At 41.5% G+C, this 72,089-nt stretch overlaps 2 protein-coding genes across 2 annotated transcripts; both read left to right on the top strand.

The window, feature by feature from the left end:
* Positions 1–52,996: 52,996 nt before the first annotated feature.
* Positions 52,997–54,560, top strand: LOC145161525 (uncharacterized). The gene is made up of 4 exons (XM_079081071.1): positions 52,997–53,178; positions 53,257–53,622; positions 53,729–53,986; positions 54,096–54,560. Exons 1-4 carry the CDS (start codon positions 53,137–53,139, stop codon positions 54,411–54,413), a joined length of 984 nt encoding a protein of 327 aa, XP_078937197.1. The 5' UTR covers positions 52,997–53,136; the 3' UTR covers positions 54,414–54,560.
* A 1,350-nt stretch (positions 54,561–55,910) lies between these two features.
* Positions 55,911–57,652, top strand: LOC145158703 (uncharacterized). Its single transcript, XM_079077562.1, has 4 exons — positions 55,911–55,992; positions 56,663–56,772; positions 56,850–57,319; positions 57,394–57,652. The coding sequence occupies exons 1-4, from the start codon at positions 55,911–55,913 to the stop codon at positions 57,650–57,652; spliced, it is 921 nt and encodes a 306-aa protein (XP_078933688.1).
* Positions 57,653–72,089: the final 14,437 nt, after the last annotated feature.

The raw sequence follows: 72,089 nt of genomic DNA, 5'->3' as shown, positions 1-72,089 counted from the left end.
AGGGCCATAAAGATGTATCATGACTTGAAATTGAGTTATTGGTGGCTGTAACGCCCGGGTTTCGGGGCTAAGCATTTTTAGACAATGTAATAGTCTAGGTCAACTATTGTAACTCTTTTTGAAGTAATAAAGATGAAATATTTGAATTCTATGTGAATTATGTGTACTTGTGTGCTCATTACTTAATTATAAAAATATAATTAATAAAGGATAAAAATAAGCGTCAAAATTAAAGTGTGAGATAAGCCCGATATCTTTACATAAAGTTGTAGTGGTCGAAACAAGGATTCCGGTGATATAAAGAACGTCGAAATCCGAGTTATAACGAAGAAGTTATGACCCGTCGAAGTTTCGCGACGGAACCGGCACGGCATCGGGAAGCGTAAATAGTGAATTTACGATGGAGCGAATTTTAGCCTTAGTGATCTAAACCAAAGTTGTAGTATATGTTAAACCGAGAACATCCATAAAAAGAACGCCCAAATCTGACTTCGTATGAGGAAGTTATGATTTTTCTAAGATTCGGCTTAGTAGTGCACGGCCCGAAACTCGAATTTTAGTTCGAGCGGTTTTTGGCTTACGCGACCTAAATGAGAGTTGAATATCTCATTAATAGGAGCTCAACGGTAAAAAGACAGACGAAAACAGAGTCCGTATGAAGGAGTTACGAATTCTTCGCGGTCATTTAACAGTCTAAACTCCTCCTACTGTTAAATTTAAGATTGGTCGAGAATTAGCCGACGGAGTCTAAATGAAAGTTGTAGATCTTCTTTTTACCTACGCGTGGAAAAAAAGAACGTCGGAAACGAAGCTCGTATGCGAAAGTTACGGGGTTTAGAAGTCGGCAGGGTGCTGCTGCAAAAGGGGTGACGTGGCTGAATATGGGCCAAGACTTTCTCCCCAAGGAAAGCCATCAGGTGATGACACGTGGCAACGACTCGGCGAGTCCGTGAACCGACTCGGCGCGTCCGTCAGGATTTCACCCTATAAATAGAAGTGTCCGGTTCTCTCATTTCTCACACCTTTCCCCACTTCTTTCTCTCTCTACACTCTCTCTCTAAGCTCCCTAAGCCCCCCTAAAGTCTATGTAAACCCCCTAGCATCCGAAGGAATCCCAGAGGCTCCCGGAGTCCCGAGAAAAGAGCCTTTCGGCTCGGAAACGCTGCTCCAGTGAAGCCCGGTTTTGAGAAAAACCCGCTGTAAGTGAGCTACGCCTACACAATTTTTAATATAACTTTTAAATAATTATAGTAATGTTATTAGGTCCTTAAAATAATTATTTAGGCTATTATTATGAGTTATATTGAGTGTTATTTAACGCTTATATAATAATAATAATAGCTAGACTATTAATTAGTCGTGGTTAACGCTAGAGTAAACCCTAGTGGTATTGATACTAGGTTTTATCGAGGGATAATTGTTTTTGAGATAACGAAGCGCTGTTCAAGGGCAGAATCACCACCTTTTCAGGTGAGTGCATAGTTACTTTCATCTTACACATAGATATGAAGTATTTAATATAAATTACGTGCTATGTGTGCATATTGTCTGAATACTTGCTGTTTATGCTGAGTGAAAGATTTTTATACAAGTTTTACATGATTTAAACTGTATATGTATTTTATATCTACAAAATGTGTTGGGTAAAACATGGGTAGATGTAATAGTTTCTGTGTGACCAAATAATATAATGAGAGGCCTCGATATAGATGTTTTGATGATCCAATCATCTAGCGGAGTATAGATGACGACCACGGACTCTTCTAGACAGTCCAGTGTGTGTTTATTTGAACTGTGTGCTCACCAGGTGTACTCCATCCCCCACATGGTTGCCTTAAGGACATTTATTGCTGAGGAATCCCCTTAGCAGTAGTGTCCATCCCGATGATAGTCCTTAGACTAGGTCCCTTGTGTTAGATGTTTTAGGGACGTAAAGTGAGGATAACGGGAACGGGTAATCGGGTTTGTTTGGTTTGATAAAGTTAATAAACTTATTTATTGTGGGTTGAAAACCCTATGTGCTCACCAGGCTCCCAAGCCTGACCTACTCAGTTTCTTGTATTATAGGTAGTGGCGCATGAGCATAGATGTGATGTCTTGGGATGAGAGATTAAGAAATTTTAGGCCTGTAAATACGGAATAATGTAGTAAGGCCTATGCTGTATTGTTTATGCTTATGATCTGTATCGAACATGACATCCCGAGTCTTTTTAATGAAATACATTTCTATGGAAATGCTTTTGATAAATCTTTATCATATTTTGTTTTGGGACAAATTCCGCAACACTTTTATTTAAAATGTTACTCTGATTTTTAAACAAAGCATAAACAAAATCGGTCTTTTCTGGCCGTGAAAATGGGGATGTCACAGTGGCCCGATATGAAGATGGCGATAGCATGGTTTTTTGGGCGGTGCTTGACTTGCAGGAAAGTCAAGGCCGAACATCAGAGACCCCATGGTAAGAGGCAGCCGTTACCCATTCCCATGCGGAAATGAGAAGAAATTACCATGGATTTCATCACAAAACTGCCCCGAACGACATGTGGAGTGGATGCTATTTGGGTCATTGTTAAAAGATTTACAAAGAGTGCACATTTTATACCGATTGCCGAGAGTATATCTATTGACAAGTTAGCTATCATTTACATTCGGGAGGTGGTGGTTCGACAAGGGATGCCAATTTTGGTGGTGTCGGACCGGGATGTTCGTTTCACCTCCAGGTTTTGGAGGAAGTTTCATGAGGAGTTGGGTACTAAGTTGCATTTCAGCACATCATACTACCCCCAGACCGATGGACAGAGTGACCAGACGATTCAGACGCTCGAAGATATGTTTCGCGCATGTGTGTTAGATTTTGGAGGGAGTTGGGATACTTACCTTCCACTGGTCGAGTTCTCCTACAACAACAGTTCTCATGTCAGCATTAACATACCACCATTTTAGATGTTTTATGGGAGGAGGTGTAGGACCCCGGTTTGTTGGGTGGAGGTAGGTCATCGATTCATGGGGAGTAATGAGCTGGTACTCAAGACTAGTGAGTTGATTCAGCATGTGCGCGACAGGTTGCGGGTAGCGCAAAACCGAAAGAAGAGTTACACAGACCGACGGCGTTCATACCTTGAGTTTCAGGAGGGGGACTTGGTGCTTCTAAAGGTGTCACCTTGGAAAGGTGTCATCTGATTTCGAAAGCGGGGAAAGTTGGGCCCCCGATTTATCGGTCCCTTTAGGATTATCGCCCGAGTGGGCAAGGTTACATACCGACTGGATTTACCTAATGAGCTTAGCCAAATCCACAAAACCTTCCATGTTTCTCGGCTTCAGAAGTATGTAGTCAATGAGTCCTTGGTTATTTCTTTGGACAATATTCAGGTCGATGATCGTCTGCATTATGTGGAAAGACCAGTGGTGATTTTGGATTGGAAGACGAAGGCCTTGCGCAACAAGGTGGTGTCCTTGGTCAAAGTTCAGTTGTAGCATCAGAAGGATTCTGAATGGACGTGGGAACCCAATTCGGAGATGTAGGAGCATTACCCAGAGTTATTTGCAGTAGCGGATTTTGAGGACGGAGTCTCATTCAAGTGGGGGAGAGTTGTAACATCTGGATTCTTGGAGATATTTAAATTAATGTATTTTGGATTTTGGGCAGTACCATGCCTGGTGAAGGCATCCCACGACTTGGTGATGGGCGTTGTGTCACGAATTTTAAATGGCCACCATGGCGTGGCAACCTATAGCCACATCATGGCAGCTGTTTTATGAGAAACCCTAATATTCGGGGCTTGTGCCTTATTTAAAGGAATGTAAGGGCTAAGGTTGCTCACCCTCAGTCTCCATCACACTCTCTCATCCTCCAATCAAACCCTAACCTCCATTATTGCTCTCTAAGCTTCTTGTGTTGATTTTTGGGGATTTGAAGGAGAAGGAGGTGACTTCTAGACTTGGATTTTGTCCCTAACTAAGCAACTCTTATGACCATCTTATTTTTCACCTTCTGGACTCTTTTAAGTCCCCAAGTTCCAAGCTTTTTGATTATAAAGTGCTACATCTTGTATTTTGTCTCATTTTCTTCTCGCTCTTGTTAGATGGGATGGAGAGATTTCAAAAAGGTTGCAAGTTTATGAATCTATGGATCATTGGAAGTCGTTCATGTTTTGGATCTGAAGTCTGATGGTTGTTTTGTGCCATGCAAAAGATTTTGGTCATAAAATCCCATTTTTGACCTAAGTTGAGTCCAAACTTGTATTGGACATGCAAGTCTATAAAGCATCAATTTTTAGAATGGTTTTGGTGTTATAAGCTCTTTTGGAGCAAATGAGCTTGTCACTTAAGGGATTAAGTGCTTCTTGATTAAGTCCTTCCCATTTCTTAGACTTTTTAAATCTAGTACTTGAGATCTAGACCTCTTGGTGGATCTCAAGGGTTAAAGGTGGAAACTTTACCCATTTGGACGTTAGAAATGATCATATCTGGACTTTGGAACCTTTGGAATTAGAGGATTCGACTTAGCTCATTAGGATGTTTTGGATCCAGTTCCCACTGCGTGGCCTAGGCTGCCACGACATGGCGACTGGGGGAAACACATTTTTTTTCGTTTGAAGGCAACGGCGTGGAGGGTAAACCTTGGCCATTTACTTTGACTTTTGACCTTGTTTTGGCTAGGTTTGACCTAGGGTTACTTTAGGTATTTTAATTTATAGTTGAGTTTGGTGAATTGTCATTGAATAGGTGTCCGATTGAGCTCGTTTGCGGAGCAGAGATCCATTTAGCTATTTTTCGTCTATTTGCGAGATAAGTCTTCTTATCACCTTAAGTGGGTCGAAGGCACCAAGGTCGTCCTACTGTATTGTATGAGTAGAATGTATGTTATTGTATGAATTTCAATGATGTGATTTCATGATCTATGTATGGAGCTAATTTGGGATGGAAGTGACTATGGACTCAGGGTTGATACAGACACGTGGGTTGATACGAAGCCGACATAACTAATTGTTGTTAATTGGATTGATACGGACGCAGGAGTTGATACGGACCTAACACGGCCATGTGTTGTTATATTATGTGTATGTTGTATGTGGTATTTTGGGAAACTCACTAAGCTTTGTGCTTACAGTTACGTTTGTGGTTTCAGGTACTTCTGGTACAAAAATGAAGGGTCTGACATGATCGCAGCGCATCCGCCCATGTTCCGCATTTTCTCTAGGATTTGGATTTGTACTCTGATGATTTCTCTCGTTTAACATACTTTGTTGAGTTTGTAATGAACACTTTATGGTTTTTGATTAAATTAAAAATGAAAATTTTATCCATGTTTTGGGACATTATAGTATGTGGGGTGAAATAGACCTTGTACAGCCTTGTACTGACATATGAGTTGAAATAGACTCGGGGTTGAAAGAGCCCCGGTACAGCCTTGGGCTGACATATGAGTTGGAATAGACCCAAGGTTGAAATAGACCTGGTACAACCTTGAGCTGACGTATATATATGGTATGCGGTATTTTGGGAAACTCACTAAGTTTTGTGCTTACGGTTTTCAGGTCATGTTTCAGGTACTTCCGGTTCGAAGGGGAAGAGCTCTGGATGATCGCATTGCACACACCATGATTTTCTGCTTATTTGACTCTAATGTACTTTTGGGATGTTTATGGTTTCTCTCTGAATACTTTATCGTTTTGACAAACATGTTTGGTTGGTGGCTTATTTAATATAAAAACAAAAAAATTTGGTTTTGAGTTTTGGGATGTTATATATCTATGGGCCCCTCAATGATTTCGTGCTGACATCTGAAGTGATTGGCTGAGCCTTGACTAAATTGGTGTGTATGGTATAGTTGTCAGATGTAATGTCAGAAATCGTTAATCGGGAAACAAAATGTTGAACAATGAGATTGACTCATATTCATAGAGATATCCAGAACGATGAATAAATTGATCACTTGCTAGAAGGACCGAATTCTAATCAAAGTTTCGCAGTTGCATAAATGACTACTCTCTGTTGATTGTTAGTGAAATATTTGATCGCAAATGTTGACGACATGTACAAGTGGGAGACTATTGAAAATGGTATCCAAGGTTATTAACTGTTTTGTAATATTTCCTTTTAGGTTGACCTTATGGCCCAAGTAGTATAAGGAAATGGTGTCTAATAAAGTGTTAATTTATTAAGAAATTAATTAATTAATTAATTAGCAATTATTTTGGTAAATTAATTAAAAGGATTTAATTAATTAAAAGAGGTTGAATATTAACTAATAGTAGAGATTAATTGGAATATTCTAGAACCTCCTGGAAGACATATGGTGGATGGTTTTAATGCCCTATGGATAGGGATAGAGCTGGTTTTGAATCAGATAAGGATAAACCATAGAGTTTGTGTCCATCTGGAATTCTAACAGCTACCTATAAATAGACTGGTAAGGTAAACCCTTGAGCTAGTTATTCCTCTCCCTAAATTCGTCTAACATCCGTGTCTCGCTCTCCATAACCACAATTTTCATCCCCTCTCCTAGGGTTCTTGAATTTTTCACAAACCCTAATTTGTTTGTTCTTCCTTTTGCTATTTGGTGCGTGGGTCTGATTCCATTAGAGGGTTCTCCTTTGGATCCTTCATCTTGAAACTAAGCTAGCACATACGAGATCACAAGGAAGTCAACAAGAGGTTAGTAATTCCTTACTTACGTCGTTTTTCAAAGTAGGATGCTATAATAGTAAAACATAGATCCTAGGTTGCATGTGCACTTACGTATATCAAGTTTTGATTTTTCTGCTACCTATATAATGTGTACTTGATGCTAAGAATCCCCAACATTCTTGATTTAACTTACATATATATATATATATATATATATATATATATATATATATCCTGAATCTTATTTTAAAGAGTGATTACGATATTATTTATGAGCCATATTGTAACGTCCCAAAATTTTCTCCAAAATTTAAATTTTTTGAAGTATGATTTAAACAACTTTTAAAAGAAACATAAATGTTCATGTTATACAAACATCATAAACAAAATATATAAAGTTTAACGGAAGTCTTAAAACAAACCATAGATGCGACTAAAATCACATCACGCCCTTCCCCTTCTCACGAAAACAACCCTAAAAACATTTAAATATAACAAGTAAGCACAAATTTTAGTGATTTCCCCAGTATACCATATATTTCATCACTCATACAATGCAATCAACTATAAGCTCTCAACTAACATCTCAGAGGGTATGTAGGCTCTCAACCATCATCCCATTTAACATGTAAGCTCCCAACCATCATTCTATTTTGGTCTGTAGGCTCACATCTAACCCCTCATTGGGCATGTAAGTAAATAACCATCATCTCATCTGACCTTAGGCTCCCAATCATCAACCCCTTTTAGGCATGTCGACTCACGACCATCACCGTTCCGCCACATCCCCTAGAACCTGTCAATTACCGTAACAAAATACTACTATATTTTATTCATACATTCGTGGTTTAAATAAAACTTTGGTGTCATATATGTGGTTATTTGATCGTGATGCAACATGCATGTTAGGGAAAAGTGCAAATGACATGGTAAAGGGGTTACCGGAAGATAGAGATGAAAATGTATTTCCTGATAAGTTGAATGTGATTATGGATCAGTTGTATATAATATGTATTAAAACGAGCTATTTTAACTTGCGTAACAACCACCCTATCTTAGATAGTGTCAAACAATATAAGTCCACAAACATACTCTGTATAATGTAATTCTTTATATGGGCCAGTTGGTCCATCAAGATTTGCTTAAAAATTGTGTATAATTCTTTATATGGGTCAATTGGTCCATCTAGATTTGCTTAAAAATTGTAAACATTCAACAAAACTTACCATTGACGTGATTGATCTTCCTTTTGATTTATGGTTATCGAGATGAGTTCTTGGTAAATCGGATGTATATAATCATCTAGTCTTCAATCTCATTTTTCTGGCGACATCGAAATCCAACTCTAAACCAAACACCTTAAAATACCCATGAAGTTTATCGAAGAAGAAGATACGCATGCAGACGAATCAACCAGAACCTAATGGTTTCTAGCAGTGATGGTGGTATGAGGATGTGATAAGAGGCAAATATGAGTGTTTGAGATGAGAGGCACGATGAGCGACGACGGTTAAAAGAAAACGAGATGTTAAAGATAAGTGGTAGCGATCTGTGGTTTTTGGTGGTGGTGGTGGTCTAAAGATGTGAATGGGTATGGAGGCAGCCTTTAGGGTTCATAAACTTACGAGGAAAACTGGAAAAGTATGGGACTAATATAACGTTTCAATGTGGTAAGAATATTGAAAGTTTTGCAAATATTTGTTGATTTGTTAATTTTTATAAGATTAAGGAAGTTATTTTTATAGGATTGAGGATGTCGATTTACAAGATGGAAGCAATTTTTGTTGTTGTTATTGTTTTTCTTTTTTATTTATAGTTTTCAAACGAATTAAATGAGGATACGAGAATAGATAGGTGGTGAAGAAGGGAGATGGAGGGGAAGAAGAAGTAGAATGTGTATGGTGGCGGTGAGACCAATATATTTATAAATTACATTCATTTATAATTTACTTAATAAATAAAAAAAATAAAAACAGTATAAGATTTCTTTTTTATATCTGTCAAAACAAAAACATAATAAAATCATATGAAAAAACCGATTCAAATATAAAATAAAAATTAAAAACCAAACACATTATTGTCGTCAAAACATGACGACGATTTCAAATTACTTTATCAATAAGAAAATGAAATGATACACAAATGTTCTAGGCGCCTACAATAATGGTAGTAAAAGTCAATTTGAATACTACACAGCACATAAAGTATTAGTCCCTGACTCCCTGCTCTCCAATAAGAAACCATTGTGGCGTTGTGTTCCTGGGATAAATGGAAACTTTTGTTCCGACTAAGATAAATGGAAATTTTAGTACTTAATTAGATATTTGCGTAGGAATATAGTTATATAAAGGGGTTTTTGACTTAAAAGTACTTAAGTTTGTCAGATTTTATTGGTTTTGTCCCTATGACGATTTTTTATTCGTTAATGTCCAAAAAATTTCAAGTTTTTTTATTTTTGTCCTTGCTACCTATAATAATAGGTGTCTAGGGACAAAACCGACAAAATATAACAAATTTAAGGACTTTAATGTCAAATTTGGAAAACATAGTTAGGATAAAAACATATAATATTTATAAACTTGAGGGTTTTTTTACAAATTTGAAAAATATAATTAGGGTAAAAACATCAAAGATTTGTAAAAAGGACAAAAGTGAAAAAAAAACATGGCAAATTTTGGACATTAACGAACAAAAATTCGTCATAAGGACAAAACCAACAAGACCTGACAAACTTAAGGACTTTTATGTCAAAACCCTTATATAAAACATAAATATATTGAAATTCATGTTTTTACCAAAGTTGTTTTTGGTTATTTACATATAATGCTAATTTACAAAACGATAAAAAATTCAATTTATCAATTTTTAAACTATCTAATATAATTTAAACTTTATTTTTATAGTATGAGTTACATATTCTCAGTTTTTTATCATCTTATGTAATTTAAATATTTTTTACCTCTGTTTTTATATTATTTGATAATTATTATTTTTTCGAATTAAAAAATAAATAATAGAGCGCTTGGATTGTTGAATAAACAACATCATTTTATTTCAAGTTATACAAACCACTAACGAAATGATCACATATGAATATATGATTCCTTAATAACATCAATATAATCTCACAATCCTTAAAAAAAATAAATTATTAATCAACACTTTAATAACTTTTAGACTGTAACACCCATAAAATTCAAGTCAATTTAAAACTTTTTAAAACATTTAAAACCATTAAGTTATTACAGTTTACTTTCAAAATAATTTAAACATCAGAGTATCCCCAGAATCAATCATGAAAATGTAAGGAGGTGCACGATCACGCCTTCGCCTTCCCGCGATCATCAGAATACCTGAAACAATAATCGATAAATGTAAGCACGAAGGCTTAGTGAGTTACCCCCAAAATACCAACGACATACAATCATAATCATATCATATAACATATAAGCAAACAATACAGCATGCGTAATGAGCCATCAGTCTGACTGGACCGAATTCCGGTCCTCAGTCTATCTAGACCGCTCTCCGAGCCCTCGGCACGTCTGGACCGCCCTCCTCGGGGCCTTCAGCCTATCCAGACCGCTCGCTGGGCCTTCGGCCTGACTAGATTTGCCCGGCCCGGGCCTGCAGTCTACCCGGTCCGCCCAGGGTGTCTTGGCCTACTGCACACAGCAGGACCTGCCTCAACCCTTTCCCCAAACCAATAAACATGTTCACATACATATAAACAAGTAAACATGTAGATCTTAACAGATCACTTACATGGAAATCATCTTATAACCAGGATACCGATCTAACCGATCTCTAACATAGCAACCATCCTAAACCAGGATGAAATCTAATCATAGCAATAACATAGCGACCATCCTAACCCAAGATGTAAATCATAAAGGGCCGGCCTTGGTGTCGTAGACCCTGTTGATATAGTGAGGATAACTTACCTGACACTGCTGAAGTCCCGCGGATGAAACTCCAGTTGCTGGTTGACAGCTTCCCGAACTGTCAACATCAAACAATACCCAATTAGTAATTTGGTTCCAAGCCCAAGGCCCAACTCACACTCCAAAAGCCCAATAGTCAAGTAATGGGCCAAAGCCTAACATATGGCCCAATTTTCCAAATTGGGCCCAGACCTCTACATGGTCTTATCTTAAGGCCCATCCATTAATTCTAGTCCAAACTCTCGACATTCCCATGGCCCAATATCACATAACCATAAAGGCCCAGTTATGGCCCATCTATGGCCCAATTTTCCAAATTGGGCCCAAGTCTCTCACATGAGCCTTATCCTAAAACCCATACAATTATTTAGTCCATTTACTTATTCTTGGAAAGCCCATTAATATTTTAATCACCAGAGCCCAATAGAAAGGCCCAATTCAAGGCCCGAGTGAGATTAGGGCTTTCACATGAAATGATGATTAGGGTTAAGTGTTTCTTACTTAACCCATTAAGGACTTAATCCATTAAGTCCATTATTGCCTTAAGTTAGTTTGCCAATGATTATTAATTAATAATTTAAGTTTAATAAATAATCCCGATGCGGGTCCCGATCAGTCCCAAAATTAGGGTTTCATGGCATTAGGGTTTTCCAAACCCTAATTTGGGTTTCCTACCCAAATATTAGCCCATTAATCAAATGGTTGGGCTTTTAGGTCCTTAAGGGCTTCATTGGGCCCATTAAGGTCTCACTGGGCCCACTAGGGTTTCTTTTGGACCATTAGGGTTTAGTAGTCTCTTGTCCAAACATCCAAACGAGTCACAAGCCAAACAAGGCACACCGCCACCCGAGACGGCGGCCGGTGGCGGAAGGAGGCGGCAGCCACCACCTCACGGTGGTGGTGACGGATTTTCTTTTCATTATTCCATTTTGTTACAATTTACAACACCACCCAATTAACACACACACACACACACACTCTAATAAACACACACACATTCACTAATAAACACACATACACGCAACCACCTAGTGGTGGCCGGCGGTGGTATATGGCGGCAGCCATGGTGGTTTTTCCTTGGTTTTCCGACAGCAGCAATCTGAGACACCCTCAAGCTTGCGAGACAAGACTGAAACACACACACACCCGCACTAACAGCAGCGGAGAAAACCGGTCATAGTGGAACAGCTGTGTGGCGGCGACGGCCACGCCAATCCAATCAGCGAAGGAACAAGTGGCGGAGACCACCGCTCAAGCGGTGGTGGCGACATGCCAGCAAACAGAATGGAGATGAGAGGAGAAGGTGGGAGGTGACAACGATTGGCAGCACAGCAGCGGCGGCGGCGATGACGCAACCAAGCTCGGTATCGGTGGCGACTTCGTCTTCAGCAGTCGGGTACAGCGGCGGTGGTGATGCAACAGTGAAACGAGGTGGTGGCGACGATTGGAAAACACTCAACCTAGCAATGACGGATGCGGCAGCCTCACTTCAGTTCCCGGTAGCGCTCAACGCCAACAGAAGGAGCTCCAAGCGGTTCATCCGAATCCTCGCATCGTCCGACGGCTAGGGGTGGCGCTTCAAGGCAAGGCAGCGGCAACTTGAGAGCGATAGCAGCGGCGGAGGGCACCTGCTCGAGTCCCCGTCGGCAGCTCCGTCTTCATAAACATGGCAGCAACTTCGTCGGCGATAGTAAGAAACGAAGGGTGGTGGCGGCTAATGAACATACGATGGCTGATACATCATCTAGGTTTAGGGTTTTTAGCATGGATGGGTTTTATATGGGAAGAAAATGTCACCGGGTTCAAGTCCCGCTTCCTTTCCAACTTTTGCTCTTTTATCCAATTCTGACCCCTCCCCATCAAATCTTTTTCAAAACAACTCCCATATTTACCATTCAGCCCCTCACTTCATAATCTTTTTCAATTTAAATCCAGAACTTACCCTTTAGCCCCTGGAGATTCAATTCTTGTCATTTGGCTTCCTGAAACAAACTCCCAGCTAATTATTATTTGGTTTTGGGCTATAATAATATAAAATAATAATAGATGATATATGGTCCATTGGCATGGCCTAGACTGCTCTAGCGCGCCAACCTGGCCTGGCGCGCTCCTCCCAGCCCTGCCTGGCGCTCCCTTTCCAGCCTTGCTGAGGACTCCCTTGCCAGCCCTACTGGGGACTCTCCTGCCCGCCCGGCCAGGCGCTCCCTCGCCTGGCACTCCCTTGTCATCCTTTCCTGGTGCGCGCCCGCTAGCCTTTCCTGGGGCGCGCCCGCCAGCCCCGCCAGGCGCCTCCGGGCGGCCTTGCCCAGCTCCTTGCTAGTTGGGCCTGAATTGGGCTGGCCCAAGGCCTGACCCAATTCCCCTTGACCTAGTTGTCCACTATAAATAGAATAGTGCCTCCTCCATGAAGGAGGACCTCTGCTAGACCTTTACCTAGACTCTTCCCCCATGGCTCAGCCGCCACTATACTTCGGCCGGGTGGCTCAGCCGCCACCCGCCGCCGTCAGCCACCATACACCACCACCAGCACCAAGATGGTTCTCTCCAGCTATGGAGGACCATATCAGATCTTCTAGCTGATCTAACTTGACCGTCGGAGTCCGCTCCCGGGGCACACTCCCTGGGGCGGCTCTAACGACTTTGCACTGTGATGTCCAGATCTCCGCCGCAGCAGAAGACCAGAAGACTCGTCGAAGGTCGATGTCGCATCATTTGGCGCCATCCCGGATTCGAGCAAGTAGCAAAAGCCTCGGTTGCTTCCTCAGATCTGATGGGTTTTCATCTCAGGTTTCTTCAGATCTGTTAATCTCTAGTATCATTTGCTCAGATCTATTCATGTTTGGCATAAATTTGTTCAGATCCGTTTGGCTTTTTCCAAGATCTGTTCAGATCAATTTGTTTCTTGAAAAGATCTCTTCAGATCTGTTAAGCCATCATTTAGATCTCAAGATCTACTCCATTTCTCAGTTCAAATATTTAGATCTATTTTCGTTTTCAAGTTCAGATCTGTAGATCTATTTACCTTTTGAAGCTCGGATCTCAAGATCTTTTGAGTTTTTAACTTATCTGAACATTTATGAAGTTTGAAAGGCATTTTAGATCTATCAACGTTTTTTGGTTCAGATCTTCAGATCTGTTAATCTCTAGTATCATTTGCTCAGATCTGTTCATGTTTGGCATAAATTTGTTCAGATCCGTTTGGCTTTTTCCAAGATCTGTTCAGATCAATTTGTTTCTTGACAAGATCTCTTCAGATCTGTTAAGCCATCATTTAGATCTCAAGATCTACTCCATTTCTCAGTTCAAATATTTAGATCTATTTTCGTTTTCAAGTTCAGATCTGTAGATCTATTTACCTTTTGAAGCTCAGATCTCAAGATCTTTTGAGTTTTTAACTCATCTAAACATTTATGAAGTTTGAAAGGCATTTTAGATCTATCAACGTTTTTTGGTTCAAATCTTCAGATCTGTACGTTTTTGTTCATTTAATCACCTCTCAAGTTTAGAAACACCGGCTCAAACCCGTTTTTACTCAAATTTTCGGGGATAAAGGAGCTTTCTTCCATTTTTGTTCACATTTTGGTGTTTTATGGATGCAACTTGAGAGTTGAAGAACTTTTTGGTAAATATTTAATTTATTTTCAGCTTATTTTTTAAAGAAATCACCTTCAGTTTGTGATTTTCTTTGCAAGACTTCTTTGAAGTTGTTTACTTAGTGTTTCCTTCAAAAACTTATAGAAAGAAAATGATAAATTTTTAGATCTGTTCCTTGTTCTTGTTCTAATGTCTTGTTGAACAAGCTGGAGATAAAAGGAAATTTCATCAGAGAAAAAACCTTGTTTGATCCGTTTTTGCTTATATTTTGAGGGTTTGTTGAACAATTTCAGAAGAAAAGAAATTCTTATGCATTTTTATCTCATTTTTAGTTTATATGTTAAAGAAAAACATTTTTTGTTTAGATCTTCTGTAAAGAACTTCAATTCTTGAAACACTTATTTGTACATACAGCTGTATAGCTTGTACATTTTACAAAACTCTTCAAAAAAAAAGGAGAGAAAAAGGGAAGGGAAGTTCTGATGGGTCTTAACCCACTTTCAGTCCATGTATCTTTCTGAGGATCTCATTTAGTTTATGGTCTTCAAAATTCACTCAAGTTGTCTAAAAACTTGAAGTAAAAATAAATGAACTTTTTATCTCCTTAAACTTTCAGAAATCTCATCTGAGTATTTTCATATGCTTTTCACCCGACATGTATTTATTTTTAACCAACCTCAAATATTTACCCCATTATTCTTTAATTTACTGGTTAGTCAAAAACAAGGGGGGGGGGGGAAGCAGTGTGGTGTAAGACACACACATGTACAAAACGTCTGATTCACAAAAAGAATGCATATACAAGCTAGAAGACAAATGCATACAAAAAAAAAAGCAAACATATATGCGCAGAGAATATTTTACAGCTAATATTTACTGTGAATTGTGAAAATATATTACAACAATGAGTTGTCACTAGTAAGCCTTGTCACTCGTAAGCCGACAAAAACAAAAGGGGGATATGGGTGTACAGTCTACACTATAAAGTTTAAAGAAACAAAACTAGCACAACAGGCCCCATACGTCTCAAAAAGACACACAAGCCGACAGGAAAAGTCAACAGTGGAGTCAGGTCCCACCCTGGCCCACTTCTCCATACACAAAAACAAAGAAGATGGGCCCCACCAACCTATTGCTCTTCCCGAATGGGGCTGCCTGTACACTTTCCGATCGCCGGTCATCAGTCACCCGTCGAGCGACCTCCAATCATCATCAGCTTCCATGGCTAGTCGATCCCGGCTAGACGACGCCCCCAGCAGGAAGGCCCCGACAGCGAGCGCTTCCCTCGAACATTGTTGGTCGTCTCTAGCAGGCGGCAACCCATGAAGCACCAAGACTTGTGCAAACAATCACTCACCAAAACCCGCAACAAGTGACCCAGCTAACCAGACCACCGTAACTCATAGCCGGTCGCCCATTCCCCAGCCAACCGAAAGAATCCCTGACGGTAGCCTTCATCTCCAACTCCGACACCCAGCTGTGAACCTCCGATGCTGCCAAAGAACCCTCGAAACAGCGCCATCATCACCAACTGAAATTAGATCCAAATGACCAATAGTCGCTTTCGATTCCGACGACTAGAACCAACACCGCCCACCGGAGACATAAAACCAAACCATTGTTGGTCGCTTTCATCGCCGCCACCGCAGGTCGTCCCTAACTGATCAATAGCACCTTCGACTTTGGCCTTCATCTCCAACAGATTCGGGCTCCGGTGCCAACAATTACCATCACCAGCGACCTGCTCCTCCGATGAACCCCCACAAACAAATGGCTCTGACGAGAAATCACCACCTCCTCCAACTGTTTGTACTCAGCAAACCATCTCCCGTTGGTGACCTATCGACGATCCCTTTCAAGCATGACCCATCAGACTAGCGACACCAGCAGAACCACAGTTCCAACCTTCCTCTACAGATGACGAGCTTGGAAAGGAACCCAAAAAAGAAGAAGATGAGTCGCCTCCAGTCGACTTTTCCCTTCCCGCCAACGTCTTTCATCGAGTAACCATTGAACAAAAAAAAGGGAGGAGTTTGGAAAAGTACCTGGGCTAATAACATCGTGTGCAACTGGGTTCCCAAAAATGGTCCACATTTTCTCACCTTGGGCCTCTCTTAAATTGCCATTTTATGCTGGGCTAATTGAGTAACAATCAAGATGGCCCATTTTTACAATTCAATTTTTGTCAATCAACTGCTCGACACTCGTGTGCTACAATCCCGCTCAACAAAAAAACTTTTAGAATATGCATTGTGGGCTGCTGATGTTTCAAAAAAAAAAAAACAGTTTGGGTCAATAGTTGAGAAAACCGGGCTCAAATATATCTATTTTTGGGAAAAGGCTGCTAATATTTATCATTTTGGGCTTAAGTTGTATTAGATATGTCATGGGTTACCTCTATAATTTTAAAATGGGCCACCTTCGCAAAACAAAATAAGTTGTTTAACACTCATACACCGCAAGCCTTGCTTAACAAAATGCGTTTTAAAATACGTATTACAATCCAGACCACTCAGCTTTTCAAAACAAAAAAAAGGAAGGAGGGGGAAGAGTAGTATGCTACTACTACTCGTGGAGCATTTTAAGATAAACCTTAGCGACCGTATTGCTCATATTGGCTTGCTCCAGGCTGTCTCGCTACCCATCCCTCACCATTCATGTTGATCGGATCCCACTAGTCTCGCTGCTCAGCTCTCAATAACTGCGTCGCCTAGATCTCAGCAGTCGAACAACTAGGCACTGAGCATCCATGCGACTCAGCTCAGCAGCCGCAAAGCCAAGTCATCAGCAGCTGCAGTATCTGACTCCCAGCAGCCACGCTACCCAGCTCTCAGCAGCCGCGCTACCCAACTCTTGTCAGCGCTTTCATCGCCTAGCTCTTTCCAGTAGCCGTGTCGCCCAATTTCCAGAATCTATGCGTCCATCATTCCTATTTCTCACCTCCTCTAAGAAAAAAATGGGGGGGGAGAAGGGTTGGTACGACACTATGCTGAAGCGATTTTTATTCCGAAGGGGCAGAGTTAAAGTAGATGAAGAGCTGATGCTATGCATGATAGTGCACTCCCGAGGTGACATTAATATTCCGAGTCGAAAGATCATCCTCGTCGTTTAACCCTTGGTAGTCTCGTTGCCCTGCTCTTAGAGGTCGTGCTGCTCATCTATCGCTGACAGCTCAATGCTCAGTTCTCAGCGGCCCTGTTGACCAGCTCCCGACGGCAGTCTCGCCACACACCACTTGACAACAGCCACATTATCCAACTCTAAGTAGCATCGCCGCATAGCCTTCGATAGACAGTCAAGACAACGAGGCACCAATAGTCACTACAATCAATGATACGGCAGAGCAGCAGGTGTCATTACACTTCAGTTGCTCCTGATAACCTGGTCCGGACACATAGATTGTCGGCCGCTGCGCCCAAGCATGCAAGGTTCAGTACCTTTGCCTCGAGTCGCCTGGCTTCTCTGCCCGACTCCATTATAGCGGCTAGCTCCGCATGCGAGGTTCAGTACCCTCACCTCAAGTCGCGTGGCTTCTCAGCCCGACTCCATTATAGCGGCAAGCTCCGCATGTGAGGTTCAGTACCCTCGCCTCGAGTCGCCTGGCTTCTCAGCCCGACTCCGTTATAGCGACAAGCTCCGCATGCGAGGTTCGATACCCTCGCCTCGAGTCGCCTGGCTTCTCAGCCCGACTCCATTATAGCGGCAAGCTCCGCATGTGAGGTTCAGTACCCTCGCCTCGAGTCGCCTGGCTTCTCAGCCCGACTCCATTATAGCGGCAAGCTCCGCATGCGAGGTTCAGTACCTTTGCCTCGAGTCGCCTGGCTTCTTAGCCCGACTCCATTATAGCAACATGCTCCGACCATTCCACGCGATGCTCTTCCGCGTGACTTATCTACGATCGCTGGAAGCCAAGCCCAATCCATTCCACGCGATGCTCTCCCGCGTGATCTATCTACGATCACTAGCAGCCAAGCCCGATCCATTTCGCGCGATGCTCTCCCGCGTAACATCTCCATGATCATTGGCCGCTAAGCTCAAGCTACTCTCCTAAGTCGCGCAACATAATTCGCGCATCGTCGCGCACCATAATTCGCGCATCACAAGCTTATTCCACACCATGATCTTGGGGCTTCCTCTCTCACAGTCATCATGGTTCTCTTGTGCTTGGACGATCGATGAAGTGTTATCTACATTACATCATGCTATAATGAGGATACTCTCCAGCAAGAAGGTCATCCCGACAATGGCCCTGCTACCTACGACCCCACAGCATCTATGTTTCCTGGCTCTCGAAAATGGTCTCGCTGTGCAACCCTACCCGTAGCCTCGCCGTGTACCCCACAGCACCTCTGTTTCCTGGCTCTCGGAAACGGTCTTGCTATGCAACCCCAATCTATAGCCTCACTGCCTATCCCTCAATAATTCTGTTGTCTGGCTATCGACAATAGTTTCGCTATGTGACCCTCGCTAGCAACCTAATCACACAGCTCTTGGAATCTCTTCCACTTATATTATGGTCAACAACCTTACGGTTTATTGGTTTGACAACATAGTCTGACACTGCTACCTACGCTACCCACATCAGACTGGGGGGAATCCAGCTAGGTGTATCCCGAGCAAGAAAGACCCTCAAGATGGTTATTAATGCAGACTATGTAGATGGTTACTGGTGACATCCCATCTATGCATGGCTACCACAACAATCACGTCGGATAACAGTCTCAGGGACTGAATGGAAAGCCTACGCTTCTTAGCTACCCCGGCCAGACATTTTATTGACATCAGTGTCGCGTAACACTCTTTAGCGGCCTCGGTCTACATAATCGCAGCAACAGTTATGTTGCATCTCACCGACCGATCGCACTCCTCTCAATGAAGGAGTAACAAGTCAACTCAAGCCGCATAAGCAATGTTTGGCTCTTCGCACAACCCCACGACTCTCGTGGGCGAGGTTCGGTCATTCCTCTTTATTATTTATTGTATTGGTGCTTTATCTAGTCCGATCCGATTGTCAGCAACCCAATCGCATCAGACTAGGGGGACTTGACGACGCACAGTTTATATGACTAGTTCCAGTCCGATGTTATTGGCCGCGTACCAATAACACCAGACTAGGGGGACTTGATGATATATGGTCCATTGGCATGGCCTAGACTGCTCTAGTGCGCCAACCTGGCCTGGCGCGCTCCTGCCAGCCCTGCCTGGCGCTCCCTTGCCAACCTGGCTGGGGACTCCCTTGTCAGCCCTGTTGGGGACTCTCCTGCCCGCCCGGCCAGGCGCTCCCTCGCCTGGCACTCCCTTGTCATCCTTTCCTGGTGCGCGCCCGCCAGCCTTGCCTGGGGCGCGCCCGCCAGCCTCGCCCGGAGCCTCCGAGCGGCCTTGCCCAACTCCTTGCTAGTTGGGCCTGAATTGGGCTGGCCCAAGGCCTGACCCAATTCCCCTTGACCTAGTTGTCCACTATAAATAGAATAGTGCCTCCTCCATGAAGGAGGACCTCTGCTAGACCTTTACCTAGACTCTTCCCCCATGGCTCAGCCGCCACTATACTCCGGCCGGGTGGCTCAGCCGCCACCCGCCGCCGTCAGCCACCATACACCACCACTAGCACCAAGATGGTTCTCTCCAGCTATGGAGGACCATCTCAGATCTTCTAGCTGATCTAACTTGACCGTCGGAGTCCGCTCCCGGGGCATAGTCCCTGGGGTGGCTCTAATGACTTTGCACTGTGATGTCCAGATCTCCGCATGTGAGGTTCAGTACCCTCGCCTCGAGTCGCCTGGCTTCTCAGCCCGACTCCATTATAGCGGCAAGCTCCGCATGCGAGGTTCAGTACCTTTGCCTCGAGTCGCCTGGCTTCTTAGCCCGACTCCATTATAGCAACATGCTCCGACCATTCCACGCGATGCTCTTCCGCGTGACTTATCTACGATCGCTGGAAGCCAAGCCCAATCCATTCCACGCGATGCTCTTCCGCGTGATCTATCTACGATCACTAGCAGCCAAGCCCGATCCATTTCGCGCGATGCTCTCCCGCGTAACATCTCCATGATCATTGGCCGCTAAGCTCAAGCTACTCTCCTAAGTCGCGCAACATAATTCGCGCATCGTCGCGCACCATAATTCGCGCATCACAAGCTTATTCCACACCATGATCTTGGGGCTTCCTCTCTCACAGTCATCATGGTTCTCTTGTGCTTGGACGATCGATGAAGTGTTATCTACATTACATCATGCTATAATGAGGATACTCTCCAGCAAGAAGGTCATCCCGACAATGGCCCTGCTACCTACGACCCCACAGCATCTATGTTTCCTGGCTCTCGAAAATGGTCTCGCTGTGCAACCCTACCCGTAGCCTCGCCGTGTACCCCACAACACCTCTGTTTCCTGGCTCTCGGAAACGGTCTTGCTATGCAACCCCAATCTATAGCCTCACTGCCTATCCCTCAATAATTCTGTTGTCTGGCTATCGACAATAGTTTCGCTATGTGACCCTCGCTAGCAACCTAATCACACAGCTCTTGGAATCTCTTCCACTTATATTATGGTCAACAACCTTACGGTTTATTGGTTTGACAACATAGTCTGACACTGCTACCTACGCTACCCACATCAGACTGGGGGGAATCCAGCTAGGTGTATCCCGAGCAAGAAAGACCCTCAAGATGGTTATTAATGCAGACTATGTAGATGGTTACTGGTGACATCCCATCTATGCATGGCTACCACAACAATCACGTCGGATAACAGTCTCAGGGACTGAATGGAAAGCCTACGCTTCTTAGCTACCCCGGCCAGACATTTTATTGACATCAGTGTCGCGTAACACTCTTTAGCGGCCTCGGTCTACATAATCGCAGCAACAGTTATGTTGCATCTCACCGACCGATCGCACTCCTCTCAATGAAGGAGTAACAAGTCAACTCAAGCCGCATAAGCAATGTTTGGCTCTTCGCACAACCCCACGACTCTCGTGGGCGAGGTTCGGTCATTCCTCTTTATTATTTATTGTATTGGTGCTTTATCTAGTCCGATCCGATTGTCAGCAACCCAATCGCATCAGACTAGGGGGACTTGACGACGCACAGTTTATATGACTAGTTCCAGTCCGATGTTATTGGCCGCGTACCAATAACACCAGACTAGGGGGACTTGATGATATATGGTCCATTGGCATGGCCTAGACTGCTCTAGTGCGCCAACCTGGCCTGGCGCGCTCCTGCCAGCCCTGCCTGGCGCTCCCTTGCCAGCCCTGCCTGGCGCTCCCTTGCCAACCTGGCTGGGGACTCCCTTGTCAGCCCTGTTGGGGACTCTCCTGCCCGCCCGGCCAGGCGCTCCCTCGCCTGGCACTCCCTTGTCATCCTTTCCTGGTGCGCGCCCGCCAGCCTTGCCTGGGGCGCGCCCGCCAGCCTCGCCCGGAGCCTCCGAGCGGCCTTGCCCAACTCCTTGCTAGTTGGGCCTGAATTGGGCTGGCCCAAGGCCTGACCCAATTCCCCTTGACCTAGTTGTCCACTATAAATAGAATAGTGCCTCCTCCATGAAGGAGGACCTCTGCTAGACCTTTACCTAGACTCTTCCCCCATGGCTCAGCCGCCACTATACTCCGGCCGGGTGGCTCAGCCGCCACCCGCCGCCGTCAGCCACCATACACCACCACTAGCACCAAGATGGTTCTCTCCAGCTATGGAGGACCATCTCAGATCTTCTAGCTGATCTAACTTGACCGTCGGAGTCCGCTCCCGGGGCATAGTCCCTGGGGTGGCTCTAATGACTTTGCACTGTGATGTCCAGATCTCCGCATGTGAGGTTCAGTACCCTCGCCTCGAGTCGCCTGGCTTCTCAGCCCGACTCCATTATAGCGGCAAGCTCCGCATGCGAGGTTCAGTACCTTTGCCTCGAGTCGCCTGGCTTCTTAGCCCGACTCCATTATAGCAACATGCTCCGACCATTCCACGCGATGCTCTTCCGCGTGACTTATCTACGATCGCTGGAAGCCAAGCCCAATCCATTCCACGCGATGCTCTTCCGCGTGATCTATCTACGATCACTAGCAGCCAAGCCCGATCCATTTCGCGCGATGCTCTCCCGCGTAACATCTCCATGATCATTGGCCGCTAAGCTCAAGCTACTCTCCTAAGTCGCGCAACATAATTCGCGCATCGTCGCGCACCATAATTCGCGCATCACAAGCTTATTCCACACCATGATCTTGGGGCTTCCTCTCTCACAGTCATCATGGTTCTCTTGTGCTTGGACGATCGATGAAGTGTTATCTACATTACATCATGCTATAATGAGGATACTCTCCAGCAAGAAGGTCATCCCGACAATGGCCCTGCTACCTACGACCCCACAGCATCTATGTTTCCTGGCTCTCGAAAATGGTCTCGCTGTGCAACCCTACCCGTAGCCTCGCCGTGTACCCCACAGCACCTCTGTTTCCTGGCTCTCGGAAACGGTCTTGCTATGCAACCCCAATCTATAGCCTCACTGCCTATCCCTCAATAATTCTGTTGTCTGGCTATCGACAATAGTTTCGCTATGTGACCCTCGCTAGCAACCTAATCACACAGCTCTTGGAATCTCTTCCACTTATATTATGGTCAACAACCTTACGGTTTATTGGTTTGACAACATAGTCTGACACTGCTACCTACGCTACCCACATCAGACTGGGGGGAATCCAGCTAGGTGTATCCCGAGCAAGAAAGACCCTCAAGATGGTTATTAATGCAGACTATGTAGATGGTTACTGGTGACATCCCATCTATGCATGGCTACCACAACAATCACGTCGGATAACAGTCTCAGGGACTGAATGGAAAGCCTACGCTTCTTAGCTACCCCGGCCAGACATTTTATTGACATCAGTGTCGCGTAACACTCTTTAGCGGCCTCGGTCTACATAATCGCAGCAACAGTTATGTTGCATCTCACCGACCGATCGCACTCCTCTCAATGAAGGAGTAACAAGTCAACTCAAGCCGCATAAGCAATGTTTGGCTCTTCGCACAACCCCACGACTCTCGTGGGCGAGGTTCGGTCATTCCTCTTTATTATTTATTGTATTGGTGCTTTATCTAGTCCGATCCGATTGTCAGCAACCCAATCGCATCAGACTAGGGGGACTTGACGACGCACAGTTTATATGACTAGTTCCAGTCCGATGTTATTGGCCGCGTACCAATAACACCAGACTAGGGGGACTTGATGATATATGGTCCATTGGCATGGCCTAGACTGCTCTAGTGCGCCAACCTGGCCTGGCGCGCTCCTGCCAGCCCTGCCTGGCGCTCCCTTGTCAGCCCTGTTGGGGACTCTCCTGCCCGCCCGGCCAGGCGCTCCCTCGCCTGGCACTCCCTTGTCATCCTTTCCTGGTGCGCGCCCGCCAGCCTTGCCTGGGGCGCGCCCGCCAGCCTCGCCCGGAGCCTCCGAGCGGCCTTGCCCAACTCCTTGCTAGTTGGGCCTGAATTGGGCTGGCCCAAGGCCTGACCCAATTCCCCTTGACCTAGTTGTCCACTATAAATAGAATAGTGCCTCCTCCATGAAGGAGGACCTCTGCTAGACCTTTACCTAGACTCTTCCCCCATGGCTCAGCCGCCACTATACTCCGGCCGGGTGGCTCAGCCGCCACCCGCCGCCGTCAGCCACCATACACCACCACTAGCACCAAGATGGTTCTCTCCAGCTATGGAGGACCATCTCAGATCTTCTAGCTGATCTAACTTGACCGTCGGAGTCCGCTCCCGGGGCATAGTCCCTGGGGTGGCTCTAATGACTTTGCACTGTGATGTCCAGATCTCCGCCGCAGTAGAAGACCAGGAGACTCGTCGGAGGTCGATGTCGCATCAATAATAATAACCACTTCCCGGGGTTCCGGATTTATTATTTAATCACTATATTATAAACGGGATGTTACAACTCTCCCCCACTTAAAATTGATTTCGTCCTCAAAATCGTTTCTTCTCATTCCTTACACGCCACACAACCTGAACTACAATCCCGAGCTTAACCCTAGCCTTTCCAAGGCAACCGTAACCAACCCTCGCAGGGTTCTAAAACCTGAAAATAAATAAATCCCTTGCAATATGATCACATTCACTCAATCTGAAACCTGAAGTCTCGAGATAGTCTGGCTCCCTAACAGACCGCCCACACTGAATCATTGTCGAATTCATTGCACTTAACTCCCAACAAGCTACTCAACTTCTGATGATCTGGGATTCCTACTAGAAGACAGAGTCACAGACCAAATTTCCCTTCAGAACACTTATACTTGACAGAAACTCATCCGGAATACCAGATTCCCGCCCGGTTGCTGAATCAACGAGCGATCTTACAGTCGCTCCATGCGATTCCCGAAAGAAACTTCGACTAGCAAGAACTGCTCTAGCTATATCGCCACTCATGGCTCCATCAATCCTTCTAGTCCATCCGACCATAATAGTCTGACAATCTGTCGCCATCGAACCAAATACGAAAAGTGAACGCTACCAGAATACTGTAGTCTTACATCATGTCCAGTCTCTAACGACCTACGGTTTCCTGATTCCGATTATGATGTGGTTTACCCACAATCTTGCGAACTGGCCCACCCCGGTCTAATCGTCTAAAACAATTCGTGAATGCTACGGGTCCTCCCGTAGTCTCACAACACTTCCCTCACTATCTGACCGCTAGACCCAACGGATTACATACAGAGTCTTCAGCATTACTGGACCGCCTCACCGGGGCTTCAACCTATCTGGACCACTCTCATAACCTTCAGTATGTCTGGACCACCTCTCCGGGCCTTCAGCCTGTTTGGACCGTTCTCCGAGCCTTCGGCCTGACTGGTACGCCCCGCTGGCCTTCAGTCTATCCGGACCGCTCTAAGTCTGTTGTGCATAAACCTGGGCCCATCCTGATGCCCTTTCCCATATAGCCAGTTCTTCCCCCACTTGGGGTTTCGAACTCTTGATCCAATCCGTGGACTATAATCTCGGCCTAACTCTAGACCTCATGTTCATCACCCACCCTATCGAGAAATCGTGGTCTGATCTCTGACCCGTATATCTACCACATACGCTAAATAACCCGCACACCCATGCTGAAAGTACTGCCGAGCCCTGACAGCTAACTAAACCCTCAATTTGTCAATCCAAAAAAACTCATAGTCGAGTACACACTCGACCGAACCCCCGAACTGAGCTAAATTCATGACTAGAACCCCAAACTGATTCTCCAAATTCTGCTATCAAGCACCGAGAAGACGCGGTACACATGCTGGGGAGTTTTACCGAACTCCCAACTCACAAAATCCTCAATCCAAACAGCCACTTGGGCCGCCTTTCTTCCTGACAAGGATGCGAAACTTATCCCAGTTTTGAAACCACTTCCGCTTCCGAATTCTGGGACGATTCTCCCCCATTTAAATTTGACCAAGTCTTCACAATACATGAATATTGGAGAATTCCCAATCTTTCTCCCTTTCCAACGATCGATCCAATAACAACCAACTCTTACCAACTAGTGCTCCATTTCTAGCCAATCCCATATGATCACACACTTCTAAGGACCAGATGAATACTTCCTGAATCCTAGTGAAACCAACAATCCCTAATGCTTGAATGATCCCGCATCTAATTCTTGAAGACCAAAAGATAGATACTCCAACTAATACCTCAGCCACGGGCTACTTCCCTTGGCGCTTTCATCCGCCAATCAATAACGGTTGCTGAACTACTGAATCCTGACAATGCTAAATAACCATCGTGTGGGACTCTGCCCGCAGACCTCCCACATAATACCCTTCTTCCCAAGATGCTCCAAACAAGTTTCCCGCTCTCGGGCTCTAGAAACCATTTCATTCAGGGTTCGCACCCTGACTCACTCACCAGTTCAATCATTCACAGCTGAACTGTAGTAGCTGAAGCAACCCCTGCCCCTAAACCGGGCTACAACTACTCCTAGGACATAGCCTCCAATCCCAAAAGTGTAACGAATCGCAAAATCAATCCTTACCGTCCGATGTAAGAGATCCAAGGAGAATCGGATCTCACAAGATACTTATGTCACATCGACCCACCTGCGCTCACCCGCGCTGAAATACTGTCGCCAACCCCTGCGACTAACTAACCCCGAGCTGGACTACAACCTGATCCAGGGGTCACAATCCTGCTCACTCCTTCAAGCTCAAAAAGCTGAAAGGGCATAATCCTTGCCCTAGGAAACGACATCTCAATCCATCAATTAACCATTCTAATTTCGGCTGCCAAAAATCCAGCTAATCATAATCATCACTCCTCTTCCGGAGTCCTTGCGACTCACATTCCGGCCTCGAGCAAAACCCCCGAAGCCTCAAATCTAGAAACTCCCGTACTAGCCTCTCCCGCTCAACCTGCGGAATGTAACGAGTATCGAACATCTCCCTAATCCCAAGTAATTGCAGTTGTCTGCTCATCGGAATACGTCTCAGTAACAAGTCCCGATACTGGAAAGCTCGACCAGCTCCTCTCCCTGCCGTCGTTACAGCTGTTGAAGCTGCTGCGGTAGCCGTCTCAGCAATGGATGCATAACGCTCGTCAGAATACTTAACCATGGCGGTCCTGATAGACCTAATCATCTATGGGATCCGTCCCCGAACAATCTCGATCACCTCCTCCCGGATGATCTCCCTTACACGATCCTATGACAATACTGGCCTATCCTGGCTGCCAGTTCCCGATCCTGACCGGATCCGGTGTCAAGAAGTCTCGTAACCACCACTCTGATGATACGTCAGATAGATCTCGTATAGTCCATATAATAACCGGGAACAAACTCCCAACTAAACCCCAAGGGTTGTGACTTCCTTGCTACGTGTATGGGTCCTATGCTTTCAGTAGTACGGGCCCATACTACCTTCCACACCTACCCATATTTGTCTCAAGTATCACTACAACACCCTAACAATACACATAAATATAGCGAGCGCTCAATCCTTATTCCTAGAGGAATGCTAAATATCTAGTAACTGGCCTCCTGGCCTCACACAACTCACCCATGAAACTTCCACCAACCCTGCAGCACTCGTGTATGCTAACCATACATAACGCTGGACCCTATAGACTTTCGAATACCTGATCCTACCCCAAGACCTTCATCAAACAAGAACAGGAAATAAGGCCAAACCAAACATTCTCAGGCCATAATATCTTAATTATGTATAGTCGTGATGCATACACTAAGAAACTACAGTAATGATGTCAATTTCATATAAGGAAAAACTCTAGGCTATCAGGCATCATATAATCAGGAAATTTTATCATGCAATTCATGAAGATCCCTAGCCTAGTACTAGCATGCTGTTCTAATCATATCTCATAACTCAAATAATCCGAAAGGTATTTTGGGGTCTATCCGCGAGCTCCGGCTGATCGTACACTTGCATCCTCCTTTTATTATTTTGAAAACATTTTTAAGAAAATCGTTTTATAACCTTGTCCTCAGTTTGAGACTGGAGACACATGAGTGTTTCCTCCAATTCACTCAAACCAAGGCTCTGATATCAACTTGTAACACCCATAAAATTCAAGCCAATTTAAAACTTTTTAAAACATTTAAAACCATTAAGTTATTACAGTTTACTTTCAAAATAATTTAAACATCAGAGTATCCCTAGAATCAATCATGAAAATGTAAGGAGGTGCACGATCACGCCTTCGTCTTCCCGCGATCATCAGAATACCTGAAACAATAATCGATAAATGTAAGCTTGAAGGCTTAGTGAGTTACCCCCAAAATACCAACGCCATACAATCATAATCATATCATATAACATATAAGCAAACAATACAGCATGCGTAATGAGCCATCAGTCTGACTGGACCGAATCCCGGTCCTCAGTCTATCTGGACCGCTCTCCGAGCCCTCGGCACGTCTGGACCGCCCTCCTCGGGGCCTTCAGCCTATCCGGACCGCTCGCTGGGCCTTCGACCTGACTAGATTTGCCCGGCCCGGGCCTGCAGTCTACCCGGTCCGCCCAAGGTGTCTTGGCCTACTGCACACAACAGGACCTGCCTCAACCCTTTCCCCAAACCAATAAACATGTTCACATACATATAAACAAGTAAACATGCAGATCTTAACATATCACTTACATGGCAATCATCCTATAACCAGGATACCGATCTAACCGATCTCTAACATAGCAACCATCCTAAACCAGGATGAAATCTAATCATAGCAATAACATAGCGACCATCCTAACCCAGGATGTAAATCATAAAGGGCCGGCCTTGGTGCCGTAGACCCTGTTGATATAGTGAGGATAACTCACCTGACACTGCTGAAGTCCCGCGGATGAAACTCCAGTTGCTGGTTGACAGCTTCCCGAACTGTCAACATCAAACAATACCCAATTAGTAATTTGGTTCCAAGCCCAAGGCCCAACTCACACTCCAAAAGCCCAATAGTCAAGTAATGGGCCAAAGCCTAACATATGGCCCAATTTTCCAAATTGGTCCCAGACCTCTACATGGTCTTATCTTAAGGCCCATCCATTAATTCTAGTCCAAACTCTCGACATTCCCATGGCCCAATATCACATAACCATAAAGGCCCACTTATGGCCCATCTATGGCCCAATTTTCCAAATTGGGCCCAAGTCTCTCACATGAGCCTTATCCTAAAACCCATACAATTATTTAGTCCATTTACTTATTCTTGGAAAGCCCATTAATAGTTTAATCACCAGAGCCCAATAGAAAGGCCCAATTCAAGGCCCGAGTGAGATTAGGGCTTTCACATGAAATGATGATTAGGGTTAGGTGTTTCTTACTTAACCCATTCTGGACTTAATCCATTAAGGACTTAATCCATTAAGTCCATTATTGCCTTAAGTTAGTTTGCCAATGATTATTAATTAATAATTTAAATTTAATAAATAATCCCGATGTGGGTCCCGATCAGTCCCAAAATTAGGGTTTCATGGCATTAGGGTTTTCCAAACCCTAATTTGGGTTTCCTACCCAAATATTAGCCCATTAATCAAATGGTTGGGCTTTTAGGTCCTTAAGGGCTTCATTGGGCCCATTAAGGTCTCATTGGGCCCATTAGGGTTTCTTTTGGACCATTAGGGTTTAGTAGTCTCTTGTCCAAACATCCAAACGAGTCACAAGCCAAACAAGGCACACCGCCACCCGACACGGCGGCCGGTGGCGGCAGGAGGCGGCAGCCACCACCTCACGGTGGTGGTGACGGATTTTCTTTTCATTATTCCATTTTGTTACAATTTACAACACCACCCAATTAACACACACACACACACTCTAATAAACACACACACACTCACTAATAAACACACATACACGCAACCACCTAGTGGTGGCCGGTGGTGGTATATAGCAGTAGCCACCATGGCCGGCAACCATGGTGGTTTTTCCTTGGTTTTCCGGCAGCAACAATCTGAGACACCCTCTAGCTTGCGAGACAAGACTGAAACACACACACCCGCACTAACAGCAGCGGAGAAAATCGGTCACAGTGGCACAGCTGTGTGGCGGCCACGGCCACGCCAATCCAATCAGCGAAGGAACAAGTGGCGGAGACCACCGCTCGAGCGGTGGTGGCGACATACCAGCAAACAGAATGGAGAGGAGAGGAGAAGGTGGGAGGTGACAACGATTGGCAGCACAGCAGCGGCGGCGGCGACGACGCAACCAAGCCCGGTACCGGTGGCGACTTCGTCTTCAGCAGTCGGGTACAGCGGCGGTGGTGATGCAACAGTGAAACGAGGTGGTGGCGACGACTGGAAAACACTCAACCTAGCAATGACGGCTGCGGCAGCCTCACTTCAGTTTCCGGTAGCCCTCAACGCCAACAGAAAGAGCTCCATGTGGTTTATCTGATTCCTCGCATCGTCCGACGGCTAGGGGTGGCGCTTCAAGGCAAGGCAGCGGCAACTTGAGAGCGATAGCAGCAGCGGAGGGCACCTCCTCGAGTCCCTGTCGTCAGCTCCGTCTTCATCAACATGGCAGCAACTTCGTCGGCGATAGTAAGAAACGAAGGGTGGTGGCGGCTAATGACCATACGGCGGCTGATACATTATCTAGGTTTAGGGTTTTTAGCATGGATGGGTTTTATATGGGAAGAAAATGTCACCGGGTTCAAGTCCCGCTTCCTTTCCAACTTTTGCTCTTTTATCCAATTCTGACCCCTCCCCATCAAATCTTTTTCAAAACAACTCCCATATTTACCATTCAGCCCCTCACTTCATAATCTTTTTCAATTTAAATCCAGAACTTACCCTTTAGCCCCTGGAAATTCAGTTCTTGTCATTTGGCTTCCTGAAACCAACTCCCAGCTAATTATTATTTGGTTTTGGGCTATAATAATATAAAATAATAATAATAACCACTTCCCGGGGTTCCGGATTTATACCGGAGACTCCTCGCCTAAGCCAGCTTTCACATTCTGATCACCACCACCACCACCATTGATCAACACCACTACCACCCGTCAACACCACCAATATCTGTTTAATTTCGTCTCCTTGGTGTGGACATCAAAGCACAATAACTAGAAAACTACAGATCGAAGAAGTGAAAAAAAAATAGATTGAATATGGAATACATCGAAGCACTTCAAGAACTTATAGGATTTCAACAATTTAAGAACGTTCTCTATTGATGCTCGATTTCATCATTGTTGTTTGAGAACGGGAGGACGCAGTAGGTATAATGTGTGTATGTGTGTGTTTCAACCTCTTCTCATCAGCAACCATCTTTGATTAACCTCTACCCACAAACACCATCTCATACCACTTTTCACGTTTCATCTCCGACAACCACAGAATTTTTCCTCAAATCAAACTGAAATTCAACACCAAACCATACCAAATCAAAATCAAGAACAAACCTGCAACCTGCAACCAATATCAAAGCCTACAAATCTTTTCAAATGTGTTCAGTTCCAAAAATTGCCCCCCTCAGATCCAAAAATTGAAAATGGTTCTAGAAATCAATTCCCCCATCAAGAAGGCGTCGACAGGTTAAATGAGGGAGGGGGGGTGGTGGGGAGATTGTCGATGGTGGAAGACAAGTGTAGATGCACCGTTGACCGTGGAGGTTCTTCGATCAAGGTTGTAGACGAAAACCAATTTTTTTGTAATTTGGGAATGGGCTAGGGTTTGAACGGGAAGGGAAAATGAGTATGATGGTTTTTTTTTTGAATAAAACATGATAATAAAAAAATGGAAAAAAAAAATATAAGGGCATAATGGTCTCTTCAAGTAGATAGGGACCAAAAACAATAGAAAGATCCAATTTTGGACCGGTGGTGCACCAACATTTCATTTTGGACCAAAAACACATAAATTTGCCGACCATAGGGACCATCTTTGCAATTTTGTCTAACTTTTAAATTTGTTGATCTATTGTTTCTTTATCTTTATATTTTCTCTAAAATTTATATGTGATTTGTGTAGGTGTATTAATTAAAATGCTTGACCCTTTTTATAGTAATAAAATATATATAAGTAGGAATACAAAAAAGTTTTTAGAAATTTATAATTATTATAGTAATTGTCATTAATTTAGGGAATGTGAAATGTGATAGGTTTCAAATCAATATGGTTTGAGATAAGATTTATCTCTACCCATATGAATTTGATTATCTCTACCCATATGAATTTGAATAGTCTCCTTTTTAATATAGAATCGATATTTAAACAAATGTTATTATTTGTGATTAATGATTTTTATTTTGTCTTCGTTAATAAAATCATTCAAATTTAATTATTCTTTTTCCGGTCATAGTTTTGATGTGTTATCAAATTATAATCGATTACATTTGTTATGAAAGAAATTTTGTTATATTTTTTGTCTCTACAATGAGAATCTAATGATTGAAGAGTGAAATTTTATATGGATATAATGTCTAAATCGTGACACATTCAAATATAGCTAATATTCCGTAATTAACCACCTATGTGGGTTTTAGAACGATTTGACGTTGCCCACTCATATGGTACGATTTATCATTTTTTTTGGAACGACAAATACAAATATATATATATATATATATATATATATATATATATATATATATATATATATATATATATATTAAACTACTCCTAAATTATTCCACCTATGTCCACAGTGGGACTTGAACCCTCAACCTGTAACATCCCAAAATCGAGACCCAAAAATTTTTGTTTAATTATATTACTTATAAAAATAGTTTGCGGAAAACATCGTTATTATCATTTCAAAAACTTAAGTCACAAATCACAAGTCTCGAAAACCATAACATCAAATAGTAAAATGTCAGAGTACAATCCTAGGGTTCTCAAAGCGGAAATCATGTGTATGCGATGCGCTGCTACCCTGTCGGCTCCTTCCCCTTAGCTGAAGAGGTACCTAAAACCAAAACTAAAAACTGTAAGCATGAAGCTTAGTGAGTTCCCCCATCATACCACATACCATACAATCATACATACTGTCGGGCAATTTTGGGGTGCCCGACCTACCCGTGTCAAGCCATTCTGGGGTGCTGACCTACCCATGTCAAGCCATTCTGGGGTGCTGACCTACCCGTGTCAGGCCGTTCTGGGGTGCCTGCCTACCCTCCGGTCTATCTCACCCGGTCACGAGGACTATTTCACCCCTACCACTATCACATAATAACATATCATAATCTTGCTGTCAGACATATCTGGGGTGTCCGACCTACCCTTCGGTCCTAACTACCGAATCATGGGACTATTCCCCTCATACTACCACTATCGCATATAACATATCATACTGGCACATAGAGCACATTAGGTAGTAGCAAACCTAGATAATTATCACAAAGACAATCACCTAAAGACATTCCCTGCTGGTGGGCCGCCATTATGGCCGTAGACCCACCTCTACTGGAAGGTAACTCACCTCGATGTCGTGTAGTGTCTGTACTGTCCTCGGTGTGAAAATCGACTCTTCCCGACTCCTCAATCCCTACACAACATCCTTTCTACATTACCAATTCATACTCATAACCCTTACAAGGGTCACTAAATTCAAAGTCAAAGTCAAAACCCTGGTCAAAGTCAACTTTTGATCAAAGTCAACATCTGGTTGACCAGACTCGCCGAGTTGGTTCACCAACTCGTCAAGTCCCCTCGTCCACGAAAAGCTACAACTTCGTTCCTACTCGTCGAGTCTAGAAAGAGCTCGACGAGTTCGTCTTCAACAACACATTGTACTATCTTCAACCGACTCGCCGAGTTCATCTTCATCCGCATGAATGAGTTCAGTCTATGACTCGCCGAGTTCCCCTTGAACTCGCCGATTCCGTCTTCATGTGGTTGGGACCTTGCCTTGAACTCGCCGAGTTAGCTCATACACTCGCCGAGTTCTATGATTTCCAGGTCCCTAATGAGCCTAAACAACTGAGGGACCTTCAGTCTTAGCATCTGGTCCATCAACAGAAAAGGATTTGATGGGAAATACGTCCCAACTCGCCGATTCCCATGAACGACTCGTCGAGTCCCTCTTTGTCCCAAACTATACTGTCGATTTTAATCGGTCTAAATGCACCCAAACCATAGATCTAACCTCCTAGGGTCCATGTTATACGTAAAGCTACGAACTTGATGTCCATGCATGGGGTTTTTGGCTCAAAAAGCCATAAAAAGGGGTTTATTTGGTGCATGGGTCTCCCATGGCCATAAAGTTGGCACCTTTATGCCATGGGAACCCTCAATGGTTCCAGATTTGAAGTGCAACTCCAAATATACACACAAATCCGAGCATAGCTTCACTAAAGCTTGGAAAAAGGGTAGAAAATAGCCCCGAATCAAGATGTAAGTAATGGATAGCCAAGGTATCAGCTTTATACCTCAAATGAGCAGGAAATGTGCCAAGGCTTCTGGATCTACTTGCTCTCCCTTAATCTCCCAAGCTTCTTTCTCCTTCACCAACTTCAAATACACACAAAAGGCACCACAAAGCGCAAGAACACTCAATAAATGGCTAGGGTTTCGAGTTAGGGTCTTCTGGAAGTGAGAGGGATGATGGAGGCTGGTTTGAGGTAGAATAAGACGTTTAAATAGGGTGCAAACCCTCAATATTAGGGTTTCATCCAGACAGCTTCTACTCGTCGAGTCGGTCCCCCGACTCGTCGAGTAGATCACTAAAGTTCCCGCGCAAGGTCGAGTCTACTCGACGAGTTGGGCCTCCAACTCGCCGAGTCCCAAAGAAAAACATGAAATTACTAGGATTTAAATACGTACGAGGAACCGGGTGTTACAAATCTCCCCCACTTATTTTAGACTTCGTCCTCGAAGTCTGCTGCTGAATCTGAAAAAAGCTCGGGGTAGTGCTCCCTCATCTCGTCCTCTGGCTCCCAAGTCCATTCCGAGCCCTTGCGGTGCTGCCATTGCACCTTCACCAGCTCCACCCTCTTGTTCCTCAGATCCCTCGACTTCCTGTCGAGGATAGCTACTGGTCGCTCGATGTAGTTCAGGCTGTCATCCACCTGAATATCCTCCAAAGTCACCACTGCCGAGTCGTCCACCAGGCACTTCCACAACTGGGAGACTTGAAAAGTACTGTGAATCTGACTGAGTTTGGCTGGCAGATCCAGCCTATATGCTACCTTGCCCACCCGGGCTACAACCCTAAAAGGTCCAATGTACCTGGGGCCCAACTTACCCCGCTTCCTGAACCTAATGACGCCTTTCCAGGGCGACACCTTCAGGAGCACCATATCCCCGACCTGGAATTCCACGTACGAACGACGCTTGTCGGCATAACTTTTCTGCCGACTCTGAGCAGTCTGAAGCCTGCTCCGCGCCTGCTGAATCCTCTCCGTAGTCTTCAGTACCACTTCGGTACTCCCCATGACCCTCTGGCCAACCTCACCCCAACATATTGGGGTCCTGCAGTTCCTCATGTACAACATCTCGAAGGGAGGACGGTCGATACTCGTGTGATAGCTGTTATTATAGGAAAATTCTACCAAAGGAAGGTAAGTATCCCAACTACCTCCGAAGTCTAAAACACACGCCCGCAGCATATCCTCCAAAGTCTGGATGGTCCGCTCGCTCTGACCATCTGCCTGCGGGTGGAAAGCGGTGCTAAAGTGCAGACGAGTACCCAACTCGTCGTGAAACTTCTTCCAGAATCTGGAAGTGAACCGCACATCTATGTCAGAAACCACCGAAACTGGCACCCCGTGCCGAGCCACTACCTCTCTGATGTAGATGTCGGCCAACTTTTCGGCCAAAATGCTATCCTGAATCGGAATGAAATGGGCGCTCTTGGTTAACCGATCCACAATGACCCAAATCGAATCCACTCCCCGCGCGGTCCTGGGAAGCTTCGTGATGAAATCCATAGTGATATCTTCCCATTTCCACATCAGGATATCCAATGTTTGGGTTTTGCCGTGAGGTATCTGATGCTCGGCCTTGACCTTCCTGCAGGTCAGGCATCTCTCAACATACCAAGCTACATCCCGCTTCATGCAGGGCCACCAATAATCAAGACGAAGATCCCTATACATCTTTGTCGCCCCGGGATGGATAAAAAACCTGGATTTGTGCGCCTCCTCCATCAATACATGGCACACACCCCCGTGATATGGGACCCAAACCCTACGGTGTAGTGTCAACAATCCACGACTGTCATAATCGAAGGAGGAAACCTAGCCCACAATACGCTCACTCTTACGATGCTCCTCCTTCATAGCCTCCTGTTGGGCCTCTCGAATCCGCTCCAATAACGGAGTCACCACTATCGTCCTCAAGCATATATCCCTGATCGGGGCTGCCTTGCGACTAAGCGCATCGGCCACGACATTGGCCTTCCCCGGGTGGTAGCGGATTTCACAATCGTAATCCTTCACCACATCTAACCATCGACGCTGTCTCATATTCAGATTTGGTTGATCCATGAGGTACCTCAAACTCTTATGGTCCGTGTAAATAGTACAACGGACCCCATAGAGGTAATGACGCCAAATCTTGAGGGCGAAAACAACTGCCCCCAACTCCAAGTCATGTGTCGGATAGTTCGCCTCATGAAGCTTCAGCTGCCTCGAACCGTAGGCGATAACATGCCCCCTCTGCATCAATACCACGCCCAAAACCGATATGGACGCATCGCAATACACCACAAAATCATCCACGTCCTTCGGCAGGGCTAAGATTGGCGCCTCGCACAATCTCTGTCTCAGTGTCTCAAATGCGGCCTGCTGCTCAGGCCCCCAACGAAAGACCACGACTTTCCTTGTCAACCGGGTCAAAGGCAGGGCTATCTTGGAGAAGTCCTGAATGAATCTCTGATAATAACCTGCCAGTCCCAGAAAGCTCCGAATCTCAGATGGAGACCTCGGAACCTCCCACCTCATCACAACCTCCACTTTGGTCGGGTCGACTGAAATCTCGTTCTGGTTGACAATGTGCCCAAGAAACTGCACCTCGCGCAACTAGAACTCACACTTGGAGAACTTGCCATACAAGCTCTCCCTCCTAAGAGTATCCAACACCTATCGCAAGTGCTCCTCATGTTGTTCCTGCTTCTTGGAATAAACCAAGATGTCATCAATGAAAACTATCACAGACCGATCCAACATCGGTTTGCACACGCGGTTCATGAGATCCATGAACGCGGCAGGTGCATTGGTGAGCCCGAAAGGAATCACCACGAATTCATAGTGACCATATCGCGTCCGAAAAGCAGTCTTCTGCACATCCTCCTCTCTGACCCTCATCTGATGATAACCTGAACGCAGATCAATCTTGGAGAACCAAGATGCTCCCTGTAGCTGGTCAAAGAGATCATCAATCCTCGGGAGTGGGTAACGGTTCTTCACCGTTACCTTATTCAGCTCCCAGTAATCTATACATATCCGATGCGACCCGTCCTTCTTCTTCACAAATAGAATCGGGGCTCCCCAGGGTGAACTGCTCGGTCTGATGAATCCCTTGTCTAACAGCTCCTACAGCTGTGTAGACAACTCCTGTATCTCAGGAGGAGCTAACCGATACGGTGCCTTGGCTATCAGAGCCGCACCAGGGACTAGGTCGATCCTGAAATCTACCTGCCTCTCCAGAGGTATCCCAGGAAGCTCCTCTGGGAATACATCCGCGTACTCTCGTACCACCAGTACGTCACTCACCGTCGCCTTGCCCACCTCTCGGGTATCCATGACATAGGCGACATACCCTGCGCACCCCTGCTGGAGATAGCACCTAGCTCTCGCTGTTGAACATAAAGCTGGTCCACGTTGTGGCCTCTCGTCCTGAATCACCAGCTCTCCCCCACTTGGGGTCCTGACCCGAACCAACTGTTGCGCGTAGTCGATCACTACCCCATTGGGGCTCAACCAATCCATGCCTATAATAACCTTGTTCCCCCGTAATGGTATGGGAACCAAGTCTACCAAGTAGCGCTCCTCGAACAACCTCAAAACACAATCCCTGAAAACCTCCGCTACTCAAACTGATCGGTCGTCCGCAATCTCGACCTCTAGAGGGAAATCCAACATGCCCGAAGACTCAGGGAACCTCTTGCTAAGCGCAAGAGAGACAAATGATCGGGTAACACCCGAATCAAACAACACCTAAACTGGGATACCGTTCACATGGAACGATCCTAAACAAACATATAACATGACATATCAATATCACAAGCGACATATAATAAAAGCTAGAGAGAAGAAATCATACCCATCACAACATCGGGTGCGGCGCGCGCCTCCTCGGTTGTCAACTGGAAAGCTCGGCTCCTCACCACTGGAGCCTCTGACTTGACCTTCCGGCCATCCGTAACCCGAGTAGTCGCTGGAGTTAGCGCCACCACTGGCGCTGCTGCTGCTGTCAGTCTAGGGCAGTTGGCCTTTTTATGGCCCCTCTAATTGCAATGAAAACAAATCAAGTCTGATGTCTAAACAGTGGGGGCAGGGGCAGTACAATCCCTGCCAAAATGCCTCGTCTTGCCGCACTTGTAGCAGCCCGATGATCCCGCTCTAGAAGCTCCCTCATGCGGCCTGCCACACTTCCTGCAGCGGCTCTGGCCCGGCTGGCCCTTCAACCTAGTGTCAGATCCCTTGGGTTTCTTCCCCGAAACCCCAGTAACCTGCTCCGTCTCTGCCTTCCTCTTCCTGAGGTGCTCTAAATCAATCTCCCTCTCCCTTGCCAATTTTAATGAATATCAACAAATTCATCGTAAAAATGAATCATCGAAATGTTTTTTTGAGATTTGTTTTTGTGAATTATGTTATTTTTTATTCATCTAGTGATTTTTTGTTTTGTTCACTAAAAAAATATGCTGAAAAAAAACATCTTACTTTCTTAACTAAAAAAATTTCTTACCGAATCTATATCCTCGATAAGATATTTTTTTAGTTAGGAAGGTAAAAAGTTTTTTTTCGACATATTTTTTTAGCGAACAAAACATAAAATCACTAGATGAATAAAAAATAACATGATTTACAAAAATAAAAAAATAAATAAATAAATTCCCGAAAAAACATTGTGATGATTCATATTTATGATGATTTTGTTAATATTCACAAAAATTGTCATAAAAGTTATTATTTTCTTGATTTACTTAAAAATGAATCCTGATAGTGTTTTGTTGGGAATTGTTTCCTGTGAATCATCTTACATTTGAATAATCAAATGATTAATTTCATTTGTTTGCTAAAAAATATGTATATAAAAAATTTCTTATCTTCTACCAATTTTTTTTTTCTTATTTGATCTTTGTTCTGTATATATAGGGAGAGAGAGAGAGATGCAGTAAGAAAAAAAATATTTTGTAAGAAGGGTAAGAAGTGCATCATTTGTATTAATTTTGGCGAATCAATAAAATGAATCTTTATATAATAAAAAAATAATATGATTAGCAAAATAATAATAATAATAAATAAATTCAAAAAAAATGCATCGATGCTTCATTTTTGTAGGGTGAGCATGGATCGGGTTGGGTCGGTTTTGACCTAAAACCGAACCCAAACCGAGCTATCAGTTTTCAGAAAGTTCGAACCCAACCCAATCCAAAACCGATGGGTTCGGTTTCTCGGTTTTTGGTTTCTTATCGGTTTGGTTTCGGGTTTAAACCTGAACCCAATTAAAATCCCATATGACACTATTGAAATATGATAAATCATTTTATAAGAATCAGGAGATTAGATGTTTTCTTACTTGGGCGATATGGGATGGATACACTCTTATGTAAAAGCTGAAAACAAATACATTTTAACAACGCATCGATGTTGGGATGTAGTATGATACCTGAAAATAAAAACACAAAGACATCCAAGAGGGAAATCTCGAACCCACGACCTTTGTTTAAAGTGACAAACACCTTAACCATTAAACCGGGCATCTATTTTGGTTTTAATTATACGTGAATATATACATATATTTGCAGAATAAACATATGTATAGAAAAAAAAATAATGCATACAAAACTTGAACTTACAACCTCTAGAAGAACACCCTAGCGCCTTACCCACACGACCTTTGTTTAAAGTGACAAACACCTTAACCATTAAACCGGGCATCTATTTTGGTTTTAATTATACGTGAATATATACATATATTTGCAGAATAAACATATGTATAGAAAAAAAATAATGCATACAAAACTTGAACTTACAACCTCTAGAAGAACACCCTAGCGCCTTACCCACTTGCACCAACTGATGCTTTTGTTTTTATTTCACTAAACATATTTATATTTATATATATAATTTATATTTTTTTAAACATTATATATAATCGGTTTGGTTCGGTTTCTTTTGGTTTTACCAAACCCAAAAACCGAACCCAAACAGAAATTTTCGGTTTTGGAAAAATCTAAACCTAAATCGTCGATTTTGCTTCGGTTTCGGTTTTGTTCACCCCTATATTTTTGTGATGATTCACTAAAGTTGTCTGAAAAGTAAATCAATATTTGATTCAGTAAAAAATAAACCATCAATGCTTTTTACAGGAATTTGTTTTTATGAATCAAGTTATTTTTGTATCATGTAATGATTAATTTCGTTGGTTGACCAAAAAAACATGCAAATTGTGCACTTCTTACCATTCCTACCAAATATTTACTTCTAATTTTATAATGTCCGCAACTTTGGGCTAGACAGTTAAGATATAATAAGCGATAAAACCATATTTTTATAAAAGATTATTTATGATAAATAATATTAACTAAAGTTATAATATATGTGACAATGATTCCGTACATATAATGAACTATGAAATACGACTTCATATGAAAAAGTTATGTTTCTTCGAAGTTTCGCGATTAAACCAACACGACTATGTGTTAGGTGCATTTCATGTACTCATTTTGTAGCTTTATTTCATAAAAGTACATTGCATATAGGCTTAAACTCATGCATTTTGCATGTTTTTCGGGATTTTTCATGAGGCAATTTCATTCACATACTTTTGTGATATTTTAGGGACTTTTGGAGGTAGGATCTTGTTGGAGGAGGTAAATAAGACTTGCGGACAAAATTTCGGGACTTGCGGAGCACCGAGGAGCAAGATATCAAAGAAATGAAGATTTTGGCTTTACAGAGATTTACACGGCCATGTAAATGCAAGACTTGCGTTTACACGGGCCGTGTAAACGTAGATTTCTGCACAGTATATTTTTGCGTTTACGCGGGCCGTGTAAAGGACAGTGTTAATTTACGCGGGCCGTGTAAACGTAAATGCGGGTTTTAAAGCAGTTTTTCACCATTTTTGAAGGGGGGAACTGACTTTTTACTTTGGGGGGTCGACTTTTGGGCAAAGAGAAGGCGATTTTCAGTGCTTTTGGAAGTAGATTAACACTTGGGAACATTTGATTTCATTTTGTAAGAACTTTAATTTCATTTTCTAGATTTGTGATCTTGTTCTAGTCATGAGTGGCTAGAACCCTAGATTCTCCAACTTTATGTCTTGACTTCTAGTTGTGATTTCAATCATATGGCTTGATGTTTTCTTTCAATTTTCTATCTAGTGAATTTGATTTTGTTTCAATTGAATGTTTGATTCTAATTGTGATTCTTATTGGCCATTTGAATTAGGGTTAGATCATTCAAGTTATCTAATTGCAAAATCCGTAATTGTTTTGTAAATTGGACTAGGTAACAAGCACTAAACTGATTTCTATTGAATGAATTTAGTGTAAATCTTATTCACACATTCTTATGCTCCCGAGCTTATGAGGAGTATTGAGTGTTGTTGGGAACATTCACATAAAGTTTAATGCAATCTTTCAACCTAATTCTAAGAGTTTGTTTAGATTAGATTAGTAAGGTTAGGATTAATCAAAGAGCTTGTTTTGGTTAATTATTGTGGTGAATGGGAAGTGTTAGAGCTTGTTAACACTTTCAAGTACCAACTTAGATAGAATTAAACAAATATCTTGTCATCCATGGAATCACATTGCTAATTTGTCTTGCATAGAGTTGGAGTACTTACAAATCTTGAACTTATTTCACTTAATCAATCATTTACTTATTGCTTTATTCTATAGTTTAAATCATTGCTTATAAATTCCCCCCATTCTGTGACCATTTTTGTACCTTACGCAAAAAGGTATAAACACTTGTCCCGTGTCTCTGTGGATCGACCCTACTTACCTTGTACTACGTTTTTAGTGCATAGTAGTAGTGTTTAAGGAGTCATTTGTACCCTTTATTTGTTGGGTTTGACACGCCAAACAAATTGGCGCCGTTGCCGGGGACACGGTGTTACTAATTGTTTATGCCAAGCATTTTGTGAGCAGGTGCTTTAAAAAAAAGAAAAAAAAAGTCAGGTAGAAGATAAGTTTTCAATTGAAGGAAGTGGCGAGAAGGTTAATGTGTTGTAAAGGCCCACCTACTTAGAACAAAGCACATTCAGGGGCCAAGTCGAGCCAACGACTTAAAACAAGGGCAGCTAACCGGGAGGCAACCCGGGGTTATTTGTTTCCTTTCTTTTAAAACTTTTTAGTCTTTGGTAAATTTTAATTTTTTTTAATGTCCCAAATGGTTTTAAACTTATTTTTTATGCCTAGAAAATGAATCTCCGGCTCCAAAAATACTTCACGGATAGCTTGGGGAGGATGAAGAGGAGGTTCTCACCATAATTGCAAGGCTCCAAGAACGATGTGGTAAATTCTTTCCATATCTTTAGTCGTTCATATTTTGCTTAAAAATTCAATTGGTATGCATCTGTGACTGTTTTGGACCCATTCCCATCCCAGCTACCATCCTCCACCATCCGACTCTTAATAGGCCGACTATGCCTCTCTCCAAGCATCGAGGACGATGCTATATTTTAAGCTTGGGGATGGGCATCCATCCATGCATAAATCCTGTTGCATGTAGGTTGCATGTAGTTTTGTACATATTGCATTAATTTTCATTTCATTTTCTTTTTCATTTTTTTTTCTGCATGGAAAATTTTTCAAAAACCAAAAAGATTTTCTTTCTATTCTAATTTTTATTATTTTCTTTGCATTTTGTTTGCATCTAAATTTTTGCATTGCATTCATTGCATAATTAAAAAAAAAACGATCCAATCCCAAGCAACCGAATCTTTTCAAAACAGTTGAGCTGGTAAGTGAGTCATGTGCCTTGAGATTAGACTTGCTCTTTTTATTGAAAATCTAAAAGCAAGTTAATCGCACACGAACACACCTCCCGAAGCTACTTGTGTAAAACAGAAAGTGAGAAGCTTGTCAACATTGGAGCATAACAGCAGGTATGAGTTAATTCTTTGGGACATATGACTGGTCTTATGAGTAGTAAATGCTCAATTAAACTCAAAATGCCAAATTCAAAAATTCATAAAAAGAATACAAAATTTCAGTGTCCCGAGCCTTCCAGCGCTCTAAAAAGTCTTTTCTACTCATTCCCTTTTATATACCCTGCTTGGGGACATATTTCCAACTATACCTACGGGTCCTTGCATGTTAACTTCAGTCCCCCGAAAAATGTCTAGAAGCCCTCACGGTAATAGACCGTGAGATGTCCCACAATAGAAAAGTCAATGACGAAAATATAAAGAAATTGGCCAAATAAATAAATAAATTAATAAGAGTGTTATGTGTTAACTTAGTTATTTGTATTTGTGTTACTTAAAAAAAAACTATTATTAAGTTAATCTGTGACCTTTGGGATTCGAACAAGTAAACTCTGAGGGGTGTTTTACATCTAATCGCCTAAAGCTAAATTGTTTGGGACTGATTGAGTTGAAAATTCGTTACATGGGTTCCATAGAAAGTCATGAACTTAATAATAGCAAATAAAGCTAATCTGTGGCCTTTGAGGTTCGGGCAAGTAAACCCGAGGGATCTCTTTAAATCTAGCACACTAAGGTCATTTGATTTGGATGTGTTGGTTGGAAGCCCGTTACACGGATTTCAAAGAAAGTCATGAGCTTTATTTGTAAAAAATATAATTAAGAAGTTTGTATATAATTGTGTTTATAGTTTAATTGAATATTGTGTTTAGGAAAAATACTTGGCTGTCAAAAGATTCCCTTGGACTTGGATTTGAATTTATGACATTGGACTGAATGTTAATTACTTTGACTGGTGTAAGTGGTTTGAAGTTTGTAACCAATCTGGATAAATATTAGGGAATTTTTAGAAAAGATTTTTCAGAAAAAGATTGTTGTTGATCAACAAATAGCTGGAATCGGGCATTGTTATATTTTATGAAACAAAGATGGTTGAGCATGTTTTGTCACATATAATTTCACGAGAGTAAGACCATAATTTGTTCCAAGAATTGACTTGATGATATTGAAAGGGAATTAGTGTTGTGATCTTTGATTCTGTTGAGTTGTATTAGGGAGTGGCCAAAGTCTTATTTCTATTATCATATAATATATTGAGACTAAAGCCAAGTTGACTCAAGGCATGACAGGTACATTCTCAACTATGGTACAAAACAGGGTTAATTGGGTTGGATATATTTTTTCATGTTTGTTTTGATTTCTTGCATCAAATTTCAAAAAAAAAAAAAAAAGTTTAACTTTGATTTTCTTTTCTTCTCTTTTATTTTATTTTCTCCGGTTTAAATTTTCTTGTTCTTTCTTGAGGACAAGAAAGGTTTAAGCTTGGGGAGATTTGTTAGGTGCATTTCATGTACCCATTTTGTAGCTTTATTTCATAAAAGTACATTGCATATAGGCTTAAACTCATGCATTTTGCATGTTTTTCGGGATTTTTCATGAGGCAATTTCATTCACATACTTTTGTGATATTTTAGGGACTTTTGGAGGTAGGATCTTGTTGGAGGAGGTAAATAAGAGTTGCGGACAAAATTTCGGGACTTGCGGAGCACCGAGGAGCAAGATATCAAAGAAATGAAGATTTTGGCTTTACAGAGATTTACACGGCCGTGTAAATGCAAGCCTTGCGTTTACACGGGCCGTGTAAACGTAGATTTCTGCACAGTATATTTTTGCGTTTACGCGGGCCGTGTAAATGACAGTGTTAATTTACGCGGGCCGTGTAAACGTAAATGCGGGTTTTAAAGCAGTTTTTCACCATTTTTAAAGGGGGGAACTGACTTTTTACTTTGGGGGTCGACTTTTGGGCAAAGAGAAGGCGATTTTCAGTGCTTTTGGAAGTAGATTAACACTTGGGAACATTTGATTTCATTTTGTAAGAACTTTAATTTCATTTTCTAGATTTGTGATCTTGTTCTAGTCATGAGTGGCTAGAACCCTAGATTCTCCAACTTTATGTCTTGACTTCTAGTTGTGATTTCAATCATATGACTTGATGTTTTCTTTCAATTTTCTATCTAGTGAATTTGATTTTGTTTCAATTGAATGTTTGATTCTAATTGTGATTCTTATTGGCCATTTGAATTAGGGTTAGATCATTCAAGTTATCTAATTGCAAAATCCGTAATTGTTTTGTAAATTGGACTAGGTAACAAGCACTAAACTGATTTCTATTGAATGAATTTAGTGTAAATCTTATTCACACATTCTTATGCTCCCGAGCTTATGAGGAGTATTGAGTGTTGTTGGGAACATTCACATAAAGTTTAATGCAATCTTTCAACCTAATTCTAAGAGTTTGTTTAGATTAGATTAGTAAGGTTAGGATTAATCAAAGAGCTTGTTTTGGTTAATTATTGTGGTGAATGGGAAGTGTTAGAGCTTGTTAACACTTTCAAGTACCAACTTAGATAGAATTAAACAAATATCTTGTCATCCATGGAATCACATTGCTAATTTGTCTTGCATAGAGTTGGAGTACTTACAAATCTTGAACTTATTTCACTTAATCAATCATTTACTTATTGCTTTATTCTATAGTTTAAATCATTGCTTATAAATTCCCCCCATTCTGTGACCATTTTTGTACCTTACGCAAAAAGGTATAAACACTTGTCCCGTGTCTCTGTGGATCGACCCTACTTACCTTGTACTACGTTTTTAGTGCATAGTAGTAGTGTTTAAGGAGTCATTTGTACCCTTTATTTGTTGGGATTGACACGCCAAACACTATGCGTACCATAAAAAGTGAGTTTTAGATAGGTTGCTTATTAGCCTGGGAAATCTAAACAAAATTCATAGTAATCGTAAAACCAAAAGCGCACATATAGAGAACATCCAAATCTGACTTCATATAAAAAAATATAAGTGAGTTATGATTTTTAAAGTTTCTAATGCGGTTGAGTTAACACAGAAACCAAAATTGAAATCAGTCGATTGTTAGGAAAAACAATCTAAACGAGAGTGGAAGATCTCGTTAGTACCTATCTGTCGGTAGAAAGACAGTCAAAAACGGACACCGGACAAGACAGTTATGAATTTTTAACGGACTTTAACAGGTTAAGCCTGTTAAAAATAAAAACAAAATTAGCCGACGGGGTCTAAATGAAAGTTGTAGATCTCGTCGATAGCTAAGCGTGAATATAAAATACGTCAAAAACAGAGCTCGTATGAAGAAGATATGGATTTTTAAAGATTTATAAAAATTCGTGTAGGCACGCGCGCCGACAAGGCGTGCAACGCGCCTCTAATGACCCACCAATGGACGACAAGTGTCACGCATCTGTAGGAGCCACGTCACCCTTTCAATATTGTACGCGGTGTGCCCTACCTTTTTTCAGCTATAAAAGGCAATCGAAGTTCGGCTCATTTCTCACTCAAATTTCAGCAAATCCTCTTAAATTTCTTCTTAACCCTAGTATTTAGATAATTGAATGCTATGTGTGTTTATGTGTAAAGATACTATGTGATAGATGAAATATTATAAAGATAAATTTTATATAACTTATGTCGTATATGTATTTTCATGAATATAATACATTGGGTAATGGCTAAGATGCTATATTATGATGGGAGATGAGCTAATAAGATGTCATAGTACGATGAATGATGAAAATGACAATAGGATGTCACGACTTTAATAGTACTAGTGTACTAACGAGGTAGAAATGGTACTAGTGTAATAACGATGTAGGAATGGTACTAGTGTACCAATAAGGTAGTTACCTAACAGAGTATAGGTGACGACCATCAGACTCATTGATGACAGTCCCATGGAACATAGGCAGGTTTATAACCTGTAGGTGATGGACTTCGTGCCCATTTGATGTACTATACCCTACTGACACGTAGGGATGTCAAAAAGTCCCGTGGGACCCCGCTCCCGTGGGGCCCCGTCCCGTTTGGGGGAATTTTTAAAAAAAATCGGGGGCGGGGACGGGGGCGGGGGCAAGGTTAACCCCCGTTTTAATTTCGGGGGCGGAGGCGGGGGTAGGCAATCTCGTCCCGAAACCCCCATGGGGACCCCGTTAATAAATTACACATATATTTACATATATTAATTATATAAATATAATAAACAATAACATGATTTTGAGCTTCCAAAATTCATCAAAAAATACGTTTTTAAGTTGTTAGTAAAATGTTTTTAAGATGCCATAACTTTTTTATTTTTAACATGTAAAATTCTGCAATAAATAATTATTTGTTACCTAAAAATAGCTTCTTTTAGCTTAAATAACAACTTCTTTTAGCCCAAAAAAAGACAGCCCAAAATCAATCGGGGCGGGGGAAGGGGGCGGGGGCGGGGGTAATAATGGGGATTCGGGGTTGGGGGTGGGGGTAGGAAGGCTAAACATTTCGGGGATGGGGGCGGGGACGGGGGAACTGTGAAATTTCGGGGGCGGAGGCGGGGAATGCACTCCCCGTCCCGTTTGCCCCCGTTGACATCCCTACTGACACGTATTGCTGAGAAATTCATGTAACAGTACTATCAACAACGATGATTAAGCCGATCCTTAGGACAAATCCTTAGGAATTAAAATAGAAAGGAAACCTATTTACACGTATTACAGAGAAATCTTTGTAACAGTATTGTCATCAACGATGACTATGATGACCCATTGGATAGATCCTTAGGAAAGAATAAAGAAGAAAACTGGGATGAGTAAGCGGGTTAATTGTTTGATAACTAAATATTTTAACTATATTATTGTGGGTTAAAAACCCTATATACTTCCCAGGTTTCCCAACCTGACCCACCCAACTTCCTTGTATCACAGGTAGCAGTACAAAGTTACATGAATGATGAGAGATTCAAGGAGATGTAGACTGAGAGTCTAAAATACTATAAGTCTTGTTTATGCTTATGTTTTTTTATCAGTTATGATACCCAATCTTTTATAAATCAATGAAAAACATTTCTTCATAAATACTTTTATGGGAGCAATTTCCACATTTATAAATAAACTATGTTTTAAATAACCATAAATAAAAAGTTTTAAATTGGTCATGAAAATGAGGATGTCATAGTTGGTATCAGAGCATTAGTTTAAGCAAACTAGGAATATTTGAGAATTTCTATACTTAAACTTAGAATGCTAAGCAATGATCGTGAGATGTGTGTCTATTATATTTTAGGTAATACACATGAATTGATACAATCATTAGCTTACTCTAGGATAAGATGCCTAATTTGCTTTTATGTGCTAAATGACTTATAACATGCTTTAGGTTGCCTAATTTGCTATAAATTGATTAGATTTAAGGTCTTTTGTTGACCTAGAAATAGGAAATTTTATGTGTTCAGGTTTCTAAACGTTTAATTACTTTATTAGAACTGAAATATAACTTTTTGGAAAAATAAGGAGGATTATGCGTCTAAAACATAATTAAAACCTTCTTTATCATAATATACTCGTGATTCGGGTACACTGAACGATAGTTTGGTGTATAGAACGTCACGGTGAGAACTCAGAGCGGATTATGAAATAATAACAAGAATCAGCAGCCTCAATCCCCTATAATCGAGCGTGTACCTGGAGTTGTGTCAATAGTTGAACCCGTCATGATAGCGATGATTAGGGATCTGTTAGACGAACAAAGGGAAGAAATGAGACAACTTATCTAAGAGAATGGAAGAGAACCCAATGTGCCTGTCATGCAGCCTGAGCTCAATGAGGAGTAATATGGGGATGGAAACTATAGTAGGACAATGACTCATATGGAACCCCAAGTGGTTAGGAGGAATAACCCTGAAGTGGAGATTGAAGGAGATGGATGCAAGTACAAAGACTTTATGGCTACAGTCTTTCTGGAAGTCCAACACTAGTAGAAGTTATAGATTGGATCTCCGAGATGGAGATGGTATTTGAAAGCTGCAGCTGCAGCAACCGACAGAAGACCATCTTAACAGTCAGACAACTGAAGACTGGAGTGTTAAGCTGGTGGAAGATATTGGCTGACTCCATGCCGAAGGGAGAAGCAGGAAGGATGTCTTGGGAAAACTTTCTGGAAGAACTGAAGAAACTATACTGATATGAACAAGATCTATTGGAGATCAACAATGAATTCTAGAACCTAAAGAATGGAAGGATGAGTATCAATGAGTATGCTGCAACCTTTATGAAAAAGATGAAGTTGGTTCCTTACTTAGTTCCTATCGAACTTTCCAAGGTCAATAAGTTTTCTAGTGGACTACCGCCGGATTCTGGTCCAACGGTGAAGCTTGCAACAACTCTAAAAATGTCCATATGGGCGGCTAGGAATGTAGAGACCCATATAAGGGAGAAGGGTCTGGAAAAAACTGAGGCAAAAGAGAAAAAGGAAGCTTAAAGGATCTTTATTATCCGACAAGAAAATAAGTTCTTGAAGTCTGAACCCAACTACAAGAAGTTTGGGGGTATCGATGAAGACAAGTGTTGTGAGAAGTGCAAGAAGAAGCACTTTGGGAGGTGCGATTGAGAAGTGACCTGCTACAAGTGTGGAAGGGTTGGTCACTATTCCAAAGATTGTACGTTCAATGATACGGTATGTTACGAATATGGATATAAGGGGCATATTTCAAGGAATTTCCCAAAGAAAAATGAAGCAACAAGGTTGAATGCGCCACTAAAGCCAAAGGCAAGAGCATTACAGATGATCCTTGATGAAGCAGATGACGATGCAAGAGATCAAGAATAAGAAGCTACCTAGCCGAAGTTAAAGATATAAAGTATTCATATAGATATTATTATGTAATGTAGCCTGATGAAAGAGGCATAGTGAATGATGAACTTGAATAACCATGTAACCATTTTCAAGAAGTAATATAGTCCCTAATTATGTTACACTATCTGATGTGTTAAATCGCTATATGATTTTCTTTTGTTTTGACTTGGAGGACTACGAGGCAATTCTTGGGACAAGTATGAGTAGGTGTGAAAGGTAGTAGAGGCCTATACTACCAGAAGAACATGACTCACACTTGGATCAGGGAAAGTCACAAGGTTACTAAGGGCCTATTTGATATGTTGTTGACTGGGTCCGATCAGCTTTTTCACTGACTGGGTGAGGTCAGCTTGTTTGATAAAGGGCTAATCATGTCTGACCCGATCCAATGAGCTGATTCGGTCATGAGAAAATGTATGATTTGGTCCTAGGAAAAAAAGAAGCTGACTGGAACATTTCCCATATTGCCCTGATGCTTTCAACGCTCCATCATGAATGGCCTAACCTTTTATCCCTCTCCCGCTACTGTGTTCGCCGAATTTTGCTCCCCCTTCTTCCATCGTCGGTGCATCCTTCCTCCTCCACTTACTCCAACGCAACCATTATCCACCATTTACCCAGCGATGCAACCTTGATGACTCCATCGTAGATCATCAGCTGACCTTGTCCTCCATCTTCGTCGGTAAGGTCTGCAATCAAACATGGTGGTTTTCCTTAATTGGGTCAAAGTTTGATCTAAAGAATCATTGATTGATTTTCGATTTCTTGTTTATGGATGGAATTGGTGAATTCATTAGTTTGATAGAAATTTTTGGCGACCTGATTATTAATTCAAATTATCGAAAGTGCCTGGAATCAATTCGAAATAAGATGTCATTGAATTTTAAAGTCAAATTGATTTTCCGGGCCAAGCTTTCATTTTCCAGATGTGATTGAATTTGAAAATCGAGTTGAATTTGATTATTGATTCTTGATTCAATTTGTGGAATTACTGCTAGAACATGTTCTTGAAATAAACATGTTCTGGAAGATGTTTGTGATGTAATGCTTTCAGGCCTTTTGAGGTTTGTCTTTCTACTGTTATTTTGCTGCTAAATGAAGGTCTTAGCAAACAAACAACTGATGAAGGACTTAAAGAATTCTTTGGAAAGTTTCGTGAAGTTGTTTGTGGTTGTTTCTTCTCTATGAATTATGATTTTGATTCATAAATGTGATGTTTTTTTTTATCTAATTATATTTTTTGATTATGACGTAAATAGACTTGCACAGATGTACAAGAAATTGGTCATAAAGGTTTCAAATTTTCTATTCTTTATTGAGTTGAATTGGGTTTTTTTTGTCATCCCTTTGTTTTCTTATTTTTGGGAAGATATGGTCTTTGGATTGTTATATCAAGATGATGATTTATGGATAACAAAATTTTGAAGGTCGGTGGAAAAGCTAATACAAATGTTGGTGGAAAAGAAAAAGCTTGAATGTTGTATTTATTTTTACAATTCTCAAATAAATGAAAGTACGTTGCGATTAATATTGGTTATAGAGTTTTATGCTAATTCCAATATGTGTTGTGTTTCAGATATTACAAGGGATAAATAGTCATTTTGCACAGTTAGTCAGATACAAAATCAAACAACAAGTTTCAGTCACAAGTTAACTCAGTCAGAACTTCTAACCTAGTCAGGTTCTAACCCAGTTAGCAACTATCAAACCACCCTTAAGTTTCTAAGTAGTTGAGCTATTTTCTTCATTTTCATCATTACATTTGTTCTGATAATGACTACAAAGATAAATATTATTCCTACCCTAGTGGTCATATCAAATTGAGTCTGAACATAGATTAAAGGAAAAGATGATCAAAATGATCAATAGAAGTATCAGGATCGCCGTTAAAATTAAGCAGCATATAGCTAGAAGTGCTACATGCTAGAATGTGATTATATCACATTATAACATGAAGGAAGGTATATTCCATGTTTGGATCTGACTCCAAAAATAAAAGAGTCATTAGAGCATGACCGCTCGGTCTGTTATGGTAATCAAAGTAAAAAAAAATGAACTTATCATAGGTTAAGTCTACTCTAAAAGAAGCAGGAGTCTCCGATGAAGATCAAATTTAAAATGAAGAGTAGGTGCAAGTTTGAGCACCGCCAATAGTCAAGAAGTACAAGGGTTTTGATACTTATTTGGAAAGACATATAAGTTACGATTATTACCTAGGATGGAAAGGTAACGTGTGAAATCATTATACAAGCCATGTTTTGCTGATGATCCTGAGACATATAAGGTAACCTGTTGTTCCTGTATCTACTTGATGTCTCTGTGACTATTATTGTTATGATTATATGTGTAGTGGTAGGGGTGAAATAGACCCGATACCGGTTGAAAGATACCGAAGGAGACCCAGTACCAGTTGAAAGATACCAAAGGGGATGAAATAGACCCAATACCAGTTGAAAGATACCGAAGGGGGTGAAATAGACCCAGTACTGGTTGAAAGATACCAAAGAGGTGAAATAGACTCACTACCGGTTGAAAGATACCGAAGGGGGTGATATAGACCCAATATGTTTTTTGACTGTTACATATATGTATGGTATGGGGTATTTTGGGGAACTCACTAAACTTCGTGCTTACAGTTTTCAATTTATGTTTCAGGTACTTCCGGTTCGAAAGGGAAGAGTCTGGTTTGATCGCAGCGCATCCACCCATGTTTTCACAACTTTATGATTTTGGGATTGTACTATGATAACTATTTTCGCTCTGATATACTTTTGAATGATTGAAAAGGATAAATGGTGTTTATAGTTGATTTAAAAATGAAATTTTTACCTTCTGATTTTTGGGATATTATAGGTACACTCAATTTGTTTGTAATTCATCTAGAATTCCTACATGCCATTTCACAAAACCTTTATAGATCATTTAAACTTTGAGACCCTTTTGATTTCTCACTTTTTGATCCCTAACTTGAACAAATGGATAAGATGAGAGAGATTGATGAGAGGTAGATGTTGGATTAGTATCATACATCAACTCGTTCATAAAGCAACTAAAACAATTAAAAACGTAATTACAATTTTAGTCCATTGGTAGAAATGTCATTTTACTTGTATTTAACGGAAAATTCTAACAAAGTTAACGGGTGGAAAAATTGTGCAATAACTGAAAACCAAAGGGACTCAAATGGCACAAAATAAAAACGTGGATTAAAATTGCAGTATTCGAAAAACCGTTGGGACAATTTCTGAAATTAGTCAAAGCTTTATTAAAAGCTATGGGAATGCTCGAAGGCCTTTTTACCGACATATAAAACTAGAAGTGTCAGCGAACAACCCAGTGACCCACATCAACACATTAGAAATGTGTAGATCTAGGTATCAAGAGTTTACGACACGTTACATGATCGAAGAAGATTGCCTATAAAACCGATAGAGATAACACAAGGTGACATCGATCCAATCTCCTGCTACACAAACACAAGAGTACTCTCACAGTCTCACCCACAACACAACAACGCAACCACCATGGTCAAAGCAATTAGAGTCCATGAGCATGGTGGCCCTGAGGTCAACGTTCACCTTCTTTAATTGTTTCTCGCTTTCTTTAATTGATTAAAAGACTAATGGTGTTAGTTTCTGTTACAGGTGTTGACATGGGAAGATGTTGAAGTCCCAGATCCAAAAGAGGGAGAAATAAGGTTGAAGCAAAAGGCAATTGGTATAAATTTCTTGGATGTGTATATGCGTCGAGGGCACTACCCTCAACCTGTACCGTTTACTCCAGGTATGGAAGGAGCCGGAGTTGTAACAGCTGTCGGTGCCGGAGTAACCAGCTGCAAAGTTGGAGATGTTGTGGCTTACGCTAGTGGGCAGGTGGGTTCTTATGCCGAAGAGAGAATACTCCCCGCAGATCAAGCGGTGCCTGTTCCTTCTTCTGTTGATCCCGTTGAAGCAGCTGCCGTCATTTTTAAAGGACTCACCGCATATGTCATGATCCATCGAGCCTTTAAGGTGACAGTGACACATCCAAATTAGTCTTGATTTATGTATCTGTCTGTACCATGTAGAGGATAAAACTTGCTTAAATATTATATTAATGGAGCAACGATTTCGATAGGTTGAACCTGGACATACAATCCTCGTACATGCGGCGGCAGGTGGAGTCGGATATCTGATATGTCAATGGGCAAGTGCGATTGGAGCCACCGTCATCGGAACAGTGTCTACCAAGGAGAAGGCTGTGCAGGCGAAAGAAGATGGATGTGAGCATGTGATTCTTTACAAAGATGAGGACTTTGTGGAACGTGTGATGGAGATAACATCAGGCAAAGGGGTGGATGTAGTCTTCGATGCCGTTGGGAAAGACACCTTCAATGTAAGAATCATATTAATCAATTCCATATGTAATTCTTTTTGATTTGTTGGCTCCAATTTATAAATGTAACTAACAACGATGATGCCTGTGTACGTTTTGAAATATGAAGGGATCATTGGAGTGCTTAAAAACACGAGGATACATGGTGGTTTATGGGACTGCATCAGGTGAACCAGAGCCGATAAGTGTGACTAAACTAGCACCCAGATCCATCTATCTTACATTTGCATCACTCGGGGAATACATCGGAGGTAATCGAGAACGTCTGCTTATAGCTGCTGAAGCCTTGTATTCTAATGTTGCAAAGGGAGTATTGAAGGTTCGTGTTAATCATAAGTATCCTCTGTCTCAAGCAACCCAAGCTCACATTGCTCTTGAGAGTCGAAAAACAACGGGTTCGGTTGTGTTGATCCCAGACGAGGAGTGATTCCCTTCATGTTTTCTGTTTTAGATTTATTTACTTTTTGTTATTTCCATGTAATTCTCTTGTGCATTAAAGTAAAGTGGTACGAATAATTGGCCCAATAAGGTTTTCCACCGTCTAATATTTATATATATTTATATTTTAGTGGTATGGATACTTTATCATCATTATACTTTTACTTTTTCTAATAGCATTAGGTATGGGTTCGTTGAGGTGGTGTTATAATGACATTAGGTACCTTATAACACCAATGGGGAAATGGTGTTCATGGTGTTATGACCATGTTAAGAGGAGAAAAATAGAGAGTTGAAATGTGCAACCAATCAATGTTTTCGTTTCAATATGTCATAACGCCAACAAGATATGATGTAACACCAAGGAGGAAATGGTGTTCATGGTATTATGATCATGTTATAAGGGTGCCACATAGACAATAACAACGTTTTGTGTACTCATACCGGATGCTCTAAATTACAAATTTAAACGGTTACATACTTATACTTATTCTCATTCTCATTCTCATAATATATAAATATCTATAGAATAGTTGTGTTTCTCTCAAATGCGTTTAATTTTGAAGTATGTTGTAGAAAAACGAATTGTAATAATTTAAATGGGATAAATGTTACTGTAACCCAACCATGTTAAATGTTATGGTTTAGAAGGTTTCTTTTTTTTAGGGGGACAAATTGTTAATTTACCTATTCTTAAAGTCATTATATTCAAACTGAAGGGGTGAGCCGGTAAACCCCGTCCTAGTCAGCAGGTTTTAACCCCACCTCATCTAAAAAATATGCAAACTAAGATTCAACGTCACCTTGTCGTTAAATGAGCTTGCCCTACAAATCTTTTGACAAAGAACAGTCGTTGTCTTGTTCTTCCCATTTTTGTCTTACTGTTCCCTAAAGTCTCGATACCATGGCCATTTATATGAAGATTGATGTTCACTTTGCTGGGTTTTTTACTAGGTACCCAGTAATTAGTTATACGGATGGAGCGGATCAAAGGTTTGAGGATGTCCATATTGTTGGAATGGACAGGAACGAGTTTGTGGGGTTCCTTGAAAGATTTGCAAACGAGAGGTGTGTGAATGTTAATTTTTGTATGCCCGAAATGGAGTTTCCTGATAGATTGATGATATTAGCTAATGAAATAGACTACCAGGAGTTCATCGAAGTTGGATATGATGTTGCTTGTGTCATGGATGTATACGTTGATCATTTTGGTGTAAATGTACATCAATGGATTATCGATGAGCAATTTGATGTAAGCGGTGTGGAAGACAACCATTTAGGGGTAGCTTAAGTTAATGAAGACGTGCATGTTGAGGGAGCTGTTCAGAATGACCCAGATGAATTGCAAGGTAATATACACGATGACCTTGTAAATGTAGATTGCATTCCAATGACTAAGACCATGAATGATGTGTTTTTAAGCAAGCTATGCCCCAAGGTGTAGTCAACCCCAAACAGTCCACCTCATGAGGATCCATGTGTTAAGATGGATGACAATGAGGCAAATCTTGAGGAGGTAACTACATATAATGAAAATGTGCATTGGAAAAAACAAAGACATGTCTTAGGTACGTGATTTGATAGTCCAAAACAGTTAAAACATATGTTATGTAGCTATGATGTTGCTAATGGCTATCAGTTGTGCTACAAAAAAAATGCCAGTAGAAGACTTTCAGTTAAATGTTGTTCTAGGCAGTGTAAGTTTAGAATGTGGGCTTCATGGATGAGTGAAGAACATTCTTTCCAGATTAAGTCCTTAATAGATGTGTATAATTTTGTAAGAAATTTCAAACTGGGTTCAATTGTTAGCTATGCTTGGATTGGCAGCCATTTCATAACTGAGTTCTTACATAAACAAAAAATGAGTGTTAGGCTACTTAGGGAAGAAGTCAAACAAACCTTTGGTATTGATGTGAGTATGGGTCAGTGTAGGAGAGCAAAAAGCATGCTATTTAGTTACTTAAAGGCACATTGGTTGAGCACTATGCAAAGCTTTGGTCATATGGTGAGGAGATAAGAAGATCAAACCCTGGATCTACTGTGAAAATAGATATCAATAGTATGCCAGATGGGAAGACATATTTTAGTAAGTTTTATGTATGTTTTGAGGGACTAAAGCATGGCTGGTTAGGTAGTTGTAGAAGAGTAAGAAACGTGGATGGCTGTTTCCTGAAGGGGTTATGTACTGGAGAGTTGATATGTGCAGTTGGAAGGGATGCTAATAATTTGCATGGGCAGTTGTTTGTGTGGAAAACAAAGAGAATTGGAAATGGTTTTTGGAGAATTTAAAAGATGACTTAGGAATGGAAAATGGTTTTGGATTTACATTTATGTCAGCTCAACAGAAGGTATGTGCCTTACTTGTATTCTCTTTTTAACTGATTTTTAGTTGTACTTTTTTACCAGTTCAACTTTTTATGTGTAGGGATTATTAGAGGATGTGAAAGAGATTTTGCATACTGCTGAACATAGAAAATGTGCAAGGCATATTCTTGCGAATTTCAGGAAAAGATTCTCCGGAGTACACTATGAGAAGATGTTTTCGAAGGCATGCAAGGCATCTACTGAGCCTTTATTCAATGTAACAATGAAGGAAATCCAACTTCTTAATCCTTCAGCCTTTGAATATCTAATGGAGAATAACCCACAATCATGGTGTAGAGATTTCTTTCAAGAGGGTAGGATGTATGATGTAGTAGAAAATGGATTGTCAGAGATCTTTAACAATGCCATAAGATATGCAAGAAAAAAACCAATCATCACAATTTTAGAAGAGATAAGATTGTATGTTATGGAAAGACAATTTAATTTGAGCATGAAAGGCAGTTCATGGCCTGAATATAAACATTGTCCATCAATTACAACATTACTTAATCAACTGAAAAAAGCTCAAAGGTAAAAAAAAAATTATTTGTTTGACTAACATCAACACTACTAAACATAGACTAACTTCTATACAATGTTATTAGATATTGGCAGGCTTTACTAACTAGTTTAAACCAGTTTGAGACAAGAAACTTTACAGAGTCTTTTGTGGTGGATTTGGACAAGAAGACATGTTCTTATAGAGTACGTCAATTAAATGGATATGGGTGTGTGCACTCAGTTGCAACAATCCCCTACCTAAACAAAGATGTTGGAAGTTATATGGATCCCATGTTCTTTGGAGCTGTTTACAGGAACACTTACAAGTATCCAATGCATGGGATGAATGGTAGCAATATGTAGCCATGCATTGATTTCATAACACCACTGCCACCTTTGAGGAGAAAAATGTCAGGCATGCTAAAAGTTAATAAAAGGAAGGACCCAAGTGAAAAGAGTACTAGACACACAGTGTCAAAGGTAGCGAAGAAAATTCTATGCAGTGTATGTAAACAAGTTGGTCACAACAAGGTTACATGTCCTCAAGTTGAGAAACCCAAAAAAGTTGATAAGCCCAAAAAACTCAGGGTGAAGAGAAAGAAATCAAGTAGTAAAGATGTTAGGGGGGAGGAAGTAGTGGTGTAAAATTAAATGAAGCTGCAGGAGCTGAAGAGAAAGCAAAAAACAACGAGTACACAGAAAAAGAAGCTTTCTGAGAGGATTATCAAAAAAATGGCTAAAAGGGTTGAAGGAAAAAATGGAGAAGGCAATTCAGGTGAACATCCAGTGGATATTGATTAGGGAAAACTGGTTGTGTGATGTTTAATTTAAGTTTGCTTGTTAGACTACTATGTTGGTTGGGTTTAACTTTGATGAATGTTATGAACGAAACTTGCTTGTTCGACTAATATGTTTATTTTCATTTGCATGTATGAATGTAATGGACGTGCATGGTTATATGAAGCATAGTATATGTTATTGTATTATAATGTGGTCTAATTACTAGTACAATTGTTGTATGTTGTATATTATTGTATTTGTATGTGGGTGCAAGTGTTTTATATTGTAAGTTACATGTTGGATCTTATTGTATGGACTCTTATATCACAAAGATAAACAATTGTATGTGTAATGTGCACACAACACAATAACATTTTCATTTAATTAAAAATCAATTTCAAATCCATTACAAATCCATTACACATACATTGTTAAACATAACAGGAAGCATGAAATTAGAATGTTGAATATAACAAGAAAAATCCATTACAACTTATAGACTAATATGACAAAGAAAACATCCCAACTTAGAAATAACCAAATCTTCAGCTTCCTAACATCCGATTGAATCTTCTTATTTGACCTAACCAAAGTTGTAAAATACTTTTCATCAGCACTTGTGTTCGTAGTCTCCACTTTCGTCTGCCCAACATATAAACCCATCACGAGGACCCTAAAAATAAAAATTTTAGGAGTATGTAAATCTAGGTCAATAGCGGAATGAAAATGCAAATGAAATTGTACATTTTTTAGACAAGCATAGAAGAGTCGAACAGGGTTGAACGGAATAGTTGGAGTTCTTATTATTGCATCAAATCCACATGAGCATGCCACCATTTTCATCGATCCCTTCATTTTAGTAAGGTCAGTTGAAAAAAAACAAGAAGAAGAGAGAAAATAAAGGTAAAAATGCCCACATTTGTGTCTCAAATCTGTATATACTCGAGGGTAAAATATGAAAGGACGAAATTACCCCCTATTTGTGTAAGTCCCCAAATCTGGAACCAACTATTGATCAAACACAAGAACAAGCAATAATCAGTGAGAACAAGGAGTAGAAGCATGAATGATCCAAATTGCACACGTTTCTATTGAGCCGTAAACGTCTGGTACAATGGACACACACACATACAACTACGGTACTTCTGACAATACTGACACATATATATAGGGAACATGAACCGTAAACGGTTCACGGCTGCAAACAACCTTGCAACCGCAAACACCAATTGAACCGAAAACCCCTGTTTTCGGTTCACCCAACCGCAAACCCTATAAACACCAAGACAAAGAATAACAAGACTCATACAGATGAATGCCTAGCCCAAACCAACAAAATACGACCTTATAGTCTCCCCCTTGGTTTGAGGCTAGCATAAGTTCAATCTTTTTCAATGACTAGCACGTCAGACCTTCCCATCGCTCCTAGCCACATCTTCTTTTCAATAATCTTCGTGACCATTCCTGTGAATTCTTTAGCAGAAGGCTCTAGAATTTCATTCTTGACCACACTCTGATGTCGAGCTAGGGTATGAATGTCGCGTTTGTCAAATTGAAAAAGATCCTTTGCTTCAACTAGTCGGAAAACGCCGGTTGGAAATTTGATGATTGTGGTGGCTGTAGTTTCATCATAGACCCAATACTCCATATCGTCTAGAGATCCATCATGGAAATGCTGAATAATAGGAATCTGGATCATTTGCTTTGTAGGAGGCCACATCACAACCTTTACTGTCTGATTGGTTTTGGGATCAAGGACGTCTTTGAATCTCTTGACAAATGACTCAATAGTCTTCATTCCATCAAACTGCCTCTTCACCTGATTCTCCAAGAAGCGTTTGAAATCAGTTGCGCGAGGATCATTTGACGGATTGTGAAAAGGAGCATCAGCAAGTTCTCCAAGATCGACTCTGGTCCATGAGCAGAAGTCATTTTGGTGTTTGTAGTACTCCACCTTTCCACTCTTCCTCTTAACCACCCAGACATTTAATTTATCGTGAAATCCCCACATCAAAATTCTAGACCGGTCTCCGTATTTGACCCTGAACCGCTTTTTCTCAAACTCGGTTACGGTCAGTTGAGGTTGATCTCCACGAACATTTTTGTCAGAGTTTTTCATGAAGAGCAAACCTCCCTTTCGTTGAGAAGTAACTTGTCTTGGACCTTGCTTCAGAGTTATTCTTGGATGAGCTTGAGCAGGTTCATTCTCAAAGCGATCAACTATACGGGTTGTTCTGACAGGTTGATCAACAGGAGGATCTTGAGCAGCTTGGGAAGGAGCACAATGAGAAGGTTCTGCTGCATTTGGTTCATCGACAGTTGTTTTGAATTTGTCGCCAAATTCTGCTATCAGTTTGTTCTTCAGGTCGTAGTAACCAGCGGTCAAGGTACCAAGGTTTAGCTGTAGAGCAGAAATTTGTTTTTATTTTAGCGAATTTTCTTCCTCAAGCTCGGAAACTCGAGTGTCGATATTTCCAATCAAAACGTCCTTTTCAATGAGTTTTTGATTCAGAATACCAATTTCCTCCTTGAGCTCAGAAATTGATGGGTCCGCTCCCCCTGAACTTCCTTCACCTATAGATATCCCTTTGCCTCGGGGTGAAGGGTCTAAAACTTGTTGAGCCAAAAACATGGCAAGCCTCTCGGAGGCAGCATTATGTGCAGGTTGTGGTGGAGAGGAACCCCTAGGAGCTGAAGAGCTCCCGGCTTCATAATAAGATCGAACAACACTTGGTCCTTCTTTCCAAACCTGACTGTATTCATGGGTTGGTTGGGTTGGTGCAGCAGTTGCAGAAGATTGTTGGGCTGGCGGTGCTTGTTCCCTGATCAGCACTCCTGGCCTTGGATCGGCTCTTCTCCTTTTGAATGGAGGCTGGGAGGCTTGTGTCATAATAAGATCACTTTCAGATGGCAAAGTGGTTGGAGTAACAACTGTAAGGGGATGAATCTTTGTAGTTGTATCCAGATTAGCTGAAGCGTCGGCCATCTGATCAAAAGTTGGAGGCGTCACCTTAAGAACACTACTAACTCCCTCAGTCTCCGTTGTAGGTTGTACAACATCATGGACATTATCAAAGAACGTATTTAGTTCCTCATAACTTGGCCTGAAATCATCACCCTGCCTGAAGTCGAAGTTTAAGTTATCATCATCAAAGTCAAGCATATCATCCCCTAGATTCATCACATCTTCACCTTCATGCTCAAAAGCGGTAATAACATCATCTTCATCACCTTCATGATCAGAAAGAGTGACATCATCTGAGGAACTTTCTGACTCAGATGCCTCGCTAATATCCGCAAACTGGCCACACTTCTCCAGAGGGTACTTTCCTTGAAACACATACTTTCCCTTGCGATTTTGCTTCATAAGACCAAAAGTGTTCACACCCAGAGATTTTAAATCCAGAGTCTCACCACTTCTTTCCAAGTCTGGGTATTTGCTGTCAAAGATCATTTGGAGAAATCTTGGATACATCAAGAACTTATCCTTCCTTTTTCCTTCTAAATTGCTCTTCATTTCGTTCAATACAAATCTTGAAAAGTTGACTTCAAGATCCATGGAAAGAGCAGCAATAGCACTAGTATTCAGTAAGGAAATCTCATCAGCACCAGATTTCCTGCCGGAGATGCAAATCACGAATGAGTGAGCAAGGAGACGCCAGTATGGTGGCAACAACTTTTTTATTGTGGGTGGGAATACTCCTTCATAACCCATATTTACAAGAATCTCTTCAGTCTGTTCCATAGAAATTTCAGTATGAGATCCTGGCTGATCCTTGATTTGAAGCACTTCGCGAATCATTTATTCAGATACTACGATCTTTCTTCCATGGATGACTGATTCAACAGTGTCTTCACCATCTTCTCCTCCTTTACTGATTGAAGCTTTGTTCCAAAACTGTCTGACTAAATCTTGATAAATTACAGGATTTGACTGGAAAGCATGTGCAAGACAGCATCTCTTAGGTGCATGAATCATAGACCTAAATTCTTGGTGTACTGCTGGAGGATCAATCAAGAAAGCAGCAATGTTGTGGTTATCGGAAAATTTCAAGTCTGCCATTTGTTCTGCACCAAACAAGCCAAGTGAGAAAACTAATGATTTAATCAATTAAAGTTGAATTTTCTCAATTAAAAGTTGATTAGGCTTCAATTTAATTTTATTTGGATGAAAAACAAGTTTTATGGCTAAAAACAAGTTTACAGTTGGAAATGAGTTTACGGCCGTAAACGGTTTACATCCGTAAACAGAGTTGCAACCGTAAACGGTTCAACAGCCGTAAACGGTCCATATTTCTGATGACGAAAAACAATTTGGCTTCCGAATCCTGCAAAACGCAACCAAATCAAATAAAGAATAGCTGTGTGGGGTTCGCCATTGATGTACCTATAAGATTCATAGTTCAATTTCAGATAAAAACAACAAATCGATGATGAATCAGTGAGAGAATTCGACGAACACTTGAGAGAAACTGAGATGGGTTTACGGCTGTGAGCGAAAAAATGAGGGCATTAGGGTTTGCAGTCGGAAACCCTCCCTTATATACCTGGACCATATCCGGCCCACAACCCATGGGCTGCAAACCCAATATGCTTCAAACCCAAACCCAATACATCCAAATTTAATAAAAAATAAAACATTTTAAAGACTTAAAAATTAAAATTAAAATTAAAATAAAATAAAATCTAAAAAATTAAATTCAAACTAAATTTTTTTAATTTTTTTAGAAAATAAAATAAAAATAAAATAAAAATAAAAATAAAATAAAATAACACTAATTTCTTTTCACCATTGCTAATATTATTTTCATGATTTTGGGATCAAAGTTTTAAGACATCCTTAATCTGTTTTTCAATACCTCCACCTTCAAGAGTAGATCTGGTCAATCGTCGGTATTGTGGTCCACTTAAACACGAAGGATAGTGATAAAATTTTGGACATGCTACAAATGTCAAGACTTTTGACCCTATGTTCCTAAATTATATTCCTAAAGGACCATTTGGCTGACGACGACCACGTATATTGTTGTCCACCTAAATTTAGCAGCGAGATCTACAGACAACCTATTAAATGTTAAATTTTAGATGTACTAGAATGTGTTTCCCGTTTCCTGATATACCCCGGTAATCAAAGACTTCCAAAATACTCCTTACTTTAGATGAGAAGACAATTATTAAGTAAGAAGATAGATTTTAGAAATGCATATGTCTTATTCCCAGGTCGGATCTGTTCCAATCACGTAGAGGGATTAACATATGACTGACTGAATTAGAGGGATTGAGAAATATAATGTTGCATATGTTGTGTTCCAGTTCGGATAAAAACTTATCACGCAAAGGAGACAACATATGACTAACAGACAGAAAGAATTGCATATAGAAGGAGATGCATAGAAATAGAGTTGCATATGTTGCAGTCCAGGTCGGATCTCTTCAAATCACGCTGAGGAAGCAACATATGACTAACAGAAAGAAAGCAAGAAAATAACCTTCTACAGACCTACTTTATCGGAATGCCTTAGTCGCCCTATCAGTACCGGAATTAAGGACATGCGTCCATACATCGAGGAAAAGTTACGCCACAGTTCTAGATACAGATTACTTTAGTGTAGCCCACAGATTCCCATGTATATCTCACTGCTCAATCTACCTGAGTGTCGTATTGTCAGACCAAACAGAACTATCTAAGTCAATACTTGTCAAGTCTTTTCATAGTCCATCTATGCCTAGTCTAGTCCATTTAAATCTTTCGTGCCTACCAGCGCATTAAACACAGAGCCTACACAGTTCAGCGTTGGTACCTTACACAAATTAAAATTGCCTGTTATCACTTGGTTAATATCACTTCCCAACTAATTACCTCCAGACAACCTCCATTAGAACATATTTTTGGATTTTTGAATTTTATAATTTTTGTTTTGTTTTTTTTTCTCCCCCTGAATTTGTGCATAGGAGAGAAAGGAAATTAAATGTGAAAATTTAAACTAACCTAAAACAAAAATTAGTCTTCAAAACGTATCATTTTGAGAAAGCCCACAAGCACATCGAATCGAGCTTTGTTGAATGGTTTGGTGAACAAATCCGCCACATTATAATCAGTGTGAATCTGTTCCAAACGGATGAGCGAACGCTCATAAAAATCTCTAATGAAATGAACTTTGATGTCGATGTTCTTGGTTTTGGAGTGTTGGACAGGATTTTTAGCTATTTGGATTGCAGCATCATTATCACAAAAGATTGGGGTTTCTAGAAAATTCAAACCGTAATCCAAAAGTTGGTGTTGAATCCAAATTACTTGAGAGCAACAGGAAGAGGCAGCAACGTATTCAGCCTCCGCCGTTGAGGTTGAGACAATTTGTTGTTTCTTGCATTGCCAAGACACCAGACGATCTCCTAAGAATTGACATCCCCCCGAAGTTGATTTCCTGTCAAGTTCACAACCTCCATAATTGCTGTCAGCAAATGCATATAAATCAAAATCAGAATTTTTAGGATACCAAAGACCCAGTTTTGGGCTACCTTTGAGATACCTAAAGATTCTTTTGACAACAATTAAATGAGAGAGTTTAGGATTAGCTTGATAACGTGCGCATTGACAGAATACACACATATTACGATTGGTAGTAACCAGACATACAAACTAATGTTTTTCCTATACTACAACAGGATACAGTAACAAACATTCATAGTTAATTCTATAATTACTTAGTTTAGGCATCAGGGCCACGTATGGAGAATATCCGATAGACTGTGGAATGTGTGGTTTCCGCCTCATTTCCTGTTCCTTGTTTGGTTGTGGGCTTAGGGCAGATCCACATAGTCAACTGTCTGTTCGACATTTTATACATGGCTAGCATGAACTAAGTAGTCATAGATAGAACTGATATTATCACACTTTTAATAAAGAAAATATTGGATTTTCTTGAAAACATGCGAACATTTTTACAGAGTCATTAACTGGTTTTCTTTACAAAAACATCGCTTATGAACTCACCAGCTTTATGTTGATACTCTTTCAAAACTGCTTGTATTCTCAGGAAATCAGTAGACAAGTACCTTCTGGAGTTTTGAGAAGACGGAGCGTATAGAGTCACGTCTTTTTCTTTTGATTATACTTTGGATGTATAAACACAAGAACCAAATAGATGTAAATATCTTTTCATATATGTATTCAATGTAATGGTTGTGTTTACTATGATTACTATTATGCAGTTGTTGTGATACTACATATGACGTCATCCACCCCCGAACGTTTCCGTAGTTCCGGTTTGGGGGTGTGACAGATTGGTATCAGAGCTCTTGTTTATACTGAACTAAGTATACCGAACCTTACATGGTATACAACTATAAACACTATGGGGCTGAAGTGCTCTGAACTAAAAGTATACTTTTAAAATATAAGTGTTTTATAAGAAGTATACAAGTATACATAAGTACCAGAAACAATATCATAAGTAGAACAAAACAAAAGTATTTGGATGTTGGACACTGTGGTTAAACCTGGATAGTTATGTAATCATGTCTGGGATCAATATAGCCTGATCAACTATATTTATTTGAGACATAACCAACATGTGTCTGGGAGTGATCATGGTGTTGCATCAAGAAATAGATAGAACAGAGCACACAACTTAAAATACTATAAGAGCATTTTAGCTAGAGCCGAATACAGTATAGAGATTCATTCCAAGTGTTGCTACTTATTTCTTTCTAGCGATAGTTTACTTGCATTAATAACCATTCTCTGTTTATCACTTAGTAGAACACTTTAACTATTAGGATGAGATATATCTTGTTTCATATCTCTTGATTTAAAAATCTAGGGGACTTACCATCCTCTTCTTCCTGATTATTTTTAGAAAAAGATGCCTCCCAGAAAGAGACCCAACAGGAAGAACAACGACCCTCCGCCGCCTCCTCAGTTCGATCATGCCATGTTCCAGGCAGCAGTTATAGCCGCCGTGACTACAGCAATGGCACAAATAAACCCTGGTGGGGCTAGCGGATCCGAAGGTGGTACTCATCCCCAGAATCTCGGCGATCAGGGACATCAAAAGGAGTGTTCCTATAAGGATTTCACGAATGCGAAACCTAAATCTTTCGACGACAATGGAGGAGTCATTGCCTTAACCTGATGGTTCGAGAAGATCGAATCCATTTTCGAAATTTGCGCTTGTTCCGAGGCAAACAAAGTGAAGTTCGCCGCCTGCACCTTCATCGAAAGAGCATTGACCTGGTGGAATGGTCGAGTCAAATACCTAACCCTGCCGGTAGCAAATGCCATGGGTTGGGAAAGCTTAAAGGAATTCATGCTTGCTGAGTACTGCTCAAGGGGCGAGATGCAGAAGTTAGAGCACGAGCTCTGGAACCTGAAGATGAAGGGTTCCGACATTACCGCCTACATAGCTAGATTCTGCGATCTGGCTCTTCTATGTCCGGGAATGGTCACCCCGGAAAGCACAAAGATAGAAAGATACATTTGGGGATTTACGCCCCCAACTCAAGGGAATGTCTTGGCTGCTAAGCCTTCTACTTTTGACAGCGCCAAGTTCCTGGCGCAGACCCTGATAGATCACGGGTTGATCTTGATAAAGTAGTAGCCGCTGCCGAACCACCAAAGGCGAGTGGTGGGAAGAAAAAGTTCTGGAACAAACAAAAGGGACAGTCTTCGCAGGATCCCTCCAAGAAACAACAAACAGTGGCAGTCCATGCTGCTACTACTCCTGCTGCTGTTCCAACCACCCAAGCAGGTGCCAGTAGGTATGTTGGTACCCTTCCAAGGTGTGACAAGTGCAACTTCCATCATAATGGGCAGTGTCGAGAGTTGTTGTGCAACAGCTGTGGTAAGAAGGGACACACAGCTCGATTCTGCAAGGCACCAGTCCAACCAACCAATCAGGCTCCTGGAGCGAGTGCTGGTCAAGCCTGTTATGGCTGTGAGGAGGTCGGGCATTTTAAAAAAATTGCCCCAAAGCAACAACAGTTGGCAACACAGGGAGGATATTAGCGATGGGCCAGGAGGAGGCAGTTGCTGAGCCCACCGTTGTTACGGGTTCGTTCCACCTAGACAACTCTTATGCATGCATTCTTTTCGATTCTGGTGCGGAGAGAAGTTTTGTTAGTCATGCATTTAAACATCTACTCAAGTGTAAATCCCAACCTTTAACCGAAACATTTACCGTTGAGATGGCGAACGGAAAGAAAGAGAGCACTAACGACATATTCATAGGCTGTACCCTTACCCTAAACGATCATTCCTTCCCAATCGACCTTATGCCGGTTTCCATAAAAACCTTCGATGTCATCATTGGTATGGATTGGTTGAGCCCCAATCGTTCCGATATCCTTTGTTATGAAAAAGTCGTTCGCCTCAATCTGCCCTCAGGCGAAGCTCTCATAGTTTACGGCAATAAACTCAGCTCGAACCTTCGTATCATTTCCTGCATTCAAGCTCAGAAATATCTGCGAAAGGAGTACCATGCATTCCTAGCCCATGCCGTTAACGAAAAACAGGAAGTTAAGGACCTCGAGAGCATCCCCGAAGTCTGCAACTTTCCTGATGTCTTCCCCGAAGATCTTCCAGGAATTCCTCCCGAGCGCCAAGTTCAGTTTCGTATCGACTTAATCCCCGGAGCTACTCCTGTAGCTAAATCCCCGTACCGTCTAGCGCCAGAAGAAATGCAAGAGTTATCCAGCCAGCTCAATGAGCTGCTCGGCAAAGGATTCATAAGACCAAGTTCCTCACCCTGGGGAGCCCCAATTTTATTCGTGAAAAAGAAGGATGGATCATTTCAGATGTGCATTGACTATCGAGAACTGAACAAGCTTACCATCAAGAACCGTTATCCCTTACCCAGAATCGACGACCTATTCGATCAACTTCAGGGAGCCAATTACTTCTCAAAAATAGACCTAAGATCAGGGTACCATCAGTTGCGAGTTCATGAGAATGATGTTCCCAAGACAGCATTCCGAACTCGTTATGGACACTACGAATTTTGTAGTAATGCCCTTTGGTCTAACCAACGCACCAACGGTATTCATGGATCTGATGAATCGGGTGTTCCGCCCTTTCCTAGACAAGTTCGTGATAGTGTTCATTGATGATATACTTGTCTATTCCCGAAACGAGAAAGATCATAGTCAGCACTTGAGACTAGTGCTGGAAACTCTAAGGGCAGAGAAGCTCTATGCCAAATTCTCTAAGTGCGAATTCTGTATCCGAAAAGTAACTTTCCTTGGTCACGTGGTAAGCGAGGAAGGCATACACGTGGACCCTTCCAAGATCAAAGCGATTGAGAATTGGTCAACACCGAAGACGCCCACAGAAATCCGTCAATTCTTGGGTCTCGCTGGCTACTATCAAAGATTTATCCTGAATTTCTCCAGAATTGCTAAGCCCTTAACCACCCTGACTCAGAAAATTGTAACCTTTAGTTGGGGAGAAAAGCAAGACATTGCGTTTCAAACATTGAAGCAGGCCCTATGCAGCGCACCTATCTTGTCCCTGCCCGAAGGGACGGAGGATTTCGTTGTCTACTGTGATGCATCCAATCAGGGCCTACGATGTGTGCTCATACAGCGAGAAAAGGTTATTGCCTATGCCTCGAGACAGCTGAAAACGCACGAAGTCAATTACACAACTCACGATGTAGAGTTGGGAGCAGTGGTCTTTGCGTTAAAGATTTGGAGACATTATCTCTACGGAACCAAGTGCACTGTCTTCACCGACCATAGGAGCCTACAGCATATCTTCGATCAAAAAGAGTTGAACATGAGACAGCGGCGATGGGTAGAGCTACTCAGTGATTACGAGTGCGAAATACGCTATCATCCCGGCAAGGCCAATGTGGTAGCGGATGCCCTCAGTCGAAAAGAGTATTCAGGTCGTAGAGTGAAGGCACTGACAATGACCATCCATTCCCATTTATCCGCTCAAATCAGAGAGGCTCAGCTTGAAGCCTTAAAACCATAGAACATGTCGGATGAAGCCTTGAGAAGAATGGAAAAGAACTTAGAGGTCAAAGGAGACAGAGTTTACTATTTCATGGACCGGATCTGGACCCCGAAGTACGGCGGTTACAGGGATGTTGTCATGAACGAAGCTCACAAGACTAGATACTCCGTTCACCCAGGTTCAGATAAGATGTATCTGGATCTCAAACAACTCTATTGGTTGCCGAATATGAAAGCAGAGATCGCTACCTTCGTGGGTAAGTGTCTAACTTGCGCCAAGGTGAAGGTGGAATATCAAAAGCCTTCAGGTCTACTCCAACAGCCAGAAATACATGAGTGAAAGTGGGAAAGGATTATAATGGATTTCATCACTAAGTTGCCCAAGTCTCCGAGTGGTCACGACGCCATCCGGGTAATTGTCAATCGACTAACTAAATCCGCCCACTTCCTGCCAATCAAAGAAAACTTCAAAATGGAGAAACCGATACGAATCTACCTTCGAGATATAGTCCGCCTGCATGGTGTACCTGTATCCATTATCTCCGATCGAGATAGCAAGTTTACATTGAGATTTTGGCAGTCACTGCAGAAGGCTCTTGGAACTAAGTTGGATATGAGCACAACTTACCATCCACAGATAGATGGGCAGAGTGAGAGAACCATTCAAACATTGGAAGATATGTTGAGAGCCTGCGTCATCGACTTTGGCATGTCGTGGGACACTCATTTGCCATTGGTTGAATTTTCCTACAACAACAGCTACCATACCAGCATCAAGGTTGCGCCATTCAAAGCCCTCTATGGTCGTAAGTGCAGATCCCCTCTGTGCTGGGCTGAGGTGGGTGACACGCAGCTAGTCAAAGGTCAAGTCCCCGATAGCACTCTCACAGGCCCAGAAATCATCCGAGAGACTACTAAAAAGATCTTACAATTCCGGTAACGACTAAAGGCTTCAAGAGATAAACAAAAGAGTTACGCCGATAAGAGACGGAAACCCTTGGAATTCCAGGTTGGTGACCGTGTTCTTTTGAAGGTCTCGCCTTGGAAAGGCATGATACGCTTCGAAAAGCGTGGAAAGCTGAATCCAAGATACATAGGACCATTCAAGATACTCGCAAGGATCGGTCTCGTAGCATACAAACTTCGTCTACCACGAGAACTTAACAACGTACATCCCGTCTTTCACGTGTCGAACCTAAATAAGTGTCTGTCCGATGAGACACTTGTGATACCCCTCGATGAGATCGAACTAGACGACAGCTTACACTTAATGGAAGAACCCGTAGAAATCATGGATTGGGAAGTCAAACGAACGAAACAAAGCCGTATCCCGATAGTGAAGGTTCGCTGGAATGCCAAGCGGGGACCTGAATTCACTTGGGAGCGCGAAGATTCAATGAAACAGAAGTACCCTCATCTATTTCCGAGTCCATGATTTGTATTTTTGTGTCTGAATTTTGGGACGAAATTCCCTCTAACGGGGGGATGATGTGACAACCCGAACCTTTTTTTCGTTTCCATTAACCGATTTCCGTTAATAAAATTTTAAGTTTTATTAAGTTCCCGTCAAACTTCTTGGTTTAGAAAATCATCTAGTTTTATATAATTAAATTTATATACGAGTCGGAACCAAAATCGCTCGAAAGACCCGAACCTTCTTGAAAATCAAACGGTTTTCGGCCTGACTGAGTTTACGGCCGTACACTCGTTTACGGCGAACGTTGGGTGGACCCCACCACCAACCATGAAAACCCCTATAAATATGAGACCCTACCCCTCATTTACACTTTTCTGGCCGAACACTCACTCCTTCTCTCTCTAACTCGTGACCGTACACCCCTAAAACACCCTTATCCTTCCGAAAATCATCAAGAATCGTCATTGGGAGTTCATTTCGGAGCATCTAGAACACGTTTTACATCGAATCCAGCATCCTCGTTCTTGAGTGTATGACCGTACACCCTTCAAATATGCAAATCTTCATTGACCGTACACCAGTTCACGGCCATACACGCTTCAAACCTTCAAAGGTCGTACACCCTTCGAGAGGCAGTTCACGGCCGTAAACCCCATTCACGGTCGTACACACTTCCTAAGCAGTGAATTAGACTGAAAACCCACTTTCCTCGATTCAATCAAGTCCCGGTAACATTCCTTAACCGGAAGCAAGTGTTTTTCTAACACTTTATATAACGAAATTGCTAATTTAGATACATATATGTATTTAATTGTTATTAGGATTCCGTTAAGTGCCACACTACAACTCAAGGGTCTTCATTTCAGTCCGTTGATTCGACGCTTGTACACAATTAACAGTGAGTTCATACCCCTATGATTTTACGATTTTTAATGTTTTCAGGGGGGGAATACAAGCCAAACACAAATGATTTTAACAAGTTTTTAAACTTATGCAATTGATACAGTCAAACGATTTCCACATTTTATAAAATATTTAGATATTTTATCCCTGTTGTACTATGTTGAGCATAAGGGACACTTTTATCTTGGAAACCTAATTGCATAGTTTTTAGAACAATTTCCAAACCAAGTACATAACATTTCAAGCAAACTATAATGGGTATAGTTTGGGGAATTTAATACACAGCTTTTACCGATTCAAATTACATACATAGGTAACATATAAACTATGATAGATTTAGTTTATGATATACAAGAGTACAACATTTAATAATTATTTAAGTATAATTATTACCTTATACAGTATACAACGGATTCACATACAAGAGAACAACACAGAACCACACATACACTAGATTATAAATAATTGTGAGACTCTACTTCAAAACTGTACCCTTCGGTGTACTGAATTAAATCCTATCATAGTATAACCAGAGTCTCCTGGAGGGAGAGCGTGAGATTTGTGAATAGATCTATTCGGGACTGACAATCCCACACCTGAACTGCTAGCTACAGTTAGGCAGGCATGCCTGGGGTGACAAATGTCATTTAACCGATACTTGAAGAACGTTGTAAAGGTCACTAGGTCATATCAAGCATGGTTATACGACTCACAATATTATAAACTAACCATTTGTTTACAGGA

The sequence above is a fragment of the Lactuca virosa genome, chromosome 2, assembly GCF_052849685.1.
Source record: "Lactuca virosa cultivar CGN04683 chromosome 2, Lactuca_virosa_CGN04683_v6, whole genome shotgun sequence".
Lineage (NCBI taxonomy): Eukaryota > Viridiplantae > Streptophyta > Magnoliopsida > Asterales > Asteraceae > Lactuca > Lactuca virosa.
This window is presented reverse-complemented; position numbering and strand designations above follow the sequence as displayed.

Excerpts from the sequence above, each read along its gene's own strand:
- LOC145161525 (XM_079081071.1), top strand. The coding sequence starts at position 53,137 with ATGGTCAAAGCAATTAGAGTCCATGAGCATGGTGGCCCTGAG. Across the intron at positions 53,623-53,728 it reads TGATCCATCGAGCCTTTAAG|GTTGAACCTGGACATACAAT; the intron begins GTGACAGTGACA and ends CGATTTCGATAG. Across the intron at positions 53,987-54,095 it reads TTGGGAAAGACACCTTCAAT|GGATCATTGGAGTGCTTAAA; the intron begins GTAAGAATCATA and ends TGAAATATGAAG.
- LOC145158703 (XM_079077562.1), top strand. The coding sequence starts at position 55,911 with ATGGATGACAATGAGGCAAATCTTGAGGAGGTAACTACATATAATGAA. Across the intron at positions 55,993-56,662 it reads AAAACAAAGACATGTCTTAG|TTGTTTGTGTGGAAAACAAA; the intron begins GTACGTGATTTG and ends TTGCATGGGCAG. Across the intron at positions 56,773-56,849 it reads TTATGTCAGCTCAACAGAAG|GGATTATTAGAGGATGTGAA; the intron begins GTATGTGCCTTA and ends TTTTATGTGTAG.